Source organism: Wyeomyia smithii, chromosome 3 (assembly GCF_029784165.1).
Source record: "Wyeomyia smithii strain HCP4-BCI-WySm-NY-G18 chromosome 3, ASM2978416v1, whole genome shotgun sequence".
Taxonomy (NCBI): domain Eukaryota; kingdom Metazoa; phylum Arthropoda; class Insecta; order Diptera; family Culicidae; genus Wyeomyia; species Wyeomyia smithii.
Genome location: NC_073696.1, coordinates 252986529 through 253058617, shown reverse-complemented (window position 1 = coordinate 253058617; position 72089 = coordinate 252986529). Strand labels below are relative to the sequence as shown.

Below are 72089 nucleotides of genomic sequence, written 5' to 3'. Positions count from 1 at the left end.
CCTCGTTTTTTGAAAAACAATTTAAATTTACCTAATAAAACATTGGAAGCCCTAAGACACATCCTGACTAGTCCTGGCTACGCCTGTGCTTGTGCAGTATCCGAAAGCCATGTTTCCTGCATAGGGCCGTATTACAGGAGCTTCGACGAGCAACTTGTTTCATCTGAAAAACATGGTCGAATCGAGTCGATTCGAGGCCCCTTAAATTTACAGTATTCAGTAACTGGTATAGAATTGATGACATTAAATTGTAGTGAGACTGATGACTACAATAGTGAGTTCTCAATACTCAACGAGTGCATTTGTAGCGTAATGCTTGCACATCCTAGCGTTTAATTCGATTTTTCACGCTTCCAAGAAAAAATAACAGCCTCCCGCGTTCGAATATTATACCTACTGCTCGAGCAATCAAAGCAAGCCACTTGCGCCATCAATCGAGTACTTTGTCTTAAGAATATAGCCGGTACTGTATTGTGTTTCGAAACGTGCAGCAGTAAGGACGTTTTAGTTCAGTTCTCGTTTTTTTGCAATCGGGTGCAGTGTTTGTTTATCAATTTTCCATAATCACCAACTCATTTGTCTCCAGTATGACTCATCTCCATCTGCAATTGGTTGGCCGGCGCTTCAATGAGCTAGCTGATAACTATTTACGCCGGATTAGCTGGAATTCAGAAGCGACAGCCAACGCGCTGGTTCTACTGCAGCGTACGTTGCAAACCGTATGCAGCAAGGAACAATTTTACAGTTCTCGCAGTTTGATCTTCAACGCACTCCAGTACGAGAAAGATGTACTGCTTTTGCTGAAGCCGATTACATGTTGCGGGGTAAATACTCATTAAACAACCGTTAGAAGTTAAAACATTTTACATGATACCCTGAAATTTTTACCAGTCTAGACTTTTAAAGCTGATTTGTTAGGTTTTTTTTTGTACGAGTAAGCATTTTTTTATTTCTCCATGCTTGTTTATAGAAATGTTTATTATATGCGAGTTCGCTGATTCAGCACTTGTTGAGCGACAACCACTCGGACGGTGTATTGCATGACGAGTCAAAGCGACTGGTGAGTATGATCGTTGACTATGTTTTGTCTTGGATAGAAACAAATTCTTCCGATTTTTTTTCAATCCGTTACGAGCTCGAGAAAGCTACAAAAAAATTAAATTGAAATATTTGAAATGAGTTGTCAACAACATGAATGAAATTTTGTAAAATTTATTATAGTCCACTTTTAAAATTAAAAAATGTTTAAGATTTAGACAATCTGAACCACTTTCTACGTTTTGCAGATTATACTCTTCAATCTGTACGTACAAGTAACGAACGAAATTCTTGTCCGTTACGATAAAAACTACGAGTCCATCGATCAGGCGGCGGTCGAGAATCTGCGCAAGGCACAAGACTTCATCAGCTGTATTCTGCGTAAACCGATCACTCGAGAGCCCGCGGTGGCTGGTCTGTTCGTCGGAACGCGCTTCAAGAAGTGGAAGGTAGTTTTTGATTACACCTGTCACCCATGCCAGAGCCAAGGCGTCGTCCGTTGTCGAATATTGGGCGCCATCGCTTGGTACAACGTGCACGCCGATTATCTAGTAAGCAACCCGATCTTGCATGTAGGAAGCAAGTTACATATTGAGAGCCTTCGTATGTTACCTTCTGATCGAATAATCGCTTCCCGTTTAACCGATGCTAACAATAACCAGTGGTCAAATGCTGCGTTATATTTGTTGAATTTGCGACAAGTTGACTTGGATAAAAAGTGCTCACTTGCGGAACAAGTGACAAAGAGCACTCGTTTCAGCGAGGTGGAAAGTTATCTTACTGAACAGTTTGCAGCATCTATCGGCAGAATTAATGTTTATTTTTTCGGATCACGGGTACAGGGTGTTGCCCAGGTTGATGCGGATCTCGATGTTTGCATTAAATCTTGTGCTGGCCAAGAGGATAAGATAACATACAACAAGGCGGTTAATTGGGCCAAGGCGCATAGCTCAGAAGTGCAGATTGAACGTCAAATTCCACAACAACCACTATTATTACGAGTGCATGTGAATGCACTTGATCAAACTTTAGATTTAACCTTTGGCGGTGGATATGTTGTAGCAAACGCCAAACTGATTTCGTACTACTTTAATATGCAACCATTGGCTCGCAAAATGTACTTTTGCTTGAAGGAATGGAAAGCATTAACGGATATTACATCTCAATTCCATACTCATGCTGTGACTATGCTGATTATATTTTTCATGCAACAGAAGCATTATCTACCTGTGGTAGAAAAAGTTGTAATAGGCCCGATAGATCAGATGTTCGACGTAAAATTTCGTCCATCAGAAAACTTTCTACTAGACACACCACGCAGTTTGTTGAATCTAATTAAAGATTTTTTCGCTTACTGGAACCAGTTCGATTGGATTCGAAACGGAATCTGTGTGCTAAACGGTACGGTACAGGCTAAGGAATCGTTCCGTTTCGCAACCGATCGCATATCTGAGGCACCAATGATGTCTACAGACTACTTCGATCAAACTCGCAATACTTGCAGCAATATCAAGGTTGGTGACTTCCAAACTTTCCGATTTGCTTGCAATGAAGCAGTTGACGTCTTGAAGCATAAGAATTCAATTTAAGAGAAAAAAATGACAAGTATGCTGCCCAGTTGATAAAGAAAAAGTGAATCTAAATATCTTTTTCTATCGATTTTTTGTATGTTCAATAAAACATATGAACCGTATCTTAATCCTAAATATCTAAGTTTGAGCCAGTGCTTTGTTTGACTTTCTTGATTGTTACTAACTATTGATTAGAACATTAGAACATAACATGTCGCATTACTAAATGATGGAATAAACCATGCGTACACTGTTTGTGTACATTTTCGTATATCTGAAAGACAGTAGAAGAGAGTTCCGTTTTGGCAATTTGATTACAATGTTTAATAAATACGTCATCTCCAAAATTAATTTTTTTTATTTTTAGGTGATGGTTTTACCCTTTAAAGTAAGAATTGCACTACGCAACCAACAATTAAATCATATCATACCCGAAAATCGTCTTGCAATTTGATTAAAGGTTTGTTTATTCGATTTGCTTGTGCCAGCGAACCATTTGATTCCATCGTTGTTCGATCATAAATTCAACACTTTTCAATAAAAAAAATAGGTTTTTTTCGCATGCAATATCAGCACCTGAGAATTAGCACCATCTGGTGCAGTATTTACCTCCTATCTATCAACTTGACATCAGCGCCAGCCCAATTGTGAATCTTGGGAACCATAAAAAAAATTGCCCTAAGGTCAAGCTAAAAAAAGAAAGGCATAGCACAGACAAACGTGCCATTCGATGACGATTTCATCGACCAGAAAAATTACGACTATTTTGAAATTTTTTTTTTTAAACTAATATTTATTTAGGCCCAACCGCGAAGCATAACGGGGCCGAATATCTTTTGGAGTAGGGAAAAGCCAGCTTGAGTAGAGCCTGTATCCCGACTGCTCCTCCTCAAACAGGCATAAAAACCCTCTCATCTTTTCTCTTTCAAAAATACAATTTAAAAATACATGTCATTTAAGCCTACGACTAACATTAACATCAAAGTTTTTCTCTTTATAACTAAATACTAATCCTTACTACTATTCGTTGAGGGTGATGGTTCCTTATCTCTTTGAAATCAAAACTTATATCTAAGTTCGGTGGATCATGTCTCTCAAAAAGAAGCGATGATTCATGTTTCTATAAAAAAGATGAACGAAAGAAAGAAGAAAAAAAAAACAGAATTAGTGTGAAACTTTTTAAGATTTTTGTGTTGGGAGAAATTAGGGGAGAAAGCATAGAGATAATCAAATTCGATACTTGATATCTCTTAAAAAGTCGTAAATGGGTATTACAAGCGCGGGGTTGCGGCTAGCAAGCACATCCCGTACTTGCATTGTAAACGTCACTTTCTGTTTCCGGAGAGAATCTATAAGCTTGGCCCTTGCTCTGTGGTACTTAGGGCATACGAAGACTATGTGGTCAATATCTTCGTACCCTCCACATTCGCACAGATTACTATCGACTAAGTTTATTCGATAGAGGTGTGCGTTTGCAACATAGTGATTGGACATTAGGCGCGAAATAACTCGAATGAAATCACGAGTTAAATCTAACCCTTTGAACCAAGCTTTTGTAGGCACTTTGGGCGAGATCGAGTGCATCCATCGCCCAAGGTCGTCTTTATCCCACTTTTCCTGCCAGTTTTCCAGAGCCAGTTGTCGGGGCAGATGAAAATACTCGGTATAGGTGATCGGTCTATCAAATATCTCTCCTTCTATGGCACCCCTTTTTGCTAATAAATCAGCTTCTTCATTGCCTGGGATTGAGCAATGAGAGGGGACCCACACAAAGCAGATAATAAAAGACCGATCAACCAGCACTTCTAATATCCGTCTAATTTTCGGAAGGAAATAGGACGGGTGCTTGACCGGTTTAATCGATCGGAGAGCTTCGATAGAACTGAGGCTGTCCGAGAAGATAAAGTAATTGTTTGGTGTCTTGAGCTCGATAATTCGCAGCGAATTGTGTATGGCAGCTAATTCAGCTACGTATATGGAGCAGGGCTGTGCCAGTTAGCGAGATATGCGATGATCTGTGTTGAAAACGCCATATCCGGATTGTCCATCCATCACAGATCCGTCCGTGAAAAAGGAATTCTGTTTTGGGAGGTGGCCAAATTTTGCCGAAAATATTGATGGCACAACTGTTGGTTTGAGGTGATCGGGAATTCCATGGATTTCTTGTTTCATCGTCAAATCAAATACAACAGAAGAATTGTTGAGCGATGTTAAAATCTCATGGGATGGAGCAACAACCGAAGGGTTTATCTCCATGGACATGAACCGCTGGTATACTGACATACAGGGTTTCTGAACAACTTCCAAACATTTCTCATAGTTCGCAATAAGCATTGGATTTGCTATTTCCGATCTAATGAGGAAACGAAAAGCCAACTCAAACAGCCTCTCTTTGAGTGGTAGTATTCCAGCTATGACCTCTAGGGACATGGTATGTGTCGACTGCATGCAGCCTAGAGCGATACGCAAACAACGGTATTGTATCCTCTCTAGCTTCAGCATGTGTGAAGCTGCGACACCTCTGAAGCATATGCTGCCGTATTCTATTACGGGCAGAATCGTGGTTTGATAGAGTCGTATCAAATCCTCTGGATGGGCTCCCCATGATGTTCCTGTTACCATTCGAAGAAAATTGATCCTTGGTTGGCATCTTTGCTTCAGGTAATTGACATGTTTTTCCCATGTGCACTTAGAGTCATACCATACTCCGAGATATTTGAAGCTAGGTGACTGAGTGATGGGTCTTCCGGACAGAACTAGCTCAAAACGAGGTGGTGGTCGCTTTTTTGAAAAGACTACCATCTCCGTTTTTTCAAGCGAGAACTCGATTCCAAGACAACTGGCCCAAACGGTCAGATTGTCGAGCGTGTTTTGCAGGCTATTCTTCATGTCTGCGGCTAGAGACGCCGTGACTGAAACTACACAGTCGTCAGCTAACTGGCGCATCGTGCAGCCGTCCGTCAAACATGAGTCGATGTCACTGATGTAGAAGTTGTACAACAGCGGACTCAGACAAGAGCCTTGGGGGAGACCCATGTAGCTTGCTCGTGTTATTGTTGAAGAACCGTGGTTGAAAAGTAAATGCTTTTCAGACAGCAGGTTGATCAAAAAATTTGTCAATATAGGGGAGAATCCTCTTTGATGCAGTTTTTCGGAGAGAATTTCGATTGAAACTGAATCAAATGCGCCTGTGATATCCAGGAAAACCGAGGTCATTTGTTGTTTGCTACCAAGAGCCATTTCCGCTTCTGTGGCTAGCAATGCCAGGCAATCGTTAGGGCCCTTGCCCCTACGAAAGCCGAACTGGGTCTCTGATAGTTGGTTAGTTGACTCTACCCAGTTGTCAAGTCTACGAAGGATCATTTTTTCAAGCAATTTGCGTATGCATGAGAGCATCGCAATCGGCCTATACGAGCGGTGATCTGCGGCGTATTTTGAAATTTTGCTTAGTGGGTAGTAATGCCGCTAGTGTCGCTAGTAAGCAAGCGTGCACATTCATTATCAAAAACAAAAACCGTCAGTAATGCCGCTGGCGTTGATTTATGCAAGCGTGCACACCCATTAGCAAAGACAGAAACCGTTTCACGAAAATAAGTTAGTTGGCAATAAGCTCACATGGTGGCGCATGAGTGTAATGTTTCGAAAAGGGTATGGCAGCCCTATCAAAACTCAACCCGTTAGACAGTAGGCAACATATCAGGGCATTATTCAAAAATAAAGCCCCGAGGCAGGCGCCCAGCAAAAGTTCCATATACTTTTCACTTTTGTCGGGAAGACTTTTCACTCATTCAACATAGAAAGAGAAAGCATGTTGCCATCCCCCTGGTTTTGAATAAGGACGAAGATTTTCAAGGATTTTTCTTCGAACAAGCACGTCTGTTTGTCTGTGGTTATAGCACGGACTAACAGACTGTGCCATTGCCGCAAAAAACGATCATTTCAAATCGTGTATTTCGACATCAGCGCTACCGTGCGTGCATGTGACACATTGGGAACTACAAAATATATATGAGATTGCATGACAGCGCCACAGACGGTGTTATCGCGCGATGATTGTTATACGAACTGATTGTTTTTTTGTGGCGATGGAGCTAGGTTCCAGTGCTTCGTTTGTTAGTCTGTGGGTAAAGCTCAAAGTACTCTGACAAGAGATCCCTAATATGGTCCAAGAGAATATCGACTCTACACTCCTACGGCAACAAGCAGGATTCCATACCGGACGATCGTGTGTTGCAGAACGCCATAATATACCATAATATCAAAGGATGTTACGGTATTTCTAGATCCGGAGGGCAACGGAAATTGATTCTGGGTCCGTGTAGTTATTATAGGCCAAATAACAATCCTAAAGATACCAGGGTGTTTTCCTTTGAATTGGCCCCAGTCGATCTAGATTATGTAAAATTGCTTCTGTTACCAACTACATATACATTAGCGCCACGAAGTGACAGAATTCCTCAATAGAAAGATCACCATCCTATAGTAATCAATTACTTGGACAACTCTGCTGAAGACATGAATGTTCTATGTCCTGAGATTAGCGAGCTATAATGCATCTTTCATGCTCAGACTGGACATTAGGGTGTCAGCCAAAATGGTCATCTCGAATTGAAAAAAAACCCTATACAAAATGTTCACCTGCTCGAAAAAATACCCTGTGCAAAATTTCAGCTCAATCGGACTTAAAATGGGGTGGCGCAAAGCGATTGAAGTTTGGCCTTTTTGAAAGCTGAAAAATAACCCAGGGAGGGGGTGGGTGAGGTGTACGTGATATTTCGGTTTTCGAAATTTTTTTTTTGATGCCAAATGACTTAAAAAAGCTTAACGTCTGGGACTTTTTTTCAATTGTGAAAGACGGAGTTCAAAATGTTTAGGATTTATATTTTGAAATTGATCACTAGTCTCTCGAAATAGCCTGTATAATGATATACACTATAACTAGCATCGAATACAAACAATATCGCACGCTTAGCCTTGGGGCTAATAGCGGTCTCGATCAACTAGATTAGTTGAGAGAATTCGTTATCGATATTGTTTTTGGCACATTTTGCATGTGTAGGATAAGTACAACGATACACCGTGCCCCAGTGCTGAGTCGAGAAAATTTCCAGCTCAAAAAGATCCTCGACTCGATCGGGAATCGAAACCGATATCACAACCGTGTGGGAGAGCTAGCCGACCGACATCGCTAACCACAGAACCACGGGGACCACGCAGACCAGCATGGAATACATTATGTTTCATTAGGGTGGTTCATTTATTCGACATAGGGGGGTTCATAATATTGTGAAAAATGAGTATAAAATAAAAAAGCGCTTCAGTTCGTTTGATTGGTGTGGCGTCTTCGACAAAGTTGTAGATAATAATTCTGTCTTTACAAAAAAATTACACTTAAAAAAATTATTTATTCAAAAAAAGAGTTAGAAAAAAATATTAAAAATTAATTATTTTCAAGAGCTCATTTTTGAAAAATCTGATTTTTCTAATAAAACCTACAAAAGATTACCAAAACAATGAAACCAGTCCGATCATTTAGAAATCAAGAAAAAAGAATTTTTTTTCATTCTTTGAAAAAAAATATTTTTTGAAAAAAAAAAATATTTTCAATTATTTTTTTTTTAAAAGGCTTATTTTTTCTTGGAAGGACATAATATTATCTACAACTTTGCCGAAGACACTATGCCAATCAAACAAACCGTTTCGACTGTATAGACATATTTTCAATTTCCAATCGAGCACTCAAAACGATTTATTTGATTGGCATAGTGTATCTGGCAGAGTTGTAAATAATAACTTTGTTCTTTCCAAAAAATGTACCCTGTGAAAAAAAAAAATTAAAAAAAAATATAACTTTTTTTTCTGATTTCTCCATGACCGGTTTCGTTGTTCAGGTAATATTTCGTAGTTTTTATTAAAAAAAAATCAGTTTTTCAAATGGGCTGTTTTGGATAAATAATTTTTATATTTCTTTTATTTATTTTTCAAAAATAATAATTTGTTTTTAGGGTATATATATTTTTTTTGAAAGACAAAACTATTATCTACAATTTTGCCGAAGACGTCACACCGCTCAAACGAATCGTGTTGGCTCGAAAAATATTTGTAATCGTCAATACCTATCCGAAATAGCATTTTTCAATAGCTTTTCAAAAATGAGTTATGTTTCAAAAAATTAAACCAATAGCACAAATCTTTTGCCTATGAAAACGATAAAAACGTCTATGCAAAATTTCAGCCAATGGTGCCCATGGTCACGTTTTGAAAATGTCGAACTGTCAAAACGACGCAAACCCAGGAACAACGAGTCAATTGTGTTGCGTATCTGATTGAGATCCCTATACTCTCATTATCACTGAATAACATCGATACAGTCTATTGTTCGAATATATAAGCTAGAGCACTGTGTGTTGGACCAAATTTGGCTAACTGGTGATTACCGAGAACGGCATTAGCAGAGAAACTCGTCGAGGTCCTATGGGTGGAAATCGTGCCTTTTTTGGATTCCGGAGGACGCACTGCTCGAATAAAATTCGTCGCGGCACGAACTTGACTGTCTACAAAACTTTGATCATACTGTAGCCCTCTAAGGTCACGAAGCTTGGTCCATGTTCGTGGACAACTAAAGTGCACTTGCTTTTTGTACGGAAGAAGTGCAGATGGAAGAAAGCAGAGGCCGCGAATATTCCAAACTAAAATCATTTTCGAAAAAGTATTCTCGAATCGTGACTATTTGCCTGATTATGAAAAAAAATGTTGAGCGACTTGTCGCATACTATTGATGAATAAAAAATCGCTGTTTCTACAACAAAACGACGTTGGTAACATAACTTCAGTTAATAAACCTCTTTCCACAAATCATGCGTTCGGCAATGTTTTGTGATCATATTAAAGTGTTATGTACAGATCAGATAGTTAAAATTCGTAAAAAAACAATATCGCACACTTAGCCTTGGGGCTAATAGCAGTCTCGATCAACTAGATACGTTGAGAGAATGGGACACCCGAAACAATGTTAAATTCTAAGAGATCAAGTATTTTGAATATGGGCAGACGTTTATGGCCGCAAACAGCTTCTAAATATGCTGCATGGTGAATGGCGGAGACGTCTACGCATTACTCACCCCGGCTTTAAGCTCGTCGTTGAAAAAGGTTGAAGTTTTGGATTTGCTACTGAATGATTTCCGTTCTTACGTATTTAGTGTTTCGCAATACGTGCTGAATAAAATTATTCCGCATTAGTCCATGCATTTAGCATATTAGAAAAGTGGTATTGAGAAAGGGGAGTTTCCAATTTCATTACAACAGTGACTTGACGAATGACAACAGCGATGAAAAGAGACACAAGCTGTTTTTGGCTAAGCAACTAAAAACGATTTCTTCTGAGTTCTGACAGTTTCAACTTGATCATCTGAAGTGAGCAGATCATTCACAGGAAATTAACCCCTTACAGAAAGCAGCATTGCTCGAGGCTATTATCCCTCTGATTGACGAAACCAATAACCTTTCTAATCTCTAATCTAATTGAAATTAACTTTTGTGTGGAATTTATTTGAAATAACCTTGCCAGCCTTATTGCGGCACCAAGTGATTGTTGTATGGATTGAAAAAAAAAATTATGGTCATACTCAGGAAAAACAGTTGGTGGGACTGATATGCGGTTATTTTTAAGATGGGACAATTTGACCTCGCATATTTTTTACTTTTTTCAAATAAAACATATTTTTTTGTTTCCTTAATCAAAAGCAGAGCAAGAAATAGATGGAATCTGATATTTAACTCAAAAACGATAAAAATCCATATGGGACTGGTATGCGATTATAGGCAGTATAGTAGTACAGCAAAATCAAGTTTGTTGATAAAAATAGATTGAATATAGTAAGTACTAGAAATAAAGTACTAGAATAAAGTACTAGAATAAAGTAAGTACTAGAAAGTTAGAATAATATAAAAACACAGTAACTAATAGCAGTTTTTCCGGTCATTAAGCAAAATGCTCGTTGAAATTTCGATTTTACTACCACTACCACTGCAGCGCCATCTCTTAGAATTGAACATTGTGTCGGGTGTCCCATTCGTTATCGATATTATTTTTGGCACATTTTGCATGTGTAGGATAAGTACAACGATACACCGTGCCCCAGTGCTGAGTCGAGAAAATTTCTAGATCGAAAAGATCCTCGACTCGATCGGGAATTGAACCCGATATTACAACCGTGTGGGAGAGCTAGCCGACCGACATCGCTAACCACAGAGCCACGGGGACCGCACAGTTAAAATTCGTGCTAACACTTTTTATACAAGCGTTTTTGGAAAAAGCTTCGTACTGAAAATTTTACTCCCTGCGGCATACGGCAGTCTGCGAGATTGCGCCAGTTTTGCTCTAAACGTTTTCTGGTTGTAATTATTTTTCCCATAGAACAAGAGTGGTACATGTTTTTCATTGAAGTTTGTGTTTTTTTTTTCAACCAGAACTCGTTTTGTTTTCATGTACCGTCTTTTGAAACCTTTCCAGCAATGAATTTTCGTTTATCTCGTTTCCTGAAAAATTTACTTGATGGCACATGTATCACTTTTGCTCTCAACGGCTCATATCACCACTAAGCTTTCTCAGCATAATAGACGAGATATTGACTGGAGTGATTGAAAGTACACCGAACCGAGGATTCTTCTGGAGTCCTCTAACAGTGGAGCACCTCCATGAACGTAACCCACCCGACGATGTTGTCTTGTTCGCCCAACGACGATCACACATGCAGAACAAGCTTGGTGACTTCGCTGAAATCTCTAAGGCAGCAGATCTCAAAGTCAACGTCGCTCGCAAAGATCAAGTCAGTACAATTCCTCCAGCTTCACGGTAGCAGAGCCAGGGCCGGCGTCACGCTATTATCCCGAGTGGGTAGTAAAGAATAAAAAGGTTCCTGGGGGACAAAGCAAAGCCAGAAAGGTGTGTAACGCTAAAAATCTAGATTTCAGACCCCATCTCCCCTATATAACGATGAGTAACGTTCGACATGACTCCCCCCCCCTAAAATTATGTAACGCTGATCAGCCTGACCCCCCTCCGAAATTTTTAATTTCGAGCAAACATCACAGTTACGTGACTGTCGATTTAACCCCTCTCCCCCCATTCATGCGTTACGTAATTTGTGTACGAAGCCTTACACGACAAAATTGATGAACGACGCAAACTCCGGTAGGCACTGCTATACTATAAATTTTCCCGATCACGGCCAGTCTGGAGCGAAAGAAAAGCGGCTTTGATATCCCTTTCCCACTGATTGTCAGCCACAGCAACATCTTCTTAGGAAAACCTGTTGTGTGAAATGAACTTCCCCTCAGTGCTCACTTCCTTCATGGGGGAAGTAGAATACAAAGTGCCCTGTCAGTCGTTGCCATCCAGGGTGAGATAAGGCTCGACGTCCATCACCACCACCACGTCGCGATTGCCGGACAAATCGACTTAGCCATTTTATTCAGCCGCTGCCGCTGCGTCATTGCCTGCACCTCCAAGGCCAGTGAACGGGACTGCCGCTTCCTGACATTTATGTCTATGTTGGCCAGGTATTCTTCCCAGTTTGGCCGGTGGCACTAACCTGATTGATGCTGCATGGGTAGTTTCGTCAGTGCGTCTAAAAGTGAACCCATGATAATTGGATAATTTTTGTGCATTTTTTTTTTAATGGAAACGGGCTTCTGGCTTCATTCACAGTAAAGAAAGTCTCACTTTTCAGAAGAAATGAATAAAATATAACCTCTCACTCAACGATATCCATAAAATAAATCGCACATATGCGCGGCAATTTAAGTTCCGAACATAGAAAACATTGCATTTTTTTTGTTTTTGTATGAATATTTCCCGAGTGGGTACTACTACCCATACTACCCATATCAACCGCCGGCACTGAGCAGAGCAGCAGGTTAAGAAGGTATAAATTTTTCAATATTGTGGCACCCGAACAGCGAAACCGGTAGACGAAAGGTAATTTTTATACTATCCTTTTATTATATCTGTAAAAGTAATAAGTGTCTTGACTGATCACTCGTCGTGTTCCGTCTGTGTTCCCGTTTATTGTGCTAGTTCTTACGGTAGCGTTCAATCATTAATAATTTAAATGTATTTTTTTAATATCCTGATGATTGTACTATTTTTTCAAGGTTATGATCCATTAATAAAAATTAGTAAAACGGTAACGTACAAAGTTTCTTACTCCATAAAAGCAATAAAAGTCTATTCCTGAAGAGGCACCGACAGTCTAACGTTTGAATTTTTTTATGGCACTCATTTGTTTATAATGTTAAACAAGTGAAGGTACCAATGCCTTTTGTAGAACTTCATCTGTCGAAATCTGTAAAATATTCACAAACAACTAATGAGTTGATTTTTAAAAATTAAAAAAAAAACCTAGAAGAAAAGGTCGACCTTTTTATTTTGATTCCGGGGGAGAAATCAGTTTTTACCTCAAAAAATGCACTTCAATGAGTAATAATCATATGCACACTTGACACGAACTGTATTGCATATTTAATATCAATCTATTCTCTAACCATACTGAATAATTTCATCATGTAAATTTTCAAGTATAATTGTTAAACCTGAATCAAACTTTGAATGTCAGGTGATGCCATATGGCATCACTTGCCGGGAAGGGGTAATAAAACAAGAAAAAAGTTTTACATGTTTATGCAATTCCCTAGATGTTTGAAGTCCTGTCGAAATTTCTTTTCCAAAAGCTACATTTCTCGTTGTCAATCAATTTGACAATGCGATAGCACATCAAAGCAGTCCCTGGCAAAATCGCTCCCGATGGTATGCTGGTGGCATGTTCCTTCAATTTCCAGCTTGCTAGATAGCAATCTACAAATTTGAGCCGAAAGCCACTGCGCCGAAGGCTGAATCCGATAGCAATCCGATAAGTGCTCCCGTGTAGCAAAGGTGTCCCCTCCAGGAGGATTGGATGTCTACTCCTCGGCCATGAATGCATGAGGAGTGCTCGAGTGGCTTCTTGCTGTTTGCGCTGGGATTTTGATGCGAGAACGATGGAAAACAACGTTATGACAAGCCGTACGAACTCGAGTGCAACTGCAGTTTTGCAACAAATAAACCCCGTAGGATGCCTATACAGTGGTGATATATGACCCACTTCAAACTTAAGTTCTCGGAAAAGAAACCCGAAAGAAACGAGAAATGTGCACTCATCAACAAAAGAAAGATGAAAAGTATGAAAAATCTATTGAATAGCAAATAAATTGGAATCGAACTGCGAGGATATAGAAATGCGTGCGATAGGAAGAGGGAGCAAAAAGGGATGACGACTCAAGTGGTGCGTATATCTTCTTTCAGGTATACGACCAACACCCAAAACCAAAGAACAGATGAAAATATCCTGATCCCAAACGTAGAAGGAAAATCGCTTCGAGGTCAGTTCAACGACTTTCGGCCCTTCTCGTTTTTTTTGTATAGAAAGGACCATTCGATACCGAGGACAGACTTTGACATTGTTATGGTCGCTATTGTTGGACGCGCTCATAGAGTGAGAAAAACGCAGATGTAACACTTTACCCAGATAATATTCCCAGATCCTGCGAGTCCCTATCATTCACTGAGTTATGGGCCTACGGTCATCACAAAACAGCTTTTACCCTCAGCAAAATAATAGAAATTGGGACTGAAAGTCTGGGACGATCATCTTAAGACCATTATTTATGTTGGCATTTCCACCTGAAATACAAGCGCGGGGATGACCTTTCAATAATCTTCCGTTCAGTTCGATTTGATGCGATTGGTTGCACTGTGGCTCTCGTTTTACAAACGGTCAGCTCTAATCCAATCAAGGGCATTTGCCGCCAAACTTGGTCACCGGAGCAGCAGTGGATTGCCCAATGCCATTTGCCTGAGACTAAAAAGTCGGTGTGTAATTATATGATTCTCACGCATCCCGTAATTTATGACCCCAACCATGTCTGCACGCAAGGCATTAATGTAATTAAAAACAACATAATTTATAATTCTACTATGTGTGCGTATAAATGTGCATGTGGAGAACTCGTATCTGAAGGATTAGGGAATATCTTTCGGTTCGGGTTGTAAAAAAAACTATATCCCTCTCACGGAGTGGTTCACCTCTGAATTAACACATTTGCCCAGAGGGACAAGCTACACAGTAGAACCGACGGCCGTGCCACATACTAACTGCAATCTGTCGAGGTAGGTATAAATGACAGAAAAAGGATTATGCTCAGTAGGCCATACTGAGTTTTTCGAAATGTTTTGCCATGTCTGACAAGATTTTGTTTCTTTGAAACATACCAAGATAGGATGTAATAAAATCATAAAAATACAAAACTGTAACCTGCAGTAACCACGTTTGTATCAAAACTAGAATCCAACATAAAAATGCCTGAAATGTATTTACAGCTGGCACGGTGCATTTGAGTCTACTGCTATAAAATTAATTGATATAAGGGTAAGCGCTCCCATAATAGAGGTAGTAATTATATTATTCAAATTTATGTATTCTCAATGTTAAAAAAAAAAACAAATGAATTTAAGTTCTACTACTGCACTGATACATGGGCATTAGGATAAATTTAGATTGATTTTGATTGTTTTCTTTGACTCTGGTGACTAAATGCGCCACTATTGGTACTCTTACCCTAAGAGCAAGCGCACCGGTGGGTTGCCATTTGAGTTGTCATTCTCACAACGCTGGTCGTTGCTATTTTGGATAGCAACCGATTTTCGCACCGGTCGTTGCTATTGCGGATTACCAATTCCACTATTTCTTTTTCACACCGGCAGTTGCCAATTTTTGTAGACCGTCACTAGCTGACGTTGGCAAAATGTTTGTGTCGTATTTCCCCGAAATTCTGCGGATCTAGTAATAACCAACTTAAATGTCCGTCAATCTCTTCCGGAATTTCCTTCCATTTAACACGATTTTATTCTCAGTTTGTTTTCGTTTTCTCAAATTGTCGATAATACAACTCTGTTGCAGTTTTTTTCATTTGTGCTGTATCGATTTTTTATCCTTATATGTTTAATTAAAATAATTCCGTAAGACCATGGCACGTCCAGCAACGTTGCCTCCAATGACTATTCTACTTGAAGCTGGCGAACTGTTATTATAGTTGTATTTTGTGCTGTCTCGGTACCTAAAGTTTGCTATTGATATTTGCAAATTTTCAACCAAAAAAAGAATAAATGCAGAACGCAAAAATTGTTCTCGAGTATATGGTTGATTCTAGTGACGAAGAAAATGATTTCGCGGAACAAATATTTTTATACGTGAATATAGAAGATTTGGGGCTGCGCTGAGCCTGAAAAAATGGCCAAATATTGACCGCCATGCCGAGGAAGGTGCCATCAAATATCTTAAAATAACAATCTAGTTCACTCTCGAATTTCCCATATATTTCCGTGAAAACAGACAGCGAACACCCCCTCTCGTGGTGAAAAGGTAACTAAACTCATTGCACAGTAGTACAGTAAGGCAATTTACGCGGACATGAGCTTTTCGTTGCGATTTTGGTTTGCGGTTTAAAGCCATAGTTTTTGTAAAAAGTTGGTTCTTATACATAGTCCTCTATTTATGCGCAAATGAAAATTAGGGTGGTCCTAAAATAAACGAAATAAAAACAAGCTAGATTGCCCAGCAAACAAATTGGTTCATATAACTTGCACTCAACACTGTTAAGTGAATTCTTATTTGGTAAAAAATGACCATATAAGATGCATGAAATGCGCCTATGTGTACAAATCTGGAGGCCATATACGTGCATCGTAAAAACAAAAGTCTTACGATACGTACGTACATATACGTGCATCGTAAAAACGCAGGCTATTTTAAATGGCCTCATTTGAAACTTCAAATTGCATTCTTTACGACTTTGAGGAATGACGCGTTTTACAATTTTATATGACACGATAAATTACTTCATATATAACCTGATATTGCGTCTTATAGGATTTAAATTTTATATGATATAAGCAAGTTTTATATTGCATCTTAAGTAATTTTAAACTTGGCATGCACATTTGAGCGACTTAGAATTAACATTCTTTTACGACTTCTGATTTGCTGGGTGGTTTATTTGCATAAATAATTGTAAACATTCTTTGGCAAACTTGTAGATCAACTGATTCTAAGTAACTTTGTAAAAAAACTTTTTTGTAGACATTAAATTTGGTTTCCAAAAACAGTCTTTCAATCTATTTTTTCAATTCAAATTCAAAAACAAAGTTTTCTTTGGTAACTTTAATCAAAAATACGCCAATTTTGACGAAAAAACATTATCGATATATTGTACAGATGAAGAGTTTTCACTATTTCTATTTTAAAAATAGGCCCTTTTAAAATATTGATGTCTCCGTTTAGGGCAAACATAAAAAATATTTTTTGGTATCATTTGTAAGAACAAATATTGTGAAGAAATCCCGAAAGTTGCTTAAAATTAGTTAATCTACAACTGTGCCGATGAATTTATACATTTATTTCTGCAAATAAAAAAGTTAGTTTTTTTATTTAGTCGATTTTCGGACCACCCTAATTTTCATTTGCACATAAAAAATAGACTTAAAATAAGAAACAAGTTCTTAGAAAAAAATTTTACTCTAAAACCACAAAATCGCATCGAAAATCTCATGTCCGTCTACATTGCCTTACTGTACCACTGTTCATTGTTGTTGAATTTCTGTGAGCGGGTGACCGATATTCTCACACACGAAACTGAATTTACTCAATTTTAGATTTAGTTGACTCAATTTCATACTTTTACAGAAAAAACCTCAAATCATGGGAAAAAATTACTTTTCGTGCGTATATTGTTTGCATGTAAAAAATATGTTGCAGATTTCGTGCGTTTATTGTTTATATGTAAAACTAACGCCATTCCGGGAGTTAAATATTGATAATATAATAGATGTAGCTTATCGAGGCACGAAGACGAAATATAATCAAATAATCAGGCCACGACGTGTAAATGGTAAACTAATCCCAAGTTGCTATATACGTGGTTCCCAGTGTAACTTCACTAGCTCAGATCCATCACGGGAAGCAACTACGAAATGTGCTTGACGGCCGCAAGCTCAATAATCAGGCCACGAAGTGTACAATTAAATGAATGTTCCAATTACCTCAGGGAAAAGATAAAAGGAGAAACCGCACAATGGTTGTCAATAGTCGTATATGGTTGTTGTGCAACTTTTAGCTTAGATAACACTTGAATGTTCTATCAATTTAACAATTTAAGTATGGATACATATAATGTTCTACATAATTGGTTCAAAAGCTTTATTATATTATATATAAAAGATTTTCAACAAAACAAACATAATTAGTGATAACAACTGTTATGCAAAAACTATTTGTTAATTTTTAATTTTCTTCGTTTTGAAAGTATTCTTTTGTTTTTTTATCCCTCCGAATTTCTTGCTCTCGAGTTCTTATCTTCTAATTTATCACTTGCAGCTTTGCTTTAACCAGCACATTTATGTATTTACTAGCTGACCCGGCAAACTTCGTCCCGCCTATTTTTGTGTTTAATTTAATAGTTTTAAACATTCCAAATTCCTTGATTTCCTGCGATTTGTTTATATCGTTTGAAATTATTGGTTTTATCGGAATGACAACATCCTCCACTTTTGCCTTTAGTACATCACCTCTATTCGGGAAACACTCATATTGGGTGGTATTCAGTGATTTTCGTTGTTTTCCAGAAACTGAAAGTGGTCATCTCCGAATTCAAGATCGTGTCCAGGGTCAATGCTTGGCTTCTATACATTATTCCGATTACGGGAATATTCATATGCAGTAGTATTCGGCTGTTTCCCAGAAGTTGTCATCTTACAATTCAAAATGGTGTCTGAGGTCAATTTTTAGCTCCATGCATTATTCTGGTTGAAGAAACACTCATATTGGGTGGTATTTGGTCACTTTAGGCTATTCCAGAAACCGGAAGTCACCACCCTGGATTTTAAAATGGCATTTGGAGACAATTTCTGGCCCCTGAGCGTCATTATGGTTTGAGAAACACCCATAATAGGTGTTATTTAGTCATTTCCGCCTGTTTTCCAGAAACCGGAAGTCACCATCTTAGAATTCAAAATGGTGTCTGTGGTCGATTCTAGCTCCTGTGTATCATTCTGGTTTCGAAGCATCTCATATTGGATGGAAATCGGCCGGTTGAAGAAACACCCATATTGGGTGGTATTTGGTCATTTTCGGCAGTTTCCCATTCACCGGAAGTCGTCATCTTACAATTCATAATGTTGTCTGAGGTCGATTTGTAGCTTCAGTACATCATAACAATCCCGGAAATACCCATAATGAGTGTTATTTGGTCTTTTGCCACTGTTGTTTAGGAACCAGTGGTCGCCATATTGGATTTCAAAATGGCATTTGAAAACAATTTCTGGCCACTGAGCATCATTCTGGTTAAAGAAACACCCATATTTGGTTGTTTAAGGGTCATTCTCGGCAGTTTTCCAGTCACCAAAAGTCGCCATTTTACAACTCAAAATGTTGTCTGAGGTCGATCTGTGGTTTCAGTGCATCATCACGATTTCGGAAATATTCATATTGGTTGGTATTTGGACATATCTCGCTGTTTTTTAGAAACCGGAAGTCGCCATCTTGGGTTTCAAAATGGTATTCAGAGACAATTTCTGGCCTCTGAGCGTCATTCTGGTTAAAAAAACACCCATATTAAGTGGTATTTGGTCATTTTCGGCAGTTTTCCATTCATCGGAAGTCGCCATTTTACAACTCAAAATGTTTTCGGAGGTCGACAAACGTATAAACCGTGGAACACCACCCATAGATTGCCTCATACATAGGCGAACTTTATTATTATAAAATATTCGGCCGAGTCCACTTCACAATAATATGTGCTATTTTTTTCAGTGTACCCATTAGGGTAATATTATTGTCAAAAGTTACTCTTCTTCGCATGTCGTGTAGAACAAAATCAGAAGTGCCGCACCTAGCGGTCGAAAAGGTGACTAACGCTTCTGTCATTTTCAATTTGTCTTCATAATTTCACGTAAGTGAACTATATTGGTATTTAAGATATTTGGTGCCATCCAGCGTTTTAACAATGTTTTTTATTTTTATTTCCGACGCCGCTTTTGATTGCGTGGTAGGTTGTTCTTGAAAATTGAAACAGTGGTAGAGGAGAAAAATGGACGCAACGGGAACATAGGGACTAACATGCCTTCAAAAGTTTCAGCAACGATAGTCGGTAATTCTTTCGAGCAGTTTCGCTCAAATCTTCCAGGATTATTTAAATATTGCCCAGGGTTGGCCAATCTTGTATAAGGACTTGACCTTTCTTCGTGTAGGTTAGAGTGCCAAATTTCAGCTCAATCAGAATTAAAATAGAGCTGCTAACTGGTTCACGCCGACACTTGTGTCCTACGACGTGTTTAACCAAGCGAGGCAAAGCGCTTCATCTTCCGGGCCGACCAACTATGTCCGCATTCGAAAAACTCTTATTTTCGTAATATTATTACGAACATTTACTGTCGAGGACAAAAAAAAAACACAACTTGACATTTCATCAAATAGCAACGGTTCGGCTCGTTGCTATCGCGTTGCCAAATTTAATAACTCGCTGTTACCCGAGGTGAGGATTGTTATTTCCTAAACCAAGATAGCAACGCTCGGTGTGGTTGCCGCGTTATGGTGGGAGTTGCCAAACTAGCTTTAGAAACTACAATTCAGTCACTGGGGGGCTTGCTCTAAATGCTCTTCTTTACGACTCTGTAATGTAAGTATACATGCACTCAAAATATTTTTCACATTTTTGTTACGTGAAATTTCCTGTACATATTCATTTTCTGTCATTTTGCATTATTTATGTGACAAACATAACATTTACGTGAAAATCACATGTTTTATCAGTCTCTGAGAATAAAATAGAATTTCTCGACTGTTTGCCAATAAGTGAGGTTTCGAAAAACCGTACGAATTTGACATGGAGTCTTGGCCCTACATGTTTCACACAGAATCTGTTCCAAGGTCAGGGAGTTTCCTGTACATTAACAGTTGCAGCTTAGGCGTCGTCACAAATTACGTAACGCTAAAAACCTAGATTTCAGACCCCCTCCCCCCTATGTAACGATAAGTACGTACGTACTCCCCCCTAAAATTACGTAACGCTGGACAACCTGACCCCCTCCAGAGTTGCCAATAAAATTTTTGATTGAATTGGAAGACTGCTGAAGAAAAAACTGGCGAAAACTGAATTCCAAATAAACTTAAAGAATAGCGAGAATATATGTTGTGAGAGAGCTTTTCTGTGACTGGAGCCCGTGTCAGTTTTAAATACAGTAAAAAAAAGATATCAGCGCGCAAAAAGTCACTAATTTTAATCAGAACTGTTTCCGTTTTTGTTAAAATTATAGACTGAACAACTTTCTGTATTTGAAGCAAAATTTAAAATTACTCAAAGTTAGGATAATGAATGTTTTTTTCACCTACCTTAACTTTCAACAAATGTACTGATGCTACATTTTCTTACGATTCCAACTAGGGTAGGTGAGCCAGTGCACCAGTTACGGCTATATCGCATAAGCGCAACGGTATCAGTAATGTCAGTACTTCATTCAAACTCCATAGGCTATAACTGGTACTCTTCCCCTATCTCTAAGTTCGCTATCTTTTGGTATCTAATTATTAAACCAATTTTTAAAAAGCTACACATTTCTGAAATCAATTGTTTATATAAAATAACATATAAACCTATCATTGCAATTGATTTTTGATTGATTAATAGATGATCTGGTAAAACATATTTGTCAACGTCTATATAAAACTGAGCCTAACTGCCTTTTATATCAAATATGCCATGCAGTCCTTAACTTAGGCGTGTTTCGCGTGAGAAGATAGAATGCTGAAAATGCACAATGTAACAATGATTTATCAATCTATGAAATGTACGTTCTTAAAACATTTCCGAAAACCAATCGGAGCTTGTGTGAATAATAAATCTGGATTAAACTGGCAAATATACAAAAAACTGGAAGCAAACATCACAGTTACGTAACGGTCTCAATTACCACCCCCCCCCACCCACATGTAACAATAAGTAACGCAGACCTAACCCCCCTCCCCCCCTTCATGCGTTACGTAATTTGTGTCCGACGCCTTACCTCCGTGGTGTTGCTATGTACTGGGCCTTCCCAGAGAATCACTCTTGGGTAACTGACGTAATTTTTGGGAAATACTACAGAGCACAATCGCGCCAAATGACCTATGGTCGAATATCGACCATTTTTGATTTGAATGAAACTTTGCACACGGAGATGGCGTAGCAACCTGAGCATTTTTCACAGATGGAGAGATTTTTACACCCATGAGTTATATTCTAAAACGGCGTATGCTTTTTGGCATAGGTTTTATTATAAACATTGTAACGCAGAAACCGTTGGTTGTATTGAAAAACTGTCTGAGAACAAGTTGTAGGGAATTAAAAATGCATCATAAAAAATATACACTGTAAAAAAATCTGATAAAAAAATTAAAAATCAACATTAAATTTCAATTAAAAAAAAAAGAGTTGAACTTTTTTTTAATTTTTTTTTAAAGAAACTTGACGTTAACACGCAACTTTTAAAAATTCCATTTTCACTTTATTCATCTTCACAAAATGCAAACTGTTACTAACAGTTCTGGAGAAGTGCAATCGTATTTTTATACGAAAACAGTTACTGGTAGCGTACTTTACAAACCGTTATTATTAGTAAACAAGTAGGTGAACGTGTAGGTAGGCAAAGGTACAGCGCCTGAGTTGTTTATCCAATCGTTTTGTTGTCGAGGAATGAATTGTATATTTTTGATTAAGCATTCTAATGAACGCATGGTTTTTGCTGGAGAACCACGGACAAATTAAGAAAAACGTGTATTTTCCTAAATATTAAAAATTTTTCGAGCTTAAATTCAAAATAACTCGAAAACCGATGCCTTTAGAATAACTACCAAGAGCTTTTTGATTCAAAGTGACTCACTGTTTCTTTTAAAATCATCAGAACACAAATATTTTGAAAAATGTTTGAATTGGAATTTTTATAAAAAAAATAATCTTCCATAAAAAAATTATTTTTCATATCTCCATCCTGGAGTATTTTTTTAAATTGCGTATTAACTTCAAGTTTCTTAAAAAAAAAATGATAAAAAATTCAACTCTTTTTTTAAATTGAAATTTATTGTTTGTTTTTATTTTTTTAAGTCAGAAATTTTTTTTTACAGTGTATATTTTTGTATGATGCATTTTTAATTCCCTACAACTTGTTATCAGACAGTTTTTCTATACAATCAACGGTTTCTGGGCTACAATGTTTCGAAAAAAAAAACCTATGCCAAAAAGCATACACCGTTTTAGAATATAACTCATGGGTGTAAAAAATTCAACTCTTTTTTTTAATTGAAATTTATTGTTTATTTTTAATTTTTTTTAGTCAGAATTTTTTTTTTACAGTGTATATTTTTTATGATGCATTTTTAATTCCCTACAACTTGTTCTCAGACAGTTTTTCTATACAACCAACGGTTTCTGGGCTACAATGTTTCGAATAAAACCTATGCCAAATGCATCGCCCTTTTAGAATATAACTCATGGGTGTAAAAAATCTCTCCTGTGAGAAATGCTCAGTTTGCTAAGCCAAATATGTGTGCAAAGTTTCATTCGAATCAAAAATGGTCGATTAAATTTTCGCATTTCGCGGTCATTTGACGCGATTCTGATCTACAAGGTATACAGCCCTGAGGGGCTGAGGGTTGAATGAAATGGTGACGTAGGACAAATATATATATTGATTTAAACTCTTGTTTAACATATTTTACTACACCTGTTATACACCGTGTATCTGCAACAGTTATAAGGGCTCCACTTGCTATCGTGTTGAGAACAAGAATGAAGTTGAATTTTCTATACGTAGTTTTTTGTATCGAGTTGAGCGTAGATTTTTTGCAATAAAGGCGGAGCGACGCAGATTCGAGAAAGAGAAACGAAACAAAACACTTTCGATACTACTGAGTGATTTGATCATGTGCACCGAGAGAAAATCTGTGTTTTGCTGATGCGAAAATTTAGAAAATTAACCCTGTTCTAAGATTAACTAATTTGCGTTATCGATGTAGAACCGATAAAGGTGTTCGACTGGGTACAAAGGCACAATTAAACCGGAAAATCACTCAATTCTTGCTGTAATAAACTGGTAATAGGTAACACTGCTGTTTCCTTCGATGCCCCGGTCGTTATTGTATAAATGATCATTGAGAAATACATGAAAATTTTACACTAGTAGTAGTAGTTGCGAAAATTCTCATAAATCTTAACTCCAACCATTCACAGTTTTAAAAAGAATCGAATCCATAATTTCCAACTAGAAATGTGTGCTACAGAACGCTGATGATCGCACTACCGGCACATAATAAATTTGCTCTCCGCTCTGCCCTCTGGTAGCTGTGCTAGTAAAATATCCTGCAGCTTGCCAGCACACATACAGTTAAGTGAATTTTTCAAGTTTTTTCAAGAACCTTAATCTTACTTAATACTAGAGTGTTAGTTTTGGTAACCGCAGTTTGATCGTGATTAATTCCAAGCTCACTTTCAGTTATACTTTTTCCTCTCATACATAACATTCACACTCGATATTACTAAAGGAAAAATTTTTCGAAATACTGTGCAAAACAAATCTTTTTCATTAGATATTGTAAAATTTTGTCATAGTAGGCCTGATACTAAAAAAAATAATAAAAGAAGTGTTTTATTTTTTGTAGAAAAGCAGCATAAAATTTTTGTTGTCGCAGTTTGCCACGGTTGTCCAAAATTCAGGATTTAGGCAAAAAAGTAAGCTTTAAAATGCACACTGTCCGCTGTAGCGCGAATTGTCCCTCTAGTGAGAAAGCCGATAGAAGAATTTTTATTACATTTTTTTAATGTTTAAATTCTATCTAGGATTTAATCAAATAAAACCATTATACTCCATCAATGAAAATTATCAATATCGACAATAAAATAAAATACAAATTTGGGCAAAAATCATAAAATTTATCATTGAAAAGTTATAGGAATACGTATTTAAAAATGGAGAAAATAGCATTTATTTAAAACATTTATGAAATCCAAATTATGTTAAACCAATTTATCACTCACTTTATAATTAAAAACAATATTGAAACCATGCAGCCCTTTTAATTTAAGATCATGAAATTCGCTATTAAATAAGCTGAATCAAGTGCCAAATCATAGCAAATAAAATACTATCAAGTTCTTGCTAACAATAGCCCGTTTGCAGCTTGCTTTAACTTAAGTTTCTTGCAAATCATGAAACAAGCTCCTAAAAACTGGAGTGGGTTAAAAATTAACTAAACGACTTCGAAATATTCTTATGGCAATTTCATGCTCCGAACAGATAGTTCGAATAATTGAACGATTACTGCATTGACTCAGCAAAACGTTACGTCGATTTATAATTGCGGTTTAATTTTAAATAACCGATAAAGTAAGTTGAAAATTTATAAATTTTTGGATTCATCAAGTCAGATAACTCTTAAAACTATTATTGCAAGATATGCTAGAAGTCCATATCTCTAACTCGTCAATCTAAACATAGTTTACCAATTTTTCAGGTGTTTCAAATTATATTTTTTACTCTCAATTTTTGGTTTTATTTCAAATAGCTACAAGAAATAATAATTCAAGTAATTTCCACAATTTTAGAATTCTATAACTTAAGATTTGTTGTGTTTTTCTATTGCTACATTATTTTCAAACTTCTGCAAGAACAGTTACAAAAAAAAACCGCGTGTTACAAGTTCCGACTGACTGCAACTGTCTTCGGCCTGTGGCAGGCTAACTGACATGCCGCATTATGATCTAATAAGCTGACAGTCAATTATTTCCTTTTTTTCCTACCGCGTTTCCAGCTGATTCTCGCTGAGGCTACGAATGTCTTCATGGTTTCCCCTCTGTTTGGTCACGCGATCGTCTTCGCTTCCCTGGAATAGCACATTTTCCCAGTATTTTTTTCGTGCTTCTCGTCCATATGAGCGTGAAAGGAGAGGAACACAATGCTGGTTGTGTTTCGTAGATACAAAAGACAGCCGATGGCTTTATGAATCTCTGGTGCGTCTTAAAGTTTGAAGATGACTCTATGGATTATGTGTGTTTGCTTTTGCGATCGTCGGAACAGGGTTAGGGGGAAAAAAGGAATATTGATGGCGGACTATATGGAGCTACAAATGCTACGATGATAAATTTTCAAGATTACATTTTTTAACTGAGTCATAGTGTTTCTGACAGGGGTTCGAATTTGATATTAAACATGCCGATGATTGATTAATTTATGAGCCGACGGTTAAAATATACTTTTTAAACTGAAGGACCGAGTTCCAACTGATAAAGTTGAGCCTTGTAGCGAGAGTGAATTATTCCTAAGGCCTGTAGCAGCCGACCGCAGCCGGCTGCCGGATGAACAAGCATCCCAGATTATGCCTTTTCAAGGGTCGTAAGTAGTAACAAATGTGTTTTCAAGTATTCAGATTAGCTTCGGAGAAATGATGAAGTCCTTTCATTCTTCGACGCTGGCAGACTGGCTCCTTAAGCGATTAGATTTCAGTTTGACATTGGCTCATTTTATGTCCCATTATGTTCTTTCCCACCCCTTGAGGATTATACGGACAGTATGGTTTTTCAGAACCAGACATGAGGTGCCGAAGCGAGATTTACATACGCTGCTGGTGGGTAAAAACAAGTACGAACTAGCGAGGGACAACCTGCAGATGTTTTTCTTTTTTCTTTGTCATAAATATTTTACAGTCTCAGTTTTCCCACCATCGGCATCGAACTATACACTAGTAAAAGTCCAGTACAGACAAGGATATGAAACATGAGAACCACCGGCAAACGGTGCTATCAATTTTCCTCGGGTGAATGCCTGCGCAAAGAAAAATGTGTGAAATTTTCAATTTAACAGTGGTTTGTGCGCGGGGAAAACGGTCCCACAAAAGTTCAAGTGCCCCGGGAAGTATAATTTTCAAGTGTTGATCAAGGGAACAGTATGGAATCGTTTTCGGGCCTTGACCCGAAAATTACTGAATCAACAGTTCCACTCGGAGCGCCATACAGCACCCCTTTATTTGAACAAAAAGTACTTTGACTGCAGTCTGCAGTGAAAGTGGAACAATCATGCCATTGAATTTGTCGTATGAAAAAGATAATTTTCAAAACAGATAATGAATGTTCACTGGGTTTTTCTTAGTTTACTAATGCAGGTAGTGTTCTACCACAGATAGATAAGCTCCAGACTTGTATAAAAGTTCTTGAATCATTTTTCAATCATTATACCTGAAATTAATCAATCTCTAGTTTTCCGAATTCTGAAACTTGCACTGATGTTAATGTCGCTCTAGAACACAGGCTCCTGAACTAAAAAAATGTTCAAGCATAAAAATCTAAAGTTTACTCAATTCCACACACAAATTTCACTCACAAACGAAAACTCTGCCCACGATTCATCGTATCGTATTGAAACGAAAATTTTGTGTAAGTAGGCCAGTTTAATCATCGAAAAGAAAAAAAATGCATTGACAAAAAATGTTCTGTTTTCGGAGGACCACGAATAGTGTGGTAGCCTGTGGTTTGAAGGTTAGTATCCATTTTATTAAGCCTGCAATATTTCGTTTGTGGTAATTCATGATTTGAAACTGATTCGCGTTGATCAGAATGGTTAAGGTTAACGGTGAACCTGAAAAGATACACCCTCGTAGCATGAATCTGTCCAAAACAAACGTTCCTTGCGCTGCTGTGATCGAGTCACTCGAACAGGCAAAGATTTGATGCGTACCTGGAAAGGCAGGCAATGCGAAACCATGACAACACACATCAGAAGCCAATGGTATCTTATTTAAAATTCCATTAACGAAGATGCTTCATAAAATTGGAGAATAAAAGGAAACCGACAATAGGATTTTTCCTTTATTCCCGCCTGAGCATTCACTATATAAGGCTTCAAAGCTGCTGGGCGAAAAAAGAAGAATTAGCACAACAACAGCAACAACGGAGGATTCGAAGGAACACGTGGTGGAATGATTTGAGGTGAAGTAGGGCTTAGAATGAGCACATCGTAAAGGCATTGCAACTAAACGAAAGCTATGCTGTTACAACTGATGGGTGAAATATTCTTATTAATAAATATGTTTCTCGTTCGTTGCCATTTTCAGTTTGCCACACCGGTTCGGGGTTCTTGTTCTGACGAGCAGTGTATTGTTCCCCACCCAATGCATGGTATAATAGGCTAAAGCATGAATATCCTACCCAGTGCTGATAAAAGTCATTTTCCCCAGCAAAATTCTTCGAAAATTACAGCCAATCATTTTCAATTTTCGCTTCCAATGATCACAGCACTCTTTAAGATACACTAGATTTTCGTCCTAGTAACGCGTGTTATACTCAGATGAAATAGATCGCGTGCATCGTTCACGGTTACGGAATAAAATTTGACGACAAATCCAACCAAATGATCTTCACTTCAAAGCGAAAAAGAAAAACAAACAGTCCACTCAACCAAAATGAACCTCACCGAAACACTTTTTCACTGACACTGACCGATGCCTTGACAATCTTCGTTAACTGATAAACTGATTTTGTTGTCTTGCTTCCATCGCATGAAATATATTGAGGTGTTTTGACAGTTCACTTCCATGCAAAAAGCGGGAAGGGAGAACTCTGAAAGGATTGTAAATAAATAACGTTTATGGATGCTTTTTTTCACTTTCACTCAAGAGTGTCAACAAATATCAACCCTGATCCTACCACTAACAAGTCTATCGGCGATAAAGCCAAAGAAAGCATGTACCTATTCATGAATCATGCATACTCAATAGCATCGCAGCCTTAGGTAGATATTTCATGTACAACTCCGGGCCAACAGAATAAAAGTTGAGAATATATATGTTATCATGCGAGACTTAAACTATTAATTGGGTTATAGTCTCTTCCATGTGCAATTTCAATATAAATATTTTCGTGTGTACATTTCGTGTTGCTACAATACAATTTGTCCCAAAATAAATCAATATTTCTATATGCGTAACACAAAATCAGTAGCTTTATTGCTTAATTTTTATAATTAGTACATTCACACATAATATCGAAATACGAACCTTAAAAAATGGATGAAAATGCAATGAAAAAATTTTCTTAATTTTCTTTCTAGTATGAAGTCCACAAGAAAAAATTGAAAACGTACATTCCTTCATCATATATTGCCGTCTTGAAATCAAAATGATAATATCTGATGATCAAAGCTGATATAGGGCCGTATTACAGAAACTTCGACGAGCAACTCGTCTCATTTGAAATATACGGATGAATCGAATCGGCTCGACTTCTGCGATAGGTTAATCGAGCAATTGTTTCATTCGTTGTAATCAGGGTGTTAGGAAGCTCACCTTAAATCCTTTAAGGGGCGCTAGAGTACCCTATTTGATGAAAGAAATCCTTCTATGCATATGGCCAAAATTTAACTACTGCAGAGTTATACACTTTTTTCAGTTTTCGGTTATGTTTGCCTTCAACGAGGCCTAGCACAAGAAGTATGGTAGCTGGCTCATTTCTGTTGGTATCAAAAACGTCGATATAGAGAGTATAAGAAGCACTTAAGAAAGAACAAATGTGAAATTGAATGTTTTTTGAGAATTAAACTGCAATTTTCTCTCTGAAATGTTTGATAACCATGGGTTTAGTTGTTAACCAAACTAAACATTGAAATCTACTCTACAAGTTGTTCTTTGACACCAAGCATTTAACTCTTTTAGTTTAGTTGCTATTTCTCTTCAAAAGCAAAGAGCTGCCGTCTTCATTAATTGTTGTAAGATTCACAATAATTTACTTCGCTGTGTTGACGTAGTCGCGCGATCAATGATGACACTGATGACACTTCAATTCGTATTAATATCACCTTTTCACCACTTTAAATAAATCGTTTTAGCAGACCTGTTCTGCGAAACAACTAAACAGATTGCCACTTCTTTTCCTTTGATTTTATTCACGACATCCTTTCTCATTTGCTCAATGTTATGAATAACTTACCGCTCAAGAAAAAATCGTCCTCGGGGTTTCGAAATTTGAAAGCCAATGTTGTGATTGTCATACTGTCGATCGCGATAGGTGGTGGAGCGACCTACAATAGCAACGCGTAGTGTTGTCATGGTAACCAAACAAAATATCAGCTTCCAAAGTTGGTGGAAGCAACACTTCGACGAACACCTGGTGGTACGCAGGTAGAGAACCATGACGGCGAAGAAAGCGATCTCGTCGGAGCGACAAACGTAGACGACGTGCTAGCCCCAACGATATTCGGAGCTTATAAAGATGGGCCCGGAAAAGCCGGCCACCTGTTTGCACCGGCTGATTGCAAAAATTTTGGATACAGAATAGCTACCGAAAGAGTGAAGGATGGGGTTATCTACCCTATCTATAAGAAAAGCGACAAATTGGACTGTGGGAACTGTCGTGCGATCACCGTCCTGAATGCTGCTTTCCGAAATCAATTTCCGCCGACTCTCACCGTTAGTCAACAGATTCGTGAAAAGTTATCAGGCCGGCTTCGTGAAAGGGCGACGACGGTCTAAATCTTCACCATACTGCAGATACTCCAGAAATGCCGTGAGTACAGAACCTCCACGCACCCAGTATGGTTTATATACAGTATGGTCTATATAAGGTGTGGCAGAAGTATACGTGAAATTGTGGTGGCGACTTGAAAAATGTAAACAAAATCCGAGTGAACCGTAGTGACGTCATACAAAAAATTATTGTACGTTTTCTTATGGCATTATAATTTTTTTTCATGTCAACGTTTATTTTAAAAATATTTTTTTTTTATAAAGAAACCATTTCCGAAAAACCCGGGGCAGCATACTGTTCTTGCAATGCTTATTTTTGCTTGTTTTTGTTCAATCACCTAGTTTTTACAATGAAACATAACAAACGTAGCAAATCAAAGTGCAGGATAACTTGAAATAATTGCTGATGTTATTTGTTAAACGACCAACAACTCTCAGATTTTTTTCAAATGAAAGTTTATTAGATTCAAACAAAGCTTGCTGATATATACCTAAAACGGACATCGAAGAAATAATTTTCATTTCTTAGTTTTTAGTCGATCTGTTTTCTCAATCTCGCGATTCACAATCATCGAATTGATATGGGCGTCTTTTTCTATACTACCATAACATCATCAATGAGCAGCATTACTTCGCTGATTTGTTTCTACCGTAGTTTTTCGGGTCGTAACGTTGGTTGCCCGAAACGCTAGTTTTCCTGGATCAGCAGGAAACTACGATAAGTAATTCGAATGCAAATATGTTTTGTTACTTAACTTTTCTGGAAAATTTAAATAAGACTGCTTCCATGTGTGTTAGGTCTTATTGCATGGTTCACTTCACATGAGTTCTCGGTCAGATGCTTTTTGGGATCGCGGGTCCGGAAGTTGGAGCAACTAGAAATAGTTCATTTTAATCAAGTGTTCCTACTTCACAAAAAGTAAGTACCTGTTCTAACTAGTTTTTTTTCTTGCACTTCCACGATATAATTTAAAAAATTTGCTGCTGGGATTGGTGTGGGCCTGTAGGTTCCCCGTATTTGTTTAAACACCACAAAACTTCAACTTTCTTCGTAACGCCTATAAGTTCCGTCAGAAAACAACGTAAACCCATGCCTTCTCCAGTACAATATGCACTAATATATCAACAAGAAACGGCCCATTCAGGCATATCCTATTTTTTCCAGTTACTGCAGGGAAAAATCGAATTTAAGATTAAATGGTATTTATTTACACTATAACACTGCAGGAAATTGACACCGAAACATTGGTATGACGTAGTACTCTTTCTTAGCAACGGTAGCGTAAATAAAATCATAGAAGTTTTACACATGATAGTGAAAAGTGATTTGAATATATACGTAAAACTATGATACATTTGTCACACCCTATATAAACCAGTGCTCGGAGTTTTCGAACGACTGATACTAAGGACGATCTTCGGTGGCGTGCACAAGATCGGAATATGGGGGCGGAGGATGAACCATGAGGCCCCCAGTATTCAAAAGGTGAATCCAGTAGAAAGAAGATGACCAGTGGGCAAAATGGGTCCAGAGCTAGGTGGAGCGAGATCTGGCAGAGAGTACACGGTGTCCCAGGAATTGGAGAGTGGCAGCCAGTAACCGAGTGAATTGAAGAAACTTTGTTAATCAGTCCATGTCATTTTGACGGAATGCCAAATAAATAAGGTTAAATTAACAGCTTCTAAAATTGGATAGTGGAATAGGATGAAATGATTACTTAAAAAGTCGGAATAAAAATATTGATTAAGAAGACAGGGGAGTCACTTCACGGTGAAATCAGAGTGAAGTGAACAAAATCCTATTACGGGACTCACGTAAGAAAAACGTCGCGAAGTGACATCTGCCGTGGAATCTGGGTTATTATGAGTGTCATATCAGTGAAGTGAGAACGGAAAAAGCGACGTTTCGCGTGGAATTATTTCACGACCATTTTGAACGGTGAAATGATTCCACGAAGATGCCATAAGTCTTAAAGTTGATTGATTTGTGATCCAATGGTAAATATTTGATTTATCCTTCAGTAACGAAACGAATCAGAATTTGATCCGTGCCTTAAAGCGGTCAAATTTTCATTTTTTCGGCCGATGAAAAAAATGCAAAGTAGTTCATGAAATTTTCGATACCGAAAAAAAACATTTTTTTTTGATGCGAATGTCTTAGAAATGCAGAACACGTCAAGATCTGGTGTTATCTGAAAAATCGGAAAAAACGACTTTCTAGGACTTAGATTTTTGAGCTGGGAAACAATCTCATTTCACTTGTCCGATTCTCAATTTCACCTCACTGTCAATCTAACTCCACGGAGGTGATTTTTGTCACCTCACTTGAGGTGGAATCGGGAATAGGTCTAAAAAAGTGAAGTAAGCGTGAGAGTGAAATATATTTCACCGTGAAGTGACTTCCGTAATAAGCACCAATTTTCACTTCCAATGATCGCAGCACTCTTCCAGATACACTAGATTCGTCCTAGTAACGTGCTGTTATACTCATATGAAATAGATCGCGCGCATCGTTCACGGTTACGGAATAAAATTTGACGACAAATCCAACCAAATGATCTCCACTTCAAAGCGAAAAATAAAAACAAACAGTCTACTCAACTAAAACGAACCTCACCAAAACACTTTTTCACTGACATTGACCGATGCCTTAACAAACTTCGTTAACTGATAAACTGATTTTGTTGTCTTGCTTCCATCGCATGAAATATAATGAGGTGTTTTGACAGTTCACTTCCATGCAAAAAGCGGAGAGGGGAGAACTCTGAAAGTATCATAAAAAATAACGTTTATGGATGCTTTTTTTCACTTTCACTCAAGAGTGTCAACAAATATCAACCCCTGGAGAGTGCCCTCAACACTACACAAAGATTTTCACCGGAGGTATGAACGCACAAGTTGGACGAGAGGAACTCTTTCGTTTCGTTTTTGGTAAAGAAAGCCTTAACTCTACCATCAACGACAACGGCTTGAGGTTAGTCACCAGGAACGACACAAGGAGCTTCTATAGAATGATTAACGGAATCAGAAACCGGACCGTGTCAGTATCTGCCATGTGTAATGATTTGGTGGGGAACCTGATACCGATAAATCGCAGGTTGGAAGCTACATTTTGAAGTGGTGTTGAACGGTGAGGAACGGTTGGAAGGTAGGAGAGTCGTCAAGAGGAAAAGGATAAAATTTGGGGAGGACGGACAGCTGTGGATCCAGCAACATTGGACAAAGTGGATAATGCTTGCAGAGAGCTGAAGAACCACAAAGCCGCAGGGAAGGACGGCTTACCGGCCGAAATTTTCAAAGTCTGGAGCCAGCGGCTGTGTAGTGCAATTGATCAGATTATCCCAAGAGTATGATCTGAGGAACAGTTACCTACGGGCTGGTTGGTCATATGTTCTATCTACAAGAAGGGACACAGACTCGACTGTAGTAATTATCGAGGCATAACCCTTCTCAATCCTGTTTATACAATTCTCTCCTGTTCAAGCGACTAAGGCTGTTGCAGGAAGCCTTTGTTGGAAAATACCAATGCGGTTTTTAGCGGGACGACCTACAACGAACCAGATGTTCACTAGAGTGGCCATTTTTGTAACATCATGCGAATTCGATGAGCGCCGGGCGGAAAACGTTTCCTTTTTACTCCAAAAATAAGCCATGAAAATTTGAAGTTGATCCGAGTTCATTAAATGGACCCACAAAACGCTTATATTTAAAAAATAATGGATTCTCATAAGAACTGTTGTTTTCAACTCTTTTTGGAATTTTCGCCTTAGTTTCTTAAAATAGTTGTATATTTTGCGACGAAATACTCTTCAATTATAAAATCATATCGTTAGGGACATTCACATATTTCGTAACGCTAAATTATAGCAATTCTGAACACCTCCCACCCATAAATAACGCAATTTTGCATGGGGGCCTCGCGCAATGGAACTCTTCGTTGATTATCCCCTTCTACTTAGTACGTAATGAATGAATGACCTCTCATATTCGTTAGAGGTTTTGAAACTGCCATTCAGTGATTATATCCTCAATCGTACTTCATTGCTGCAACTGCGTGAAGTGAACCGCCACAATCGGATTGGTGAAGCAAAATTATTAAAATTATTAAGAACTTTTTGTATGGATTTAATGTTATTTTGAATATTATTACCAAAGTTCTTGGGTGCGCTCAAAATAGATTCAAGCTACGGCAAAAATATCGTCTAAGAAGTTCATAATACGCTAGTGGATCGAAATATTTCGGAAAAGTTTCGAAATTAAAAAATATTACTTGTCCACTTCATTTCTATGAACTTTTATGCAAAATATATTACATGGCAAGAGCATCGGACTTCAAACACTTGTCTTTAACCGTTTTACAAGAGCATCAAACGAAATCAACTCATTCACAGCCAATCAAGTCACTCACAGCTTCAATGATCCAAAAGTTCTGATCATTGACCATAAATTGCATTCAAGACATGTCCCTGTTGGTAGTCAAACTTCACATTCAAGTGTTTTTCGGATGTACGAGTGCTGGCTAATGTATTTATCAAGTTATGAATTTTCTACGTGATTCTTTCGCTTATGCCAAAATTGATAGTCGTCTCAGACGCTGTAACTGAAAAGATGAAGAATCGCTTGTGGTATTTAAGCTTGAATATAAACAAGAAATGATCAGGCAAATAAAAGCGAATGGTCCTTAAGGTGAAACGGTGTTAAGGCCAATAACAGCCAATTTTGAGCCACCACTTCGTATTTTTAGAAGCACAGGACTCGGAAATAAATAATGCACTCCCTGTGAAAACGCTATTTCATGTTTGCTTCACCACAGCAAACATAAAACAGCCTTTTCACAGATGACGCATTACTTGTTACCGAGTCTTGTGCCTTTGAAAATTCAAAGTGGTGGCTCGAAGGCGGCCATTTTTGGTTTGAATACCGTTTGGCCTTAAATAGCTGATGTCGAATGTATGTTATTAATCCCATCTCGTTTTATACAAAACCAATGCTTTCTTTTCGAATTTTGAACTTAATATTGATTTTTTCGACCGTGACCCAGCCGAATAGAAAAATAATGGGGAATAGCACACTTTATTCAAAAATCATTCGCTTTAAACGACGCCAGAGAACATGGTGTTAAATTCATGAAAAATTCTAACTGTGTTCCAACACATAATTAAGACGAACTTCAGTTTATATTGCATGTAGTTGGTTCATATCGTAAAAATACCCACCTCATTCAAAATCCGATCTTTTTAACAAACATCAAAAGTTTAAAAATATTTTAAACATAAATTAGGACAATAATATAACGGTTTTATAAAAATACAAGTGTATTTGAATACGTTTATCAAGAGATATATGTTAAAAAAAGAAAAAACTCCGTACAATTTTCATGTAAATCGATTTCTAAAATATAAGCGCTTTGTGGGTCCAATAAATATACTCCGATCAACTTCAAATTTTCGTGGCTTATTGTAGAGGTCAAAAGGAAACTTTTTCAGCCCGGCGCTCATTAAGATCGATAGTTTAAAAAACGGCCATATAAAATACGGCCACTCTAATGTTCACCTTGAGGAAAATCCTCGACAAGGTGTCGAGAACACAACTTGCAGACACATCATCTGTCTGATAGACTTTAAGGCGGCGTACGATACAGTGAAACACAACGAGCTGTGGCAAATTATGCTTGAGCATGGTTTTCCAACAAAACTGATTAAACTGATGCGTGCGAAGCTTGACGATTTCACATCAAGCGTCAGGACAGCAGGCGAATTTTCGGACGCGGTTGTGACGTTAAATGGCCTGAAACAAGGTGATGGGCTCTCGAACTTACTGTGCAACATAGCTTTAGGAGGCGCATTGTTAGGTGTGCAGAGGAGCGGCACCATCACCACGAAGTCTCACATGCTTCTGGGCTTCGCAGACGACATTGATACCATTGGTGTTAACCGCCGAGCTGTTGACGTCTCTCAGAAGAGAAGCTGCGAGAATTGGACTCACGGCAGGTTACAGTGGACTGGCCAAGTAGCACGGTTTGGGGCAAACCAACTAAAAAGTGGGTACCAGAATCACTGGTACCAAAATCAATGAGTGGTAGAAGGAAAATGCGAGCAGTTTGACAGCCACACCAATGCCCTAACTAGCGCAGCCTGCTGCTAAAAGTGCTGACAACCATGGGCTGGGTGGGTGCAAGTTTTTCAAAATTGTAAAAGTAAAAAAATGGTATTTTGAAGTATAGAAATAAATACTAGTAGTTAGTAATCAACACGGATTTGCCCGGTACTTTTGCCGCTGCAATGTCCTTAGTAGATCAACTGAAAAACCTGTGCAATTTCACGCAACATAGGCCAAGCATTTCAATCAATTATTTTTGATCTGGCTGATACTTTACACAGATGTTTCAATGGGCTAAATATGTCGTTTTGTGCTAACGTATGCGTTAAAAAAATGAACTTTTTTCGGATGGTGGTAAAAAAATAACTAAGACAGATAATTGAGTTTCATAAATTTCCTATGGAAGGTAATTATGTTAGCTTACTTGCAAAAAAAATCTACGATTTGCGTACGGCCTTCCGGCAGTTAATCGGAACATTCGCCATGGCGAACAAAAAACACGCGTGTAGGCATGTTTTTTAATTCTTTTTTCGTTTTATTTATCAATTCCTCCGGAATTTTGCGACAAAATTGTTGAAGTAGATCTTACGCTTCAGGCTTGCCAGAAATCCTCGATGAGACGCAACTTTGGAACGTTCAACGGGTTCGCCAACTTGGGTACCACATCGACATTTAGCCGTTCCATTTCCTCAAACGATCGCCTCGAATAGTGAGCCGACTCCAGATTCGGCCAAAACACCGTGTCTTCGGCCTTTCTGACGTTGACTAACGTCTATATCGAAGTTAGGCACCTGGTTTGAAAATCTAGTAATTCAACCAGGGAAAACCAGGGAAAAGTGGTCAGGTTTTGAGCGCTTATTTTGCAGTCATCTATAATCAGGTTTTCGAGTTTATTGCATCAATCGATCAGAAATTCTTTTGCGGTTAAATTTATGTAACAAAAACAAACTATTGTTTGAGATACACTATTGAAAAATTGGTAATTAAAACCGATTGTTTAAATCATACCGCGTAGCCAATCACTACCTCTCTTCCCAAGCACAGTCGACACTAACGGATACAATCGATCTGACTTTGTTGTTACTGTTGTTGTCACTTTCTGTTTCCGATGTTTATTTGCGTTCCTTGTCAATCCATTCTCTACTTAGCCCCTCCTTCTTTCTAACTAACTGACAAAGCCTTGGTATAAAACGTACCGTTCGAACATTTCACCCCATCAGTTTCATTACTAAACCGTACCGATTACATACGGACGCTAGGTGTTAGCAGCTGAAAGGAGGAAAGACAAAAGAGTACCGGTCATCTCGTGCCGGTTTCACCCGTAATGCTGGTGGCTGTTAGTAGTACATGGCTACCGCAAAATACTAAAATGGCTGGAATTCTGGACGGACTAACCAGAAAACAAGAATATAATCGGCAACTGGCACCTTTTGGTGCCTCGAAATTGTGTAATAGAAGCGGCTAATTGAATTGGTTTTACAAAATGCAGCTGCTAGCGAATAAAACCCTACAAATATGCATCTTTTTGGTGGTGTTAATTTTACGACAACGGCCGGCGCCGCATCATTTTGATTCCAAAACCGCACCAGTGACATACGGACGCTAGGTGTTAGCAGCTAAAAAAAGGAAAGACAAAAGAGTACCGGTCATCTCGTGCCGGTTTCACCCGTAATGGTGGCTGTTAGTAGTACATGGCTACTGCAAAATACTAAAATGGCTGGAATTTTGGAAGGACTAACCAGTAAACAAGAAAATCGGCAACTGGCACCTTTTGGTGCCTCGAAGTTTTGTAATAGAAGCGTTGCAATTCCCTCTTCTATTTGTTTTAATGGAATATAAGAATACGGTAGTCAACGTCACGCAGTCGTGTCTTGAATACCACCCTCCTACTTTTTGGTATTTTTGGTGAACGACGCAACTTCCGGCAGGTACTTCGTACTAGTGCTGGGACTATCCGGATCAAAATATCCGGATATCCGGCATCGGATATCCGACAAATATCAAAAATCCGGATCAAATGGATATCCGGATATTATCCGACAGGATATCCGGATTTTCGGATAGTCGGATATCCGGATATCCGGATTTTGTATTCGAACATAGTTTAAAGAGAATTATTACTTACGAGGGGATGGGGGATTGTGAAAAAAGTCAGTTTTCGTGTTACGTTTCATTTGACGGGGTTTCAAAAGCCAGAAAAAAATTACGGATATCCAGATAATAAATATCCGGATACCCAAATATCCAACTAATTATTGATCCGTATCCGGATATCGGAGTAACCGGATATTATTCATTTACCCATCCGTGATCCGAGCTTCGGGTAACCGGATCTCGAGTATATCCGGTTAAAAGTCCCCTTCGTACTATAAATTCCCCCGTTCACGGCCAGTCCGGAGCGAAAAAAGAGCAGCTTTGACATCCCCCTCTCGCTGATTGTCAGCCACAGCAGCACCGCCTTGGGGAACTTGGTGTGAGAAAGAAATTTCACCTTAGTGCTTACTTCTTTCGTGGTAGAAGTAAAATACAAAGTGCCCTACTAGTCGTTGCCATCCAGGGTAAGACAGGTCTCGTCGTCCATCACCACCGCCACGTCGTGAATTGGCGGGAAAATCGATTGGACCATCTTATTCCGGCGAGGCCGCTGCTTCATTGCCTGCAGCTCCGAGACTAGTGAACGGGTATTGGCCGCCCATGTTCGCCTGACATCTATGTCCATGTTCGCCAAGCACTGTTTGATCGGTTGCACAGACCTCCAGGCCAAGCGGGCCTTCTTTCAAGGCTCTGATTGGTGTCCAATAGTGCCATGATGTTGTAGATGCCGGAACGGGCGTATCCGGTGTCCACGAACTGCCGCACGATGTTCGTTTTCGACGCGGCGGAGTACCGTTATTTAAACGCGCAAATCAATTTTTTTCTGATGACTCATGGGTTAATAAGAGTGTTGCTGCATGCGTAGTTTCGTCAGTGCGTGTAAAGGTAAACTTATAAAAATTTGACAATTTTTGTCTTTTTTTTAGCGCAAACGTTATTAGAGTTATTGAAAACAAAATCCTTCACCAATTTCAACAACTAAGAGGGGGGGGGGCATCGCCCCCCCCCTGCCCCCCTGGCTACGCCTATGCTGACAACACTGGCACACAATTTGACACAAGCAATTGACTTGAAACTACAAAAGAGCAAAAAAAACGGAATTTTTTGAGGCATTACACTTTAGAAGTAAGTTTCAGCCCATTTCTGCCAATTTGTCGCGAAAATTAGTTACGATCGCGATTTTCATTAGTGTAAAGAGAAAAATATACTTATTTGAGTGGTTACGGTAAAACCAAACTGATCGAATTAGGTGTTCCGGTGCTGGTTTAGAAGTTTTACAAAAGACAATTGCAGGTTAGTTGAAAAACAAACGATGTTCTATGGGGCATCCCAGAAACGCGGCAGTATGCAGGAGTATGCCATCTGTCCTTCCATGCTTAGATTCCGTCCCGTTTCACATTAAAACACACAAATTTGCGGTTTTCATTTGCCTGGCTAGCAAGGATATATCAACAAACACGAAAATACTTATTTGCTGTTGCTTAGCGATGCTTCGTCTCTAACCATCCAAAGCAAAAATACGCTACCCAACGCCGCGCCTACTTGTTGATCAAACCGTTAAACTATGTTCTACACATCATAGATTCAACAATACTGGAGAATTACAAAAATTTGAATTCCCAAGCTGATATTTGACCCTACGCAACAAATCGAATAAAAATAGATAGCACCGGTCGAAAAAGCTGAAAAATATTGTTCTGTCGCTCAAAATAGTTGCTTTAAAAAAATATAGCTTTTTAACCACTTACCTGATAGATAGTTAGTGAACTTTCGGATTTGTTTCAAAAAGCAAATATTTAAAATTATTTAAATATTTAAAAAAAGTGAGCAATTTTATCCCATTCCATATTATTTTAAACAAAGTGGAGCAGATTACTGTTCTCGCGAATATTGTACCTATTATAAAAAATGGTCGAATTTAGTTGTTTCCAACCACGGAAAATACTCGGTTGGCAAAGCGAACACGTGTTTAAAGTTTCTTCTACGAAAAACCTCAACAACCTCTCCCCGAACGCAAGAAAATCGCAGCCACTAGTCTTGTGGTTTGCCTACCTGTGCCTGTATGCACTCCGGCGAAACGTCTCATCATTGCACGTGCGGATGCCGCAAAAGAACTGCAAAGACCAAAAAATTCTCAGCAGTTGCCACTTTCTTTGTTTTTTTACCCCTCCATCACCGTGATCATAATGAGTTGATCATATTTACAGGCCGGCGGCGCCAGCGCCCGACATCAACCAGCATAATGACAGGGTGTCCTTATCCTCGCCATAATTAGAGGTCGAAGTTGATTCTGTGTTTCCTGCTTTGCCGGACTGTTGGCACAACTGTGGGCGGACCGTAATTTGAGTGCGATCGGGCAATTTGTCTGCGGAGGGTGATCATGATCAAGAATAAAGAAAGTCGATCCGGGCGTTGATAATTTTCTTTTAAATTATTTATATTTCTCTAGGCAATACAATATAAATTTAATAATAGCTTACACGCTAGATGTAGGTAACAATAAGGTTTTGGTAAAAGTTTCTCAACATGCAATTAATTGGTAATTTTGAGCACAAAAGGATGGTGTCTTATTTTCTGTGTCTACGCACGAATCGTTTCCGGAAGATCGAAAACGGTATCATAGTCGTCGTCACATTTGGTTTTTACAGCCAGATTTGAGGGGCGCGGGACGTCCAGCGGAACCGGAAGCGACTCAGGCATCACCGAGTGGTGCACGATTAGGGCACGCAGCGAACTGAACTCCTTATGGAATCCCTTGATCTGATAGCCATCGGTTGGAGTCCGGACGATTAGGTAGTGTGCAATCTTTGGTCCCGGCGGGGGTACACGTAGTGAGAGTGCGTAGCAACCTTGCTGGGTGGTGCTTTTGCGAACTATAAAGCTTCCGGCTGGTTCACCGCTCAGCAGCTCCAGTGACAGATCCCGGGGAAGGTTTTCGTGGTACCATGACTCGCCGCACAGTCGCTGGTATTCGGCTTCCTGGTCCAGATTGCTCTGGATGGAAGTGGTTTCCGAGCAGCCCTCCGGGGCAACGACCAGCGAACGGCCTTCGTCTTGTGCTGATTTCATTAAATTCAGGGCAATTTTTTTTATCTGTAATAGAGACATGATTGAGTTCGTTGCTTTTGCGAGATTTTATCGAGCTTTCTGAAGAGTTTTAGCATGAGTAGAAAAACTTTTCCGAATCTCCCATCTGTGAAAAAGGGTACTTCGATAAACTTACCAGCGCCGGTTTATCCACACATTTGGCAAGATTAACGTCGTAGTCCAGAGACGGTTTCTCCTTCTCCAGTAAACTTTTAATCTCTCTGTAGTCAACTTTTGATTTATCCGGCGTTTGCACCTGCTGCTGCTGCTGCTGGTGAACGCGTTGCTCTTTGGAAAAGTTGTTCTTTTTCAGTATCCGCTTGATGCACTTGTAGATGCGAACTTTGCAGCTAGCCGCGGCAGTGCGCTTTTTGGGTGTTTGAGCCTGCTGCAGTGGTCTGTAATTATCCGGCGACGAGGTGGAAAGAGCACTCGGGCGCAAGCCGGGAGGCGGCGGTGACGACGGCTGCAGGTCCAGCTCGGGGGAGGAACTGAAGGTTTTCTTCTTCTCGATGGCTCTCGGGTTTTCGCCGTCGGGGGATGCTTTTTGATCGTTGGCACTTTTTGGTGATGCTTCCAGGTTGGTACGTGAGTTAGTCTGTAATGGTAGAGAAAGACGAGTGGGAATAGTTAATTTTCTGGTGAGGAACAATTGAGCAGTTTTGAAGTAGATTTGAAGTTGATTAAGAAACAAACGGGAAAAGTTTAACATGCTTTTAGTCTTTACTTTTTGAGAGTTTAAACATTAAATAAGCCAAGAGGGACGCGCGCGTTCATACTCTTACATTAATAATGCGGTACACGCTGCTGAACACCGTTGATTGCTTGAAATGTATACCTAAAGGCATTGAAAAAGCAAACAGACAATGTTATCACGTCACTTCGAACGACAAGTCAATCATGTAAAAATTTAGTCAAACATGATTATCGCGCCATGTCGAGTCACATTAAAGAAGGATCTAGTGTGCGTTGTGTGTTTCGTCGGAGCAAGCAAGCAACAGAATCGAATCGAAGGGACCGGCGTCAAACCCAAATTGTGCACCTAATACAAACTGTCAAAACAAACTCAATCCAATCTAATCAAGGCGAGGATTCCAATTTCTTCCCCTGTTTTCATCTACTGTTTGCGGAGCGGCTTTCTGTCTCGTCTTATTCGGTAACGAATTTAATGGAACGACTTTGTCTATCTCAGTCAGCAACAAATAAAGAAGTTGCATTTTTTTTTGTCTGCCAGAAAATAGCATGAAGATAACCACAGATTACTAGACGTTTTAATGTTTCAAAGCTCTATTTATAGTACTAATTAATGCTTAAAAACTCCAGTTATGCCAGATTTAAAGCATTATCTAAAGTTTTTAAATGTTCTCCCTGATGAAATTTTTCAACGTTTTTGAACCTTGATGAGTTTATACTATTTTCTTATGATTATAACCAAATTCACGCTTGCATTGTTAATTTTAGATTTTCTACTATTATGAATTTGTATACCTTAATTCGACCTTAATTCCAAATATTTTATTATTTTTTACTTGATTATATTCTTTCCTGAACTCCATTTGGCTGTGGAGATTCTTAGGGAACAATTTTGTTTTCGATTAGACCTCCAGAATTTCAGTTTGTGTTCTTTTAAAGGTGTGTATCTGTCTGTAGTTTGTTTACTGTATGTTTGTTTGTTTGTTTTATCGTCCTGATTCATTCACCAAGATAGTGATTCTTCCCCTCAAAAGCAATGCGCTGATGAGTAATAAACAAAATCAATAAATTACATCCGATTGTCTGTGTGCGATAAGAATAACTGTGGTTGATTGACTTTCCGAACACATGACAACAAGGGGAAGAAAGGTAACAAACCTCCGTTCTAGTTCGGAAGGAAACAATTCAGCAGCCTATTGATTCTGAAACGCGAACAACTTTTACCCGAAACGTGTCCCCAGATGAGTAATATTCAACAGCCGCCATTCGACAGGAATCGTAGAAATTCACTGCAATTTCAGTTACGTTCGGCTGCGGTTTGGAAGCTGCTCAGGCCTATATACCCATACCGTGGCATGGAAGATGACGGAAGTTGTCTCGAAAGGAAATCGACAGAATCGAACAAAGCATACACAAGCAGTGGCATTCCTTTTGTACCGCGGCCAACCGAGTTTTGTATTGTAACGACGTGCAGTGCATGCCGAATGTGAAAACTTGATAAAGGCGCCTACTTTTTCCCGGAAAAAGCTTTCGTAGAAGGCAGGCTCTTGTGCATTTACCCCGGCAACAATATTTGTGGTAAGCAAATATAAATATCCCTGCCTACTTGGTTGGTTTCTATGAATTTATATTGATGTTGATGCTGAGCCGAGGTGGGAAGTGCAGCAGCTGAGTTTGTTCCCTGTCTGCTGCTGAGGCTACAAGAAGGCGGTCCAGATGATTCGTTTGAAATTTGAATCGATTCGTTTCGAATATATTTACACCGACAATAATGGAAAGCAATCAAAACAGCTGTACATTTTGGTTGTTCATATTGAAAAGGGAACCAATCGAGGAGCTGCACTCGCATGGAAGCAGAAGCAGAACAATGCGATGCCATCGTGCGGCTAGAACTGTTTCAAGTGGTTACAGAACCTCAGACGGACCACTCATTTCTGCAGCTTCGGGGAGGGGTTGCCTGCGCGCAGAAAGTGAAAAAGGATCGATTGTTGTTTGAACAATTTTTCTGCACTAAAAATTTTCTATTATATGCGGCACCAAATTCGAGTAGGGTTCTGTACCTACTGTAGAAAGAAAGCGATCCATTAGCTTCAAGTGGTACTGTTTGCTTGAGCACCGATGCGGGAAAATAAATGATGATAGGATCAGAATGTTGTTTTTAAATTAAATGGTCGGACCGTACTTCTTAGGGAGAGTGCTGAAGAAGGGCATAAAGCGAAAACAAGTTTCGCAATGTTGGCCTGCCAGAACCCTCCCAAGGAAACAAAGTTTGTCGACGGAGAAAAAATATTTGCATTGAACAAGGCGAAATAACTCGACAGTGATTAATTAATTGATAAGTTGATTACAGGGTACTGAATAGCCGACCCAATTGTACAATAAGTGCAATTGTTAAAGGGCAGTGGAACCGACAGCTTCAGCTGGTTCCGGCGTCCGTCTGGCACGTGCAATTGATTCAGTGTGGAAAACACAACAACGTAGATTTTTGAGCCGAATGAAAATTTGCGATTTCTAGATGTTTTGAGGGTTGTGAAATTAATTTATTATTCAATTGGCATCAATTGGCACTTCACTCTTCACCAGTGCCTGACAAAGTCATTCTCAATTGAAAGTCGTCACGCGATAGTGACGCTGCTAACCTTCGTTTTCAATTGAAAATCATTTGTTTTAGTTGATTTTGAGCGCTAAAGGAGATAGGGGGCATCCACACATCACGCATATAGAGAAAATGGTTTGAAGAATTGCTCAGTTGTTTTTTATTCACAACCTTTTTATTTGATACTTTCATGCCGGAGAGATCTTTTCCACCGCATATCCAGTTTACCACGAGCGGTAATGGCGGACAGTGCACGCAGCTCATTTTGACGTTTTCTGTAGGTCAGAGAATTTTCAATCGCAGCAACGGAGTAGTTTCACAACACTGAGAGGCTACAAGACTTGATTATATTGATTAAAACTTGCGTGTCATACATGGGCAGGCCTTCAACTTACCTTGAATGATACGCTGAAGGAAAGGAAAAAATCATACTTTGCGTCAATCATTCCGTCAATTGAACCAGGACTATGCTATCAGAGGGAGAGATATGCGAAAAGAGTGTTGGGAGCCAAACGAACATGTCAAAATCCGAGCCAAACGAACAAGAAAGGTAACACATTGAGAGGTATTGCAATATGGTTCAATAAAGAATATATTCATTTTTACACGTGTTTCATGTTCCATTGCTAAACAATGAATTGAGAATGCTCCAAAGATGCTTCATCACAGTGATTTTTAACTGGTTGTTAACACATCCTTTGCATGGTCTACAAAACAATGATGGAAGTATATAAAATTAAACATAAACATAAAATTTAACATCTTCACGATTTTTGTGATACACTCTATTATTCGCAAGGACTTCCACCGTCACCATCAGTTATACGAGTCGAATAAAAAAGTTAGTCAACATTGCACTTTGAGAAAAGATTTGGCACCTCTGATATGTGAAACATAGTTGCCAAATCAGCGGTTTTTGAAGTAGAATACTTCTCTCAGTAAGTTCGGCTACATAGGGATGTGAAATGAAAATCTAAAACCGAAAAAAGTGAAAAATATGTCCAATTTCAAATGCTAATAAATCGGTTAGTATTCGATGGATTTCCGTCGTTCTTGCAGCAATAGACTGGAAAATCTTCTAAGATTCTTCCCAAAATAAGATAATTGTAATTTTATTATTCAAACTATTGTACTATTTAAAATAGTCAAGCCTTGTCAAAACGAAAAATTCGACCTCTGATTGGTCGTTTTATGCTTGCTTCCCAAGCACGGTCGACAGGATCATATACCTTGCATTTGAAAACATGCTGTTTGAGCTATATAGAAGCCTGTTTCAGCTGGAGCCGCTCATAATAGTTCTAGACAGCGACAACAGCAGTCGTCCTTCCTTAGCAGCAGCACTAGCCCTGTGGCTGGTCACCACGTCTCAGGAGCAGCGCGGTTTTTCTCAGCGTGTGTCGCCAGACAGCCATTATTCCCCCCGTGTTGGGGCAACATGAAGATTGCCATCGGGACATCCAATGTTGGAAATCAAAATGCCTTTTTCAAGGCAAATGAACAAGTCATTGAAAGTTAATAATTTTTGTCAACGCAAGCAAGCATTCTGTGTTGCATCCTAGCAATGTAAATCTGTCGCACCCGTCGAATTTACTGACTGTAAAATAGCTTCCACAGTGCATGTTGTCCGTGTATCTTAATTCCCCCAATGTTAGGGCAGCTCCAAAGTTGTAATCAGTAACCGATTTTGTACCGCAAAATGCTTTTTTCAAGGCAAATAAACAAATAACACTGTGCTACAAATGAAAAAAAAAGGCAAGAACTTCTGAAGTGACCTAGTGTAGGTTGTAGGTCTTGTTGAGTGTAACATTCGCTCATACTAGAAATTTTCCAAACACCTTCAAAATCTGAAGTTATGGTCAAAATTCGGTTTTTTGGACCTCAGCGAATATAAATTTTTTTAACTCAGTCATTTGTCAACCGATTTTCAATATTAAAGCAGTTTTAGAAAGAAGACAAATAGAGCTTTCAAAATATATACAGGTTTGTTCTAATTTCAATAAAACATGTTAAGTTATTTGAGTTTATATCCAATTTTATAGACTTTTTCACGCAATTTTTCAATTTAATTTTGAATTTGCCGTCTATTTTTGTAAGAAACATACCACAAATACACTATAATTTCGAAAGTATATTAAATTCCGAATCAAATAAAAGCAGTTTTGTGGAAATCGGTTGATATTTGGCTAAGTTATATATTTTATGAAGAAAACCAAAATTTTTGGCTTCCATCGCACATTTATTTCACGGTGCTACAAATGATGAAAAAATGCAAAAACTTTCGATGTGACTTAGTGTGGGTTGTAGCTTTAGTCAAAAGTTACTTGCGCATTTACTTGAAGTTTTTCAAATACCCCAAAAATTATTAGTTATGGTCAGAACCCTGTTTTTTTCCTTAGCTCACATTTTTATGTTTAATACGGTTATTTTTCAACCGATTTTTTATATTTAGGCTGTTTTGGAAAGGCGAAAAATAGAACTCTTGGAACATATAAATATGTCTAAAGAGTGTACCTATATGTGATGAATCGTTTTAAATAAAATAAGATGATTTATATTCAACAAAATAAGAGTTTTTTTTTTCAAATTTTACCTATATGTGATGAATAGTTTTAAAATAAATAAAATACCGCACCGCAATCAAATTCTGTTGTAGTTGTTCTTATTTTTACTTCTACTTTATTTAGTAAACTCCCCACTGTAGGGCAGCGCAAAGGCTGCGATCAGCATGACCAACATTGAATAACAAACTGCCCTGTTAGACCGCATTCACAAAAGCAGTTAGTTCGACTATGCAGAGCTAATATGAAGTCGATTCAATCAATCAGCAGTAACAGAATTTCGTCGTCTCCCAGTTGCCAAGTTGCAACATGATGCAACACGCAACAGCGAACAAACGAAATCGCTTGATGTTACAAACCGCAATAAGATACGGGTTAAAACCGTTGTGGTGTGAGAGCACCATCGGTGTTTATTCGCTGGATACAAAAATCAAATGCGAATTGTGAAATAATTCGTCTAAAGAACATAAGGAAATGGTAAACCTGAACTGCAAGGCGTGGCCTATTACGTAGCACCCTTCGGCTATAAAAATGTGTTTCTGGAAAAACTAGCTACATTCATTAGTCGGAAGGTGAACTGGATGGACCGTCCACAACGTTGACAGCAGTAACAGCAGATATCGGCACTCAGCAGTAACAGACCATAGCAGCGGGTCGCGCCTATGGCTGCCTTCAAATTAAACAAATCACTTGCCCTGTGGTTGGTCACCACGTCTCAAGCCTCTGCCAGGCTGAACGCCAACGCGAGTGATCGGGCGAGATTTTTGCGGTACATCAGCCGGCACTTCCTCTAATGGAAAAGTAGGATCATTTTGCTTAGAAGAATATTACTGTCGGTAATATTACAGAGATGCGATCATATCTTGTTCTTTTGAGGACAAATAAAACACTTAATTTGAAGAGTTAATAGCTTTGGGTACCAGTAGCAGTATGGTAACAACCTCAGCGGTAGGTGCAGCCGGTTCTTCCCTAAGGCCGATGTAATAAGGAAGTAAATGGAAGCGGCACGGCGAAACAGTTCGGGTGTTCTTAGACGCGCGTCATTTTTCGTACGATAGCGGCGGTATTAGCGGTAGATGCATTTGCCAACACTTACTCCAGTAAAGCCGTGTCTAATTTTCAATGCGAAAACACCTTTCTATTGTGTTGGCCGTGCGCATTAGGCGTCTGCTAGGCTAAACGCGATAACCGGCGCGAACCGATACGCCGGCCGTAGGTTAATTTACAGCCGTAAGTAGAGCTGTGTAAAAGTATTCTACTTCAACCTTGCGGTCGTGGCTTTGCACACAACCCTCCTGTGATTTTTTTCATCGCTTATCTCTCTCTCTCTCTCTGAGTATCGCTAGTGATAACAGTACCCGAAAGGAATGAGATGAAAACGAAACTGTTCGAATCGAAATGATCAGTTTTATTTTTATGCTTCTATCGGATCTAGCAATGGGCAAGATCGATCCGATTTTCCCAAAATCGATCTTTTCGAGTCGATTCATCGATCTTTTGAATCGATTTTTTTGTGCACGATTTTCTACTGAATCGATCTTTTGGATGGCAAGATCGTTTTTTCCACCTGAAAAATAAATGTGTGCAAAACGGATTGAAAACAATAGTGATTGCATTTATTGTTGCTAACGTAATCTGCGGTCGAATTCCGAGAACACTTTTCTTTGAAGAGGAGAAAATTTCTTCATTGATAGTTTACGAATTTTTTTTCTTCTCTCCGAAGAAGTGTATGCTCGGAATTCGGAAACCGATCTGAAAAATGTGTCAATTTTTTACCGGGATGACCATAGTTGAAGAATGGGCTAAAATTTAATAGACATGAAACCGATGGTTCAAACAATTGTCTACGTCCATGACAACTTTTTTCATGAGTATGTCACCACCCCCATAAGGTTCCAGCATATCCAGCTTTCCACGAACGGTAATGGCGGATAGTGCACGCAGCCCATTTTGACGTTTTCTGAAGGTCAGGGAAGCTGGATAACCTTGTCGTCGAGTTGAAAAAGAACAATCCGCAGCCAAATTAAGTCCCTCCAGTATTTTTGACGCAGTAACCATTTTGTGCCTTTGTAAACGCGACATCAATAGAGAAACCCGTATGAAATTTGGCTAATACGCATGCGTTGTGAAATATATCAAGGATTAGGGGTGGGTGGAACGGCTCTTTTGTAAGAGCGGCTCTGAACAGAGATGCCAGAACTTTTTCATGAAAATCCGTAGATTCTACGGATTTCCCTGTTTTCTTCGTCTTTTCTACGGATTTCCCATATATTTGTAGATCCGTAGAAGGGAAAAAATCCGTAGATCTACGGATAAGTCCGTAGATCTGGCAAGCCTGACTCTGAACCGACTCATGGTTCACAATGATTCACGAGCGTTGACATTTCGTGTTGTCTCGGTAAACTTCGAGTTCGTGCGAACCAAACAGTTCTGGTGCGCCCAAAGAACCGGGGTTCTTTTTCGTGAGCCGTTCGTTCTTTCGCTCTTTCCTAAGAACCGGTTCATATGAACGGCTCGTGAGCCGTTCGCCCATCCCTAGCGAGGATGAGAAGAACGACGAGACAAGTTTGCACCTCGAACTGAATATAAATTACCAGACCACAAGACCGTCTCGAAAGTTTGACATATATTGTATACAATCATTACTAACTGATTGGTGTACATTGGGGTGGCAATGGAAATTGACTTTGACAGTTTTATCACATACTTAGACATACGTAACACTGGCGATTTTTTTGGTACTCTTTGCCCCATATCACCCGGTACCAACACCAGTTTGAACTGCTCGACGAAAATGAACGGAATGAATTTTTTTCATCGCGGCTCTACTCGAGCCCATAACAAAATCCTTTAAGAAACTGTCAAAAAGTTGTTTACAAAACCAATGCTGCATTTTTCGAGTGGAAACGAGACAAACGCAGGGCTGCGCAGGTACACAACCTCCATAAACTACTCAAACAGAGGTTTTTTCACAGAGGTTGGTACTTTTGAGTAATTCATTTTGTACCAACTTTTTTGGAAGATTTCTTCCTGAGTGTTACGTATGTCTTATGTATGTGTTTTCACGTGCATTTTGTCAGCGGTTCCAAACTTTCTGTCAAAATTTCGTTCATGAATCAAGTTCACAAACGTCTCGTGAAATGGTCTATGGGATGAGCGACAACGAAAACTTTTAGTAGAAAAAAAATTACCAAAAGAGTACACGCGGTAGAAGAAGATGGCAATAAACTAAAAAAGCCGTATCGTTAGTAGATGTTGTGTACGAAAACTCGTTGAACATGATTGATAAACCAGAAAACGCAAACAAAACAAAATCTCCATAAATATAGCCAAAAAAAGTCGTGAAAAGCTTATGCCGAACAAAAATCGATTTTTTGTCGAATCGATTTTTCAGGCTCGATTTTTCCGTAAATCGATTTTATTAATTTTGATTTATCGATGCAGAAGAATCCTCCATCCTAATTTTTGTATCTTAAATCTCATTGCTCTCAATACTAAGCATTCTATCAAGTTTTACTTGAAACGTGGCGAGAGCAGCATCGTTGTTTTCACACTACGTTTTGGGTTACATAAAAACACCTCAGCAAAAATTTTGCATATGCTGACACATCTTTTCCATACCTTCACCGGAAAATGCTATGCTGTCCCCAAACGGTGCAAGAATATTTCCCCATCAGAATTGGATTGGATTAGATTGAAGCATGGTGTCACGCCCATCAAACACATCCTTGGAATTGATTCATTTCCCCAGTTGCCCGCTGTCGAGCCAAATTTGCTCGAACGACAGAGCAAAGGCCAGCTCTTCTCTGTGATGGATTAAGCTGCGGCAGAGGGAACGAACACGTGTTTACAACGTTGGTTGTCATTATTTTTTCTATTGGTACCGACAGGAGGCGTTCCCGGGAGACCCCGAGTGAACGGGTTTCCAATTTTGTTGCATTCGGCCAGCGCAACTTCTGTCTGCTGCTAGTCTATTGCGGGGGTGAGTACGATGACCTCTGTGTTGGGTTATTAATGCAACGATTGTCAAATTATGGATTGAATCATAAAGATGCTTGTTCTTGATTCAAGCTTATTTCTTCTTTTGACGTAACAAAGCAGTCATTGAGTTTTTGTTGAGTAATGTGTTTCAAAGCTTTGCTGTTTCGACCAGTTGGAATATTTTAATTTTTGGAATACCGAAAATAATCATTGGTTAAAAAATTATAAGGTTCATTTGCAACAGACACAGTTCAATCGATTAACTGTAAAGCGTGAGAATGCTCGAAAACATCGTTTTTTGTTCAATAAAGTTCAGTTGCTGCATCATTAGACATATGTCAATTGGGCTTTTGGTTACCATTTGACGCGTTACCAATATCACTGGCAACGACAATCGAAAAATGGATAGTAGATAGGGCAATACAATCACATGTTACTGTTATTATTGATAGCATTTGAGATGTTGAACATGACATATTGTTCATCATTCGATTGGTTGAAAAAAGGTTTCTTTTTTTGTCACAAACGGGACACTGAATGATTATAATGCGCCCTGATTGTTTAATTACTCACGACGAACCAATCAACTGGTTTGACTTGTCATTTGTTTCAACGATTTTTTCTCTCTCCGCCTTCGACGCAAGCAACTAGTCAAGCCCAATCAGTTGAAGTGCATCCCGGCACGACATGCCATCACCGACGATTAGCGTAACGAATTGAAACATAATTTATTGGATAACATTAAAACCCCGGCGAAGGGTATGGAGATCGAAACATTTCTTATAGATGCGCAACGTTCCTCGTTCTCGTCTTCACGTTGGGCTAATCCCATATCATTCTCGCTTGTCAGTAACATCTTTCTGCTTAGTATAACCGAAAAAGAAAGAAACACTTGAACCTAATAAGCGGATAAAGCGGGAAGAAGAAAGAGCAATAAAAAATAACGATCACCCTTTTGTCGTTTTGTTATCCTTTTTTCACTTTTCTCTTTCAGCTGAAAAACCTTTAATGGTGCACCCACAATATACCCTCTAGTATTCTCACATTTTTTGTGTTCGCTGCACCTATCCAAAAAACTTTGGGTGTCCACATAAACCGACATAACTAAGGGAGTTTATTCGAATCGGAAAACTTTTGAACGAGGTGTGGACGGACACAGCAAGGCAGATTTTCCAGGCGAACAAATTCGTTGTGGAAGGCAATCTTTTCGCTTTCGGTGAATCGTCTGGACCACCCGACGCAATTCTACCGCAGACCACAAAATGGAACGAACGTCCCGATGATTCACTGCGCTTGAATTCGAACCCGAACCGGACCCTTTTCCCGAGAAGGCAAATGGTAATAAAAACGTGCCCTTCGGATAGTAGGCGTTTGCCTATTCCGATGTGAGATAACGAACTCTCCGGTATCTTTGATTTTTATTACCCTTGACACTTTCTGTCGACCCCGAAAACTGTCATGGCCTAAACTAAACCCCTCGGCCCAGACACCTTCAGCTTAAAGAGGTGATAATGATTGCTTCACAACGACTAATTTATTGCGGCGGTTCAAGTTTTTCGAAATTAGTCAGGAATTTCCATACCCCTACAAGATGGTACTCCTCGAGGAATTAATTTTATCTAACACAAGGGACGATAAATTGTCGTTTGGCTCCACGACACGAAGCTAGCGGTCAAAACAAATCCCCCGTTTACCTGCCAGGGAATGGGACGCATCAAGATAGACCACGTGCTGCAGCAGCCATACGCATGCTAGGGCAGAAGGAATAAAGGGTCTTCTCTAATTGGATAAGCATCGGTTAATCCCGAAACTAAGCAATGTCTTTGACGCCTCCCGAGTGGTTTGAGTCGATTGGAATTTCTAGTCAACCGCAACTTGAAAGCGAACCTAGAAGCTAAATTGTCTTCCGTCGACGCGATATGGCGACCGTATCACGAGCGCATTTATTGTAGGGATTAGGAGTGTGGTCCGGCCACTTCTCGGAAATAACACTTAGAACTCGGAAAACAGAAGATATTAATTTTAACGTTTGATAAGGAAGTAATTGAATCATATGAATCGAGAAGCAAACGCTTGAACAATCGTGGACTACTAACCAAACTCTGAACTACGACAACCGGAGCGTGTAAATATTATAAATCTAGAGCTAGCGATTTTGACGTTCATTTCCTCCTGTCCCATTTTCTCGTGAGGAATTCCATTAGCTGCGCTGGGCATAAAACAATCCATCCCGGATTAAGGCAACATCCAACGTTAGCAGGCTGTAGCAACTACACACACATACACGAAGAATGCTCTTAAGTAACGCGATTTATAGATATGAAATGAAAATGGAAAAACGCTCTTAAAACGTTCACATTGGATTAACTTAACTAGCTTTCGGATGAGAAACTTCAGCTGCGGATTTTCACTTAAATTCGGGCCGTTTTTCCCCCCGTTGTCGAAACAAATGGGTTCGGTAATAAATTCTACGCGGTTTAATCTGGGATAGTCGTAAAACTGCACTCTTCTAATTAGGGTCCCTTCGCTGGGTTACCATACATGAAGTTTCAATCTAGTTCTGGGAATAAAACACTTGACTCTCTAGCTTAATTCATAGTGGTGCATTGCATCTCCGATTACCTCGCTAAGCTTAAAACACAGCGCTTGTAAGTCAAACATTTGAACAAAAAAAAAAAAAATGACAGTTGCATGTTTACTGTTTAGATTATCATCACTTCTCGCTTGCGCCATCTTCAGCTCGAAGCAGATCAAAGTGTGCTGCGACTGTGATGGGTGAAATATTTCCGAGTTGTTATTGTTTGAAATTTGGATGATGAAAAACTATCCCGGACTGGTATATCTGTAGCTCTGCGTGCCTGAATAAATAAACATCGCACAATCCAATGTGTCATTCGAAGCAGCACGGGTGGTTCTGATACTGTGCGCATCGGACCGACACAGGGGGAGAAGGGTTTTGTATCATCATAAAAATGAACCCAATTAATTACAAGGTTGTGTAAACATTGATGAAGAAATTTCTGTAAATATCGCCAGCGAGAGGAATCAGGAGGATTATGATTTGGAGCTAGGATTGGTGCATAATGTCACGGTTGTAAATGACGACATTTTTTATGTTCTTCACATATTTTAGGCTTTTATTGTTTTTGAACATTTTGACATTTGACATTTTTTACATTTGTGTTTTGTATTCCGTTGGCAAGCGAATTAAAGGGAGAGTTTTCCCCTCAACTTAGGCGTTTCGTTTTGTTGACAATTCTGATCACGTTTCTATTTCATTGTGAATTATAATTTGCGACCTGCCAGCGACATTTCAGCTTTAACTTTACCTATATCTGTAACGGTGAAGACGAGCGAACTATCTGGGAATTTTACATTTTTAAACACAATCGAAAGACTTTATTTCATTCTCTCATTTGGTATTCCACACGCATGCAAACCGTTATGGCAAGCAAGTGATTCACAAACTTTGTGTTTCCAATGCTACCCCCAAATATCTAAAATTTATCAAACACGCACACGTGAAATGGTAACCACGGAAACCATCATATCACCGTCCCTCGTTTTACAATGGCAGACTAAGGAAATTTTGTGCGTAATTTAAAATTATGGAGCAAAACAAGCGTATGGAAAGCACGTGTTCAGCCGATGTTCTTGATGAGCAGCAACAGCAATAACATTAATAATAATTATAATAATAACAATAATGGAATAAAAAGCCTACACCACCACAATGAAAGTGCAAGCTACCGGCATCGAAGTGCGTCTCGAATGTTTGCCTGGTTGTAGCGTGGGTATCGACATTTCACTTCATTTGGGTGCCGAAATTTTGTTTACTTTAAGATGGGGGATTAAATCTTGATTTAATTTACAGGTACGTTGCCACCAGCTTGTGGGAGGGTCGATGAAAACGAAATCAACCCGCAATATTAGCGTTAAATGAGAGATTTTTGACTGGTGGCCGCATTGAATTGCTCCGGGTTTAAATGAGATTGAGGTTAAGCACCCAAATCAATGGAAAATTTAATTAGACTGTATAGCGCAATGATTTTTGGAATAGATGAGATGAAAAACCTTTCTAATGGGTGTCCCTTCATTTCTAAAGCATTCAAAGTTATAATTATTGAACCAATGAAGCAAACCAAAGACGTCTGCGTCGATTGTATAACATCAATCAAAATTATGACAGGAGGGACGGCAAAAATAGTCGTCGCTCCCCTGTGTAATCATAGCCTCATTATCCGGGTTGTCCTTCTGTTTCGGTTGTCCCGAGAAGTATCGCATGAAATTTCCACGACGCTGACCACCGCTGGAATGCTTGACCGGAAGGAAACGGAAAGAGTGTCGTTGGGCATCAATCACTATCGGGCACAATTGCTAAAGTGCACTAAAGAGCAAAAAAAAACTCCATCGAGAGATGTCGATTTTAATTACTGTTCCGTCTGCTGCCGCGTCGCCAGTAGTCATGCTTTTTAGCGGAAATTGCTGCGTTCCAAGTGGAGAGGTATCCGCAGTATGTTCCATGTATCCCGCCAGCGCATAATTAATGTCATGCTGGGAACCGTACGTGTAGAATTCTATATAGTCAATCCGATCGTGAAGCGATACTAGGATTGACATCTGAACAAATTTTGTCGGCGTTGCTTCATCTATTGATATTATTATTCAATGTATCATTCATCCTGTGGCTCAATTTCCTGTTTGTTTCTTAATGAGTGTAGTTCAGTAACTCCGACGTAAAGAAAATTCATTTAAATGCTCCCCGCCTCCGGCTGTTTTCATTCTTGCACTCTCTATGATGTCGGCTTAGTGCCACCACGATACTCACGCAAGTATCGCTGGAGCTGAGCAGAACAACAAAAAGCAGTCGCATCGCATTCCCATATGAACAAACTTCCGTATCCCATTACGCGGAGCGGGACAGAACGACAACCAACAGAACGGGAACAACCTGCCACCAGCCAGGCCTCCAGCCGGCCGGATCACATATCAATTACCCTTAATTCGTGTCCCCTGTGTCACCTTCTGGCGTGGCAAGCGGTGCGGCGGCAATTGGGGAACAGGTTTCTCTTTCTACTTTACAATTTGAACTCAGCCAGCCGACCGGCCAGGCAATGTTTATTGAATGCAAATGTGCTTCCTTGGCGGGACGTTCGAGACGGAACAAGCCTAGTCGGAACATTCGTTAGGATAACTCCAATAAACTGTTCTGGGAAGGTGTTTCTTGATGTGCATTTTGTATATACTTTGCGTTAATGTAAATATAACATGGAACTAAAAAGGAACATTGGAACCTAGTGGTATAAACGAAAGTATACCCAAAAATACGAATAATGTTACACATTTAAGCTTCGCTTACAGTATCGAGGAAATAATTTTACCAGTAGGTAATGAGCACCACTAATTAAAAGTGTAGCGCCGCACATCGCTAATCTGGACTTTGAAAATGTAATGAAATGAGTAAAAGGTCAGTACGGCTTTGTTCTGATAGCCGAATGGTCCAACTTGAGACCTCGTAAACAGTGAAAACCTTACCAAACGATTACCCAACAAATAAACCTTGGGATCCAAAATTTAACGCTGGGGAAGGTGATCTTCGGTCGAATAAGCGGGTGTTCGGTGTTGTAACAAAAACACCGCCTGCTTCGTTGCGACTTGCCACAGCTCTGCTTGCTGCTGGTCGATGCAGTTTTCAGTGAATCATCCACGTGCAACAGGAATCGGATAGACAATGAAGACAACATTCGTGCATGCAAGCTTCTATACGTGACTACTGAGAGTTACATTACCGGTGGGCGCACAGTTCAAATCAAGAAAAATACATATTTTTTCTATAATTTTTGGACACTCAGCTCAAATTTGATATTAATTTTGCCTGAAAATGTGTAGGTTTGAGGCGAATTTTCATACTTTTTTTAAATATTACTAGCTCATCCGGCAAACTTCTTCCTGCCCATTATTTTTTCTTCATTTATTTAATTTTAAACATTCTAAATTGATTCCACATACTTCCACAGATTGACCTTGCGGTTTATTTGTAGTCCGTAAATGCATAACGAAACGGGTATTTGGTGGGGTCACCCACCCCTGGGTATCATTAAAGTTCTAGAAATACACAATCCGACTAGAGTTTGCAATATTCCCGGGAATCGATTTCCCGGGAAACGGGAATGAAAAATCTTATTTCCCGGGAATTCCCGGGAACCGGGAACGGAAGAATTTTTAGCAAAAAACATTTTTAACAAATTTTAAACGAAGTTTATTAGTAAATGGTAACAAAAACTTGATTACAATTTCATACAATTCGCATGAAAAACAAAAAAAAGAAACAAACGAAAAACAAAACATATTCAAGTTAACGATAAAAATTCGTGATCGATTTTTGTAGCATATATTTGCCGAAGAGGAGGATTAAAGGTCCTTATGTCGTCGAACAATCGCTTCATATCCGCTACAAATTTCCGTTAAGCTCAAAAATGTTATTTCCTTTTGTAAGACTTTGCTCAAGTCCGTTGAATTACCGCTGATGTTCGATTTCTAGAACACTTTTAAATCACCGATTTCAGCTCTTGCTACCTTTAATTGAAAACTGGTATCCGAGGCTTTCAGTTTGTTGAAGAGAAAACTGAGCGTTAGGCAGGCATTGCATTGGACGAGGCAAATATTTGCTATATTTGGTACGGATTTTTTGGGCAAAATATGTTGTACACTACAGTCAATATTTACTATTTAGGTACTTGAGCGGTAGCAAACCTATTCGCTATTTTTTTTATTAAATATATTTGCTATAACATTACACGGTGCGATTTTTTTAAATAAACTTCGTCACAAATCTAGTTTTCATTGACAGAACAACATTTCAAACTCTCTTGCAGTTTATGTCACCATTGATTGGAGCGTAGGACTCCGAGGAAGAATTTTGGTTGATTAACTACGTTATTTCGTTATTTCGCCATTCGGTGGTTTTCTGTGACCGAGACAAACCGGAAAAAAACGATAAAATATTAAATATTCAGTTCAATACGACTTAAAACAAGTCAGTCTTAAAAAAATTGAATATCTACTAATTAACATGTAAAGATGATTTTTACGTTGGAATACCATATTGACCTTGAGTTTTATCAAATGATTTATTTCAGGTCGCACCAGTTTGACTAATTAAATTTTATTGCACAATTGCATAAGAAACTATAGTAAATCATACAAAAATTCTCGCAGAACTCGGGAATCCCGGGAATCAACATTTCTGTTCCCGGGATCCGGGAATCGCGGGAAAAGCTATTTCCCGGGAAATCGTTCCCGGGATTGCAAACCCTAAATCTGACCATTTCGTTCCAGAAACCAGAACTATAAAACAGTGTCCGGGGTCAATTTTTGGCTTCTGTGCATCATCCTGATCATTTTAAGCTGTTTCCTGAAACAGCTGGTTGGAACATGTGTTTCATTTGCGTGGGACCACCTCCCCTCTTAGGTCGTTAGAGGTGTCAAACCATCATTGAAACGTTTCTTGTACTCTAAAATGCTCACTTTTCAAATTTGGTTCCATTTGCTTGATTAGTTTTTTAGTTATGTTGAAATCTGTGCTTCATTTGTATGAAAGCCCTCACTTCAAAAAAGGGAGGGGTGTAGAGCTCCCATAGAGATATTTCTTGCTACCAAAACCCTCCACTTAGCAAATTTGGTTCCATTTGCTTGGTTAGTTCTCGAGTTGTGCAGAAATTTGCAGAGACTCCCCCTTCTTTCAGAGTAGGGATGAGTATCGAACCGCTATAAAAATATTTCTTGCTCCCAAAAACCTCCACATTGCTTGAACTGTAACTAAACCACCCCTCCTTCAGAGTAGGGATGGGTGTCACATAATCATAGAAACATATCTTGTTCTCAAAGACATATTCATACCAAATTTGGTTCCATTTGCTTAATTAGCTCTCGAGTTATGCAGAAATTCAAGCCTCATTTGTATGAAACCCCTTTCTTCTAGAATAGGAAGGGGTCCCAAACTATCATAAGAACCTTCTCCAGCCCCAAAAACCTCTACAGGCAAATTTTCACGCTGATCGGTTCAGTCATTTCCAAGTCTATATGGATCAGACAGACAGACAGACAGAACTCCGTTTTTATATGTATAGAAAATAGATAGATATGAAGAAAATTTTAGATCGGTTTCAAAGTTTTCGAAAATAAAATGTATGATGCCTAAAAGACAAAAAAACCAAAAACCATAAAACCATGATTCATTCCCCCTCCCCCCTTGAAAAATTTAAAAAATTGGCAGGGGAAGAAAACAGTTCTCGTGGTTTTGCGTTAGTATTCGACAGCGTATATACTCAGTTTAGCAATAAACAAGTCTAATGACTGTGAGAGTGTCGTCAAAAGGCAAGCCTAATTATTAATAATCACAATGAGACCGTCACAAATTTTATTTTCATTTTATGTCACCCCCCCCCCCCCCTTTCAAAAATCTTGAATATTGGAAGGGGAAGAAAAAAAAGCTCAAACCGTTTCGTTCATTTCATTGGTTTTCCGACAGCATAAATGCCTTATTTAAAAAAAAAAACAAGTCAGGTGACAGCGAGAGTGTCGTCGAAAGGCAAGCGAAATAAATAATAATAATAATAAAGTGTTATTTTTCAACATTTATTTGAGTGCAAGTTACAAACGTCATAACTTGCACAAAAACTTTGATCAAAGATATTTCTTTTTTTTCGTCTCAGTGTTATTTATTTTTTGCCACCCCCTCTGCTAACTTTGATAACCTTGGACATAAAAAGAATTCGAAATTTGTATCAGCCTTATTAATTTTTTTCAACATTCATTTGCATACAAGTTACAAACGACGTAACTTGTATGCAAATTTCTAAGAAGCGTATTCATTTTTTCCTTTCGGGTGTTATTTGTTTTTCTCCCTCCCCGTGGCTAACTTTGATAACCTTAGACATAAAATCAATCCAAAATTTGTACCAGCTTATTGAGAAAATGAAAAAATGCAATTGAAGAATATGTTTCATGTTACAAATCACTGACGACATGTTTTCTTTAAAATGACTTCACTAAGGTCGCTTTTTATGCGGTTTTTATGCAGGTTTTTTTACGCAGCTTTTTTACGCGAATTCCGGAATTTATGCGGTTTTTTACGCGAATTCCGGAATTTACGCGGTTTTTTACGCGGATTCCGGAATTTACGCGATATTTTTTTGCGCGGATTTCGGTTTCACTTCATTCGGAATGCAGAATTAACGCGAGTTTTTTAACGCTGATTTCGGAATTTACGCGGTTTTTTTACGCGGATTGCGGAATTTACGCGGATTCAACTCTGCACTGGATCGGGCTAGATGAATTTGAGAGCATTTTTCCCAAGATATCTTTTAAAACTAGTGCCAATAGTGCCAAACCCTGCCGTCTAAGTTTTGAACGCTGTTTTATGCAAAAAAAAAACGTAATTCAATAATTCCGCCTATTTTTTGTGTATAATGATAAGATTGTACATTATTCAATGATAAGGATTTATTCTCCACTGTTTCACAGACAACTTCTCCTTAGACGTCATCAAGATTCAAGTTACTCTCGAGGCTCCAGGAAATTTCGTAACTTTTTTTTTCACGAAAAGCGCTAAAAAACGCTGACCCAGTATACTCTGAAAAGTCATATAAAATTAAAATTTTGTCGTTATGCTCTAAAAATTTGGATTTTGACACTTCAATAGTATACAACTATAAGAAAATTGGGAATTTTGGGTCGATGGTCAGCGATTCTTCTCTGTGGGGCGTGATTTAGACTAAAACTGAAGGTTTCATGTGATATTGGGTCTTGTTATTTGCTTTGATTTGCTGAAACATGCGTTAAACAAGGACCTGCATTTTTCAATAGTACAGTTTTGATTTTTTCAATCGATTGCTGTAAGAATGAAGGAAATCTGTTGGAAACTGATTGAGGTTTATGTATTTGAAAGTGGACAGTTTTCGTGACGCTCTCAATGTTTTCGGTTTTTAACTTGTACTGTTGCTGTAAGACGTAGTTCTACCTCGAAACTGAGTGTGCAGACTTAATTTGGAAATCAGCGCAGAGTTTCTACAGTATTTCTGCTGGTCTTTGGTGTTCTATTTTCTAGTAATTAACAAACGCATCAAAAATGGGGAAAATAACAAGATGTATCATACGTGGTGATATACCAATAAGGTATATACGAAGGAGCGACAGATGAGCGTGGTTGCAAGTGTTGGATAGTAACATTTTCCGCGTGCTGAGATCGTGACGTCACAACAACCAATCGAACATAGTTTGGCATAGGAAAATATATGGATTTTGTTTGAAATCCTATGGAATCAAGTTGTATTGTGATAATATCAGAAACAACATGTGTTTTCCAGGTATTGTCTTAAATAATGTTACTATTTTGGGCAGGGTTCAAATATGGAAAAGTTCCCATAAACTTTTATTATCATTTTTTCCGATTTTCTCATATTAGCCTCCCCCATATGTTACAATGTTTTAAACCTCCTGCAAGGTTATGTGTGTGACACAATCAAAAGATGGATTCTAATCAATGATGGATCGTAGGTCTTTGAGTTTTCCAGTTTCATTTTTACAATTGATCTGTGGTTGAATATCGCCGTAAGTAGAGCTAGAGATTGGTTGACTCGCTTTATTCATCAAGCCACCGTCGACCTCAATCGAAAAAACGTTTTCGACGGTATTTTGAACCTGTTCGGCCTAAGAAGCGCATTCTTCAGCTGGTGCATCCCTCAAAAGCTTTGCTACCATGCGCGAATCTAGCCTTCGTTCGCACCGTCCGTGAGGTGTAAAAATTGTTGAGCAGCTGAAGCATTAACAATTACTTTTGGACAGCTACGAATGGTAAATTTAAACATTACCTTCCGATGCTGAAATGTACGGGGAATCCATAAACCTGGAACCTATGCTCGAAATCCTTCACGCGAAAATGTTGTGAACAAATTAAAAACTTTGCGGGAAGATCTTTTACCCGACAGAACAAACGCCAGCGTTTCTCAACATAGGGATTTTTGGGAGAAGCATGTATGCTTATGCCTAAGTTTTTGGTTTGGTAAACTGAAACACCACATGATAAATCTACACACGATGGCATTCGCGTTTTTGGTAACCGTAGAACGTTGAAAAAACTAAAAAGAACAATTTGTTAAAAATCCGCACTGAATGCCGAACATAAACAATTGTTGTGACGTCACAACTTTTTACTCGCCACCTCCGATCGCATTTTGAAAACTTATATGCCCCTCCTTTGTAATATATCTTATTGGTGATATATCACACTTATACCACATACACATCCAGAATAACAATGCCATCAAAATCAATCGAACGACAGACTCTACCGGCCGTATTGGAACGAAATTATTTTAAAATTATTCAGTAATACGGGTGATAATTACTGCAATAAATTCATTTGAACTATAGTCCAAACAAGTCCTCATTGTTTGATAATGTTATGACAAGATTCTGTGGTGGTTAATAACTTCACCACCACAGAATGTCAACATCTAAGTATTGCCCACTGAAGGGCTACACCCACTGGTGGGGAAAATTGAAATTAATTTCAAGAACCCAGAGATCGCCACCTTGGATGTGGAAACAACATCATAGGGTTGCGAATAGGTACAACTTTCATCCAAACCTACATGGGAAAACATCATTCCATGCAACTTTATCGGCTGTGACGAAGTAAACCTAGCAATTTGTTCAGAACGCCATTATGGTTCGGATTTCAAACGAATCTCACGTTACCCGTGAACACGACGGCATCGTTTGCGGTTTGCTTTATGGTTTACCTAAGCCTTGGAGACAGGAATTGAATTGCTACTGTTTAGATTTCCTCAGTGAAATCCAAACCAAACAATCGTGCCATTTTAACCAACATCGCTGGCTGCGGTTTACAATTTATGTACGTTCTGCCCATAAACCACCAGATTAAGCAGAATATTGTATTGCCTATAAATCATGTTTTTTTTTTTAACGTAGGTTTCCTCTTACCTAAGCCAGAGCCAATCCTGATCCGATCATTTTCTGATTTCAATTTATTTGCTTACCAAGGCAACACAAAACCGAACCCAACACAGAAATGAAGTCGCTATCCGATTTCAAAATCAAAAGTTGATTAAGAGCCCCTTTTTTCCTCTTTTCAAACTAGAATATTCGAATGATAATGCGGGTTGCTATGACTCGTACCTAGAACCGTCCCACCGATTGCCGCACGGGAAAAGTGTAAATTCATCCTCAACAGCCGGTTCGATTCTTCCGATGGCCACGATACGGTCACGGTATGTGATGCTGGTTAATTTGAAAATCATTAAACATCGATGAGGACCTCCTCCGGTGGGCAATATCGACTGCGAACAGAATCGGTAGAGTAGAGAAGGCCACTTTCTCAGCAGGGTGGACGAAGTGGTTCTAAAGCAGAGCAAGCGTTGGGTAAAGTGGTTCACATCTGCTTCAGAATTAGACCAGCAATGCGTGGTCTTTTTTGATAGGGGTTTTATAGATTCGATAGTTTTTACGATGCTCACATTTTCCCAATAGGAGTTATTCACAGCAAATTGCTTCGTCATCATGGTCTTCAGTCTGCAGAGTTTTTCATGCCAAATAGACGACATGAAATCCTTGAATTCACCTTCAAACTGCTACCGACATTCGCATCGACGTGTCAGGTTGAGAAATATAAACTTTACTGAAGCTCAAATGTTCTCAAAAAGCCATTCCATACATATTTTTACATGCTAAATAATCGTTAATGCCAGTTAATCCACTGTTTATTTCTCAAAACAAACGAATTAAAACCACACGCTCGCTACCGGAAGACTGAACAAAACGAATGATCCGAATGCCAGCTCCGCAGAGTTCTTTTTTTCGACGATGAGTCGTCTGCCTGTCGCGAGAAGAAGTCATTATCCGAGCGAAAAAAATTAGATTACAAAATTTGGATGGCATTACAAGCGAACCGAATTAGGTTCGACAGTGTAAACAAACGACACGATAAGCAGGACCGCAGTTTCCCGTGGAAAAATTCCCTCCTTCTCCCGCGGGCACGTTGAGTCCCGTTTGCTGAGGGGTCCCATTTCCATGCGATAACGTGGCGCTAGGCAGACGAGGGCCACTTCACCTTTGAGTGCCTCTGGAGGACTGCAGGAGTGTTTGCTTTTTATTTTTTGCAATCGAGATTTGGTTATCGCAGATAGTGAAACAGTAGATGTGCAGCCTAACGAAAGCACTTTCATCGTGCTGCGAAACTCCGACAGATTTAATGAATACAACATGCATCGCCTTTGTAATTCTATAACTATCGGATCCATAGTGATGATCTTGGGATTAGTACACACAGCTGTGCGCAAGGGATGAGTTTTGGGTTCGCAAACCTCCTCAAGAAAAGAATTGTGCGACAATGAGAGTAAATTAGAATTTAGGTAAGCTTTGATGTCGTGAAAGGCTCCAACTTTGCAGTTTTAGGAATAAAAGGGGGTGTTCAAAAATCTAAGAATAACTCGAAAATAAAAAAAATCTCCACCTTCTGATGAACACTGACAGTACGCTAATGAATGGTCCCACCTAAATTCGCAAAGCGTTTTGACCCATCAACTTTTTTTTGGCAATTTATATGGAAATCTAACAATGAGACAAACAATGCTTGTATATTTTGCAGTCAACAATTATTCATTTAAAATAAAACATGTTTTTCCCAAGCAAAGTTTCTGCGCACGGCCATGGATTGACAAAAAACGAATGTAATACAGTGAAACATGCGAAGGTACCATCGAGAATTATGAATTTTTGATATGGTTATACACTCGCATTCTTGTGGCAATGAGGATGTTGCAAAAAGCAACGACGCGAACGGGTGAAAAAAAATCTCCATAGCGACGAAGCTGGTATATTATCCACCTCACCGGTGGCGACGGATCTGGCTGCCAAAATCCGTTTGATTGCATAAAATATGATAATATTTGCCCCTTGCGAGGTCAAAGAGCACTTCTAGAGTATCTAGTCTCCATTGGGTAGACTGCGTCTACCGTTACGGTGTTTGCAACGCAAACAATTACAATGCTTAGCATTCTATTGTGTTTCTGCTTGTTCTACAGTTGAATCGCAGCAGTGCGTCTAACACGGTTTTGTACTGAGGTGCAAATAATTTTAAAATATGGCATACAAATGTTACCCATCTGCTTTAGTCTAACCTTCGTAAATCTGCCAGCACGGTTCGTAATCTGCATAATGGACCAGCATTGGCCTACTCTCCTAGCTCTGGCTTGTATTTGTCCCCCCGTGGCCTTCCGGAAGGCCGTTAAACATTTCTCGCGCGCGGAATAGACCGAAGAAAAACGGCGTCAAGGGTATTGTTAATGCAGCAGTTGCCTTCGCTAAGGTACCTACTACAGCGAATGTTGATTCAAGTCGCAAGAAAGCACTTACATTTTTCATCGCGCCTCCATTCAGCTCGTTGTGTATTAGATGGGGATGCTGGCGAACAGGTGTTCCTGTCGTCATTGTCGCCGCGGTCGCGTCGTTACCGTTCGGTCCTTCCAGCTCGTCCTGGCCGGGAACGGTATTATTCAGCCTCTTGTACTTTCGTAATCCAAAGCGCAACATTTTGCTTCAAGATCGCAGCTCGAGATGAATAATTGATGGTTCCTTTCCGCGCTACAATTACTTTCCTTTATAGAGGCAACACTGAGTTCATTTACGGAAGCCGCAGAATTACCAAATAGGCTTGACTCAAGTTCGGAATCACTTTCTGAAGTTAATAAACACAGTCCTCGGAATCATAAAAGGCCGACAGCATACCACGTAATAGCGGCGATAAAAATCTCTGCTGCTATGTATTTTGCCCCCGACACCCGGTCGGTCCGATTCGCGCTTCAATGGCACAATTACACTCACTTTACGCTTCGGGTGGCACGCGCGTTTTATTGCTGCTTCAGGATATTTCCAATGAAACTTTTCCGCCGTTTTTGTTTGTCAAATTTTATTATTAAAAACTTTCTGCTGAAAAATTTGCACGTTCCACTGGGTCGTTCGTAGTTAACCTCATAAATTGACACCACCTTTGCGCCGTATCCTCAGCCGACACGTGCGAAGAAAAGTTTTCCCTCAATCTGTTACGCAGAACGAACAGAATATTTCACTCCAAAACAGGTTCAATTAGCCAGATAAAAATGTTTATTAACGTAAAGTGCACGTGTTACTGGAAACTCAATGCAGACAAGCGAACACTTCCGAAACCAACCGTTCGCACCGAAGACTGCCAGAGAACTGATCAGCGAACGTGGGAATCAACCAACAGTACAAGACCTCAACACTGTTGATATTCATTCCACCCACCAGAGCAGAGCGCCAGAGAGAAGGGAGACACAGCATAAAAGTTATGCTACGTTTATGTTCGACACGACGAATGTGCAACAGGACGAACGAAAGATGAAAATAGAAGGAAAATGCTATCCGTGCTCTCGCTCTCCGGTGTTGAATTGTTCTCTTCCGTCTGTAGGCCTACTCTCTGTTGTTGTTATGCGGTTTTGGTCGTAAACAATGATCAACTGTGGGACATTTCACCGCCACTCTGCTTGTACAGGGCTGTAGTTTATTGGTTACGAATTCGATTCAAATTTGAGATTTGTGCTGAAGCGATCACTGATTGTTATTCGTTTGGTTTCTGTGCAAGATGTGTTTGCCTTTTAGAGGGAAGCTTTTTACTAAATATTTTTAACCTTTTCGTGTATTTGAATTTGCATATAAATCTTTGTTCTACAATCCGTGTAAATCTTTTTATAAATTATTGATCTCCTGGTTATACAAGAAAGTTACAGACACAGTTTTGCAAGCGTTGCGTAGCGTTGACAGAAAATCGAATCCAACTGTACCCGCTATTTTTCTTTTTTTGGCATCACCTGGTATTCAAATGCTGATTAAATTTTAATAATTACACTTGAAATTTTAAACTATGAAACTATTTAAAAGGCTAGACAACAGGTTGATCTTTAATATGCAATTTCCACGAAGCCAACTTTACTCACTGCTACTGCCATTTAGCACTCCAGGAATATAACCACTTCACATCGTATACCTTCATCATCACTTTGAATACATCAATATTCTTAGAACGCACTGAGCGGGAATACCAATAATCGATTGTATTTGGCAATTTTGGATTTTTTACAGAAACTGGAAGTCGCAAAATTGGGATTTCAAAAAAAAATGCGTAAGGTTGATTTCTATAGTTTCTGTGTATTATCTCTCTGGAAATCCAGGAATCACTCATCTTGGGTCGTATTATATTATTTAAGGTTGCTTGCCAGACACCCAAAGTGGATTTTGAAACATCTGGGGTTGATTCCAGCTTCTAAGCATCGACTCGATATTGTGTGATCCTCTGTCACTTTAGGCTGTTTTCTAGAAACCGGACGTACTATCTTGGTTCAGAAGACGTCTGGAGTAATTTCTTGGCCGGGGGAGAGGGTAAATACCCATATTGGCTGGTAGTTGGCCTTTTTTGGCCCTTTTTATGAAAATACAAAATGGCGTCTGAAGATGATCCGGTTTTTGGTTGTCATTTTGGACAGTAATTGGCAGTGGTAGGCACCGCTAACTGGAAAATTTAGCTCTATAATCGCTAAACGCTGAACGCTAAACCCATAGCGGAACTTTCGCTAATCGCTAACTTATTATAATTATAATTATAACACGTAGATTATCATAAATATGTTTGTTGCTCATAAAAACAAACGAAAGTAATTACTTTTAAGCGCTATTAACAAAAAGAGGTTCGAAATTCACAAAACGGTCATACTTGCAGCACAGACTAACAGACGTAACACTGGAACCTAGCTCCATCGCCACAGAAAACGTTCATTTCAAATTTTCAATCGAATAACAGTCGCCGCGCGAAAACGTCGTCTGGGGCGCTGTCATGCAATCTTATACAAATTTTGTAGTTCCCCATTTGACACATACAGTAACGCTGGCGCTGATGTCGAAATAAATGACGCAGCGCGACCACGACAGCAGATGGTGCTAGTGTTACTAACGTAAAGTACTGGAATCATCCAAACGATGATTCTATTGAAAATTTATTCGACATGTTATGTCTGTTAGTCTGTGCTTGAAGATTTTGTGAAAATAAGGAGCAACAAAAAGAGATTCTGCTTGTATGTAAAATGAATATTTTTGGGATTTTTTTTTTATATTCTCGCTTATTTTTCGTCGGTCTAGTTCCGCCACTGTTATTGTGCCAATCACCGAGCCCGGGGAGGCGGCTCCACCCAGGCCCTAACTTATGACCCGTTGATTAACAGACCGGCGCCAACGGCTTTACTTTCTCATGCGATGGAATGCGTGATCCCAGAGATTTTTCGCCTCCTATGCCGGCGTTGGGATTCAAACCCAGGCTAGACTCCGCCTTATTTTTGGGAATGTTTTAAAAACTCAAATATTATCTTAATTGAAAAAGTAGATCCGAAGTTGCCGTAGATGCATTGCATTGCAATATGCAGACATTTTTGGCGTTCCCAAAATTTAATTTAGATCACCTTGAGCTTGTTCTCCAGAATGCTCAAGGTGATCTAGATTAAACTGGAACTAGAGTGCTAAAGTCTAAAGTCTAGAGTGAAAAGACTCACTTGCACTTGTGTCGTAAAGAGAGGAACTCTGGACTATTAAGACAATTGAACGTTGTTTGAATGAAACATATGTTCCAAAAGTAATATTTGCAGTAAGATATGTGCATCATTCGAATCAATTTATGTACGCCATCAGCGACTCACAGTTTTTGAAAATAGTTTTTTTTTCGCTTCTCTACACCCAACGCAAACGGGGAACATTTTATTACTTTAGGGCAATTTTTTATTACTAATTGTGTCTTATGACTGCGCATTATACACAATTAGTAACAACTAAAAAGTAACAAAAATTATGACGGCCACACGCTTGTATGTGTTTCTGCAGGAGAACATACAGCCAAGCACCGCACTGCATGTGTTAGCAAGACTTCACTCGCTACATTTGTATTGATGCAAAAATCTGGTTTATTTTTGTCCCTTTCATCCATTCATAATCAGAATCTATACCGTCAACCTCAATTGTCTAATTAGAAACACTTTCGTTTCGTCCCCCAGTGTTTACTTGAAATGGAAATATGTAATACTGTCTGACCAGAGTTGCCGAAGTTGCGAATATTGTTCTGGATGGGCACAAGTTTTGTATTTTCAAACAGGTCCAAATAAGTTTCCATGAACCAACGATTATGTGCTGTAGATAGCTTGCAATAAAGCGAATGTTTTTGTTTTTCTCTAACGCAGTTTACAGATCGTGATGTCATTTTAAGGCGCATTTCAAGTCTTAAAAATCATCAACGTTTGCTCACTCTATGACGGGGAAAATGCTGCTTGGCAGCTCTTGTCATATTTATTCGCTACTCCGTATGCATACAACGATGGGGCGAGATTTCTGCCGAAGGTTAATGAACAGTTTTACTTACGGCTGTTTATTTACCGACGGCAAGAATCTCGCCCGATCGCTCGCGTTGGCATTCAGCCTGGCAGAGGCCTAACATGTGCAACATATGCGACGGTGTGTGGTTTTTTTTTTACTTGAGATGGAAAGGGAGCATTTTGCGATAGAAAAAAATTTGCATGTGGTTGAAACGACCATTATTAGATAGTCGTTCTCCCGTAACACGTGCTAAATACTGTCATATATTTGTTGTTACTCGACTGGGGAAGAATTTTATTGCCTTTTAAGTAATAGGTTTGTTACCCAAAAGGCAATTTTGCGCTATTGCTTCTTAAGTAATAAGGAAAAGTTTTGCGTGTATAAAATTAGCGAATTAGTGTTTCGATGGCCAAAATTTTAGCGACGCTAACGGTCCGCTAACCGGCTCAAAAATTAGCGAAATCGTTAAGCCGCTAACTGTATATTAGCGTCACTAATTATCGATTAACGAATTAGCGGAACGGTGCTCACCACTGGTATTTGGGCACTTTGGGATGTTTTCCAGAAACCGCAGGAGGCCATCTTGGATTTCAAAATGGCACCTGGAGACGGACTGTGGGTACTAGAAATATCCATTTTGAATGGTGTTTGATATTCTACACGCTATTTGAAATTAATAAACAAACAAAATTTCGCAGAGACTTAATGTCGCCATCTTGGATCACGTAGATACGTCTGAAATTCCACTTTTGGAAGTATTGAAAATGAACTTTTTTCAGATGATGATAAAAAACAACCTAAGACAGATAATTGAGTTTGATAAATTTGCCATGGAAGGTAATTATATTAGCAAATCCTCCTCAGTTTTCGTGACCGAATAGTTGGAGTAGGTCTTACGCTTCGGGTTTGCCAAGAAATTCTCGATGGGACGCAGCTGGGATACGTTGGGCGGGTTCGTCGAGTTGGGTACCACATCGATACTCAGCCGCTCCATTCGACGCCAGATCAGGCCAGAACACCACGTTTTCGCACTTATGGTATTTCTTGATGAATGACGCAACTTCCGGCTGCCGCTTTGTCGCTGCCGCCTCCCAACATATCTGTACATGTTCACCAAGTAGCGCACACAGCGATGTAGTCACTTTTCCCTCGGCCTTCCTCTTCAGCATCGTTTGGAGCTTCTTGTCACTCAGGGTCGTCGGCCGTTCGGAACCGGGCTTTCTTCCGATGCTCTGATTGTTGTCCAATAGTACCAAGATGTAGCCGTTTTCGATGCCATCACGGTTAGCGTTGGCCTGATAGAATTATCCATTTTTTGCTGCTGACTCGTGGGTTACTATGATTGATGCTGCGACGTGGGAGTATGACTGTCACTACCAAAGAAACGCTGGATTTCTTATGAACATTCACTTTCCTCGCTCGACAGTAACCACCGGGTCGAACGTTGAGGAGCAACAAAGCCTCGGATCAAGACGCATGATGTCACGTGCTCAGGGAGGAGTTCTCTCTCCGCTGCTATGGTCACTGCTGGTCTTCTCACTAAGCTATCGCAGCAAGGCTACGAAGGCATTCGTTATGCCGATGACGTAGTCCTTATTGTTAGGGTAAAATGTGATGCAACTCTTTCTAGTCGAATACAAACGGCTCTTGCTTAGAAAAGAAGCTGAACATTAACCCCACTAAAACAGTCATTATTCCCTTTACCAAGCGAATAGTGCATTCAATCACTCCTCCACTATTGAATGGAATAAGACTGAGTTTCAGCAATGAGACCTAATATCTTGGATCCATTCTGGATAAAAAGCTGAATTGGACTGCTTAACTAGATTACGCTATCAAGAAGGCAACTTTAGCAATCTGGGCTTGCAGTACACTGTTCGACAAGACCTGGGGGTTAAAACCACAATTAGCACTCTGGTCATCACCACCATTGCTCGGTCACGTATAACCTACGCAGCATTGTGGCTTAAGGTAAATGAAACGAGAGCTCAGACAGAACGTAAAGTTCAACGAGGGGTCAGTCTTTCAATTACCAGTCAGTAGCCATGCTCTGCTTACTGCCTCTACATTTGCATGTGAAGAAGGAGGCAGAGCTTAGGGCACTGAGGCTACGAAGAAACACAACGATGCTTCAAGGTGACCTAACGGGTCACCTAAGCATCCTGAACGAGTCCAAGCTAACACCTTTCGTAAAATCAGTCTCAGACTTGATGGAAGCAAAACCCAACATGGACGTTCCATATAGGGTGATTGACATAGATCGTTTGGTGTGGAATAATAGAGGGCCGAGTCCTTC

The 72089-nt window shown here is 39.2% G+C and overlaps 2 protein-coding genes across 2 annotated transcripts; one reads left to right on the top strand and one right to left on the bottom strand.

The window, feature by feature from the left end:
• Nucleotides 1-441: 441 nt before the first annotated feature.
• On the top strand, nucleotides 442-2933 carry LOC129727585 (terminal uridylyltransferase Tailor-like). The gene is made up of 3 exons (XM_055685558.1): nucleotides 442-824; nucleotides 971-1060; nucleotides 1287-2933. Exons 1-3 carry the CDS (start codon nucleotides 588-590, stop codon nucleotides 2625-2627), a joined length of 1668 nt encoding a protein of 555 aa, XP_055541533.1. The 5' UTR covers nucleotides 442-587; the 3' UTR covers nucleotides 2628-2933.
• Nucleotides 2934-40863: 37930 nt separating this feature from the next.
• LOC129732176 (uncharacterized) lies at nucleotides 40864-66618 on the bottom strand. Its single transcript, XM_055692763.1, has 3 exons — nucleotides 65783-66618; nucleotides 41655-42116; nucleotides 40864-41524 (listed from the first exon to the last, which is right to left on the bottom strand). Exons 1-3 carry the CDS (start codon nucleotides 65957-65959, stop codon nucleotides 41012-41014), a joined length of 1152 nt encoding a protein of 383 aa, XP_055548738.1. The 5' UTR covers nucleotides 65960-66618; the 3' UTR covers nucleotides 40864-41011.
• Between the last annotated feature and the right edge of the window lie 5471 nt (nucleotides 66619-72089).

Excerpts from the sequence above, each read along its gene's own strand:
- LOC129732176 (XM_055692763.1), bottom strand. The coding sequence starts at position 65,959 with ATGTTGCGCTTTGGATTACGAAAGTACAAGAGGCTGAATAATACCGTT. Across the intron at positions 42,117-65,782 it reads ATGGAGGCGCGATGAAAAAT|ACTAACTCACGTACCAACCT; the intron begins GTAAGTGCTTTC and ends CTACCATTACAG. Across the intron at positions 41,525-41,654 it reads GTGTGGATAAACCGGCGCTG|ATAAAAAAAATTGCCCTGAA; the intron begins GTAAGTTTATCG and ends TCTCTATTACAG.
- LOC129727585 (XM_055685558.1), top strand. The coding sequence starts at position 588 with ATGACTCATCTCCATCTGCAATTGGTTGGCCGGCGCTTCAATGAGCTA. Across the intron at positions 825-970 it reads AGCCGATTACATGTTGCGGG|AAATGTTTATTATATGCGAG; the intron begins GTAAATACTCAT and ends GCTTGTTTATAG. Across the intron at positions 1,061-1,286 it reads ATGACGAGTCAAAGCGACTG|ATTATACTCTTCAATCTGTA; the intron begins GTGAGTATGATC and ends TACGTTTTGCAG.